Raw genomic sequence first — 60,948 nt, forward strand, 5'->3', positions numbered from 1 at the left:
AAACAAAAAAAGCAGGTAACAATAAGGGAAAAAACTGCCAGAAAAATACTGGAATTTCTGGATAATCGATCTAAGAAAAACAGGTACATCTCATCAGAAATAAACTATCTGAGAGGTCTCAAAAACTCACCTAAGACTTCAGTTTGTTTTACATTTTATTAAATAAAACACAAGCAAACAACAAAACAACAAAACCTACCAACAACAAAACAAACACACAAAAACTCAAACCAACCAAACAAAACAAACACAGAAACCCCAAATAAACAAACACAAAACACACACACACACAAAAAAAGTCCCACCAGAAAAACCCAATAACTCTACTTTCCCAAACTCACACTGTGAATATTAGGACCCTTTTTCTGGGCATTTAAAATCACATCTTGCAACTCTTGAGCCGGTGGCCCAAATTATACAGAAAGCAGGAAATCTTTCAGATTTTCTGCCAAATGGGTCATAGGATTAATTTCTCCTACATATATATAGCACAACACTGCTTCTTGGCATTTGCTGAGAACTGGGTTTAACATATCTTATATTATGCAACTAAAAGGACTATTCATGCTTGAAAAATGAGGACAGTACCATGGAAATAGATTGACCAGTTACTGCATTCCGGACATGTCCAACTTCCATAGTAACTTTACAAAATGTTTTTTGAAAGATCAGCAACCCAGTTTTGTATTTTTATTTACAGGATTACAGCAATACTTTCTAGAATTCATAGCTCTGAATACTACCAAAGCTAAATATTTGAGACTGTAGGTGATTTAAATCAGCAGAGGTTCCCTGAAATCACCTTAAAGAAACCAAAGGCAAAACTCTTGGGTACTCTGGGACTGGGATCATGCTGTACAGATTGTAAATATGTAAATGGTTCATATCCCATGCAAGCTAAAGATTTCCGGTATAGGACTCTAGAAACAGTTAAATTATATAGAAGAAAACATTTCTAATGCAATTTTAAAAACCTTTTATTATTGCTTGGCATTCTTTGTAGGGTTCTTTAATTTATCAAAAAACATGGAAAGAGTATTGAAAATCAGATTGAGTTTGTACATCTTTTTCAGGCATTTTCCTATTGAGAACTGTGGCGGCAACTGCATTTTCTTCTTATGTTTATCTGCCTGTTATTGTTTTTAGGGTAGTGTTTCCTCACTAGCTATCCATAACAAGAAGCGTTAGCATTAATGACATAAAAAAATCATGATTGTCACATAGCAAATCTGTGGGAGAAAAAGATTCAAACAGTCAATCTATTTCCTTTTCAAATTAGTCTAGCACAAGTCACAGTGTGTTTGCTGGATTCTGATAACTGGTGTAGTCTGGTTGAGGTTTTGCATTTTCTTCTGCAGAAGAGCAAATATATTTGCTGTGGTTAAAGGGCCTCAGTTCTGAAGCTGATAATATAAAGGGCCAATTACTAAACATTATTTCTGGTATCTTAATTTTGTTTTCAGGTACTTTAATGGAAGGTACACTTTGAACTCCATATAGTGATACTTCCCAATCATTGTGGATATCATGCTATTTCGTAAGGCTCATCCTTAAGCAACTTATCTCCCATAACACTCAAATTAAAGGAATTTTTGTGAAAGTCTTCCTAGTGTACCCAATCAGGGCAACACTTCACACATTTAATAACTTCAAAATGGACATTGAGGGTAGGTGGGAAACTGCTTTTTTGTCATATGACCATGCTTGAGATTTCAGAAATTCCCCTATGTGAAATTGGGATAGAAGTTTGAGTGATTCTATGCAGATTTTAAATAATTTTAATTGAATCATTAGCTATGGCAGCAATTTCAAACTAAAAATAATGTTATTTTGTTTAGAAAATATCAAAATAGGCTATTGCAATTGGTTTTTAATAGAAAGCAAATCTGCATGCAAAATAAGTCCAAGAATTTGGCCAGCTCTGCATATGAAAAATTATTCTCACAAAATCTCTGGGAGCCTGCAAATTTTCAATTCATTTTTTTAGACAGATAGGCAGCCACATCTGAATGTTGGTGTGTACATGCCAATTTTGGTCTGAACATGGAAATTCACCCAGATTTCAAACACATGAAATTAATCACATATCAAAAGCAAAAAGAAGTTTGTGGTGTGTGGTGTTTTTGTGTTTTTTTTTTTTTTTTTTTTTTTTTTAAATGCACAATGTTCATTATCTATGGGAAGCCACATATTTTGTAATGAAGATTATAATGCCTTTCATATAAGATACACTGTGCTTAAAGTGAAACTCCCCTGGCTTTACTTTCTGTTAACATGCTTCCCATAAATTTCTGACTGGAAATAAAAGGTGAGATCTCTGAGGCTACATAAACTAATATCGGTCAAAGAATAAGTCTCAAATAACCCTGTCACTGATGTTTAAGCTACATATTTATTTCTATAAGCTTTTATGCTTGTTTTCAAATGAGTCATTATGATTGGAGCTAACAAACATTTCAGTTTGCATTCTCTAGATAACTTCTATTAGGGCTTGTTAACCTCTTAAATTAGTAGAAATAAAGCAGAAGAAAATTACACATCTGACTAATACATTAAAATACAGCAAACTTTGATACACCAATAACTGCTAAAAGCTTTATTACTGCTATTATTATGTGGCTGACTTCACAGCTATTGAATCAGTCATCACACACTCATTTGATCGGCAGCATCATTACCCTGACGGTTTTCTCTGTTGCACATACTATATTTTTGTAACATTCTTTGTCTTTTTCTTCAAGGAGTTTTTCTACTTTGGCATTTCTATTAGGAACAGGATGTGTCCTAGTCCATGCTACTTTCTCCTCTCTTTTGACAGTGTATTCTCTGGAAAATCCCTATTTTCTTACACAGCTTTACAATCTGACTACTAATGTGGTTAAACTTCTTCACTGGTCTTCCACCAATAATTTTTGTGCATATTAAATTCCCTTCTCATGGTTCCAGATGTGATTCTTCAGTCAACAACCCCTGAAAGGCAGTATGCCACATATTCCACGTTTCTTCCCATTTTTCCCTTTCCTGAGCCCCTGTTTAATCTTGGATTATCCTGCACTCTTCAGGATCCCCTTAGTGGACCAGGCCCTCAACCAACATAAAAACCAATGTGGCTTCATAGAAGTCATGGGAACATAAAAGTGATTTATACAGATGTCCCCGTCTTTATAGTTCAATCTATGTGAAACTTTAACCCAGCAAAATTACAGTGAAGAGAGAGAAAAAGAACCTTATAATACTGATTATTGTGACACAACCACAATAATCGGCCACAGTAATCAGCCACAGTTTACAAAATGATTTCACAAACTTCTAAGATGTCAGCAAGTACAATGAAGGGTTTAAAAGACAGTAAAAAGGTTCAGTACTGAGGAAGCTGTTTTTTCCCTTTGAACCCACTGCCTATTTACAAAGGAATTAAATACTGCACACTACTAACTCAAACAAGCACATCCTCTGCATTCTGCCACATCTTGCAGCACAATTCCCAAGTCTGTTTTGTACTTCCCTGCCTTCAATAAATAGAAAGGGAAAAAAGATATCAAAGCAGTTAAGCTTTCTGGAAGAGACAAGGAGGCGAGCACATGCCACATCAGTGGGATCAAAATACCAAAAAGGCAGGTTGTGTCTCTTTTTTCCAACATTATCAGTCGCTAGCTCATCCCTTTTAGATTCACATGGGACTTTGGCCCAGGTTTTATGCTGTGAATCTGACCTGTCCCAGCTGCAATTTAGTTATCTGCATTCAATTTTTTTTTTTTTTTTTTGAATACAACCTAATCTTCATTGCTTGCATTTTAATTGCTTAGAAATGCCAAGTTGTTTTGGTTCAGTCAAACCACAGAGGCGACGTTTATCACAACTGTTACAGTGAGAACCAGTTCAGTTCTCACCAAAAAGAACTGCTATTCCCATCAGTGACATTTAGTTCTGAAAACAAGGCTACTGATTTGTCTAAAGGAAACAGAACAGCCTTTCCTACTCTGAGATAGCTACAGACTCTCATCTCAACCATGAAGCAGAGGGGAGGTGCCACAGAACCAAGGATATTACAGTTTCTGGAGGACTGTTTACTGATATAGAGGGTAAATCATAGTGAAAAAAATATGCTTCATTTTTCCTGCATGCCTTGTGGATCCAAAATTCTTTTAAAAAGGAAAACTATTATAAAATGCTAGTTAGGGTTAATATGACCACTTTTGAAAATACTTTTGTATTAGTGTGGTAAGAAGATTTCATTTCATGTGTTGGCCAGACTAAGCTAGGATGAGAGAGATAGTGATATTTTTGAGTAAACAAAATGAATCAGTTCTCTGATCACAGTGTATTACCTGTCCTGGGTCAATGACACTGTGAACCATCAGCACTTCTCAGACAGCACATTCAGGCAAAAAGCAGGATCACAGGTCTTGAGCTTAGAAAAAGTCACCACAGGCAATGAATAAAATATCTAGATTGCTTCAATAAAGGTTGAAGAGTTTACTCCAGTTTCTTCTCAACTTAAAAAAATGCAAAGTCTACCTGTGGAATGTAGACCAAAACAGAGCAATTTTGAAACTCCAGGACCTGATTAACATAATGATGTACAAAGACTGTGTCAATCAGTGAACAAACGTATCCATCTCTGAAAGGAAGAGCGGCTTCTGTTGAGCAGCAGTGAACAACAAAGACAACAGTTATGGAACATCCTAAGCAGCAATGTTGGAGGGGGATTAAAGGGAGGTAGCATGTAATTATCTCAGCTGGAACTCAGCCTAGAGTAGCATTTCAAACTGTTTTTCCTTTTTCAAGAATAATTACTATGAAAACAGTCAACCAAGACTGACAGAACAGATGTCAATATTCCATTCAAAAGATGTAAAAGTATTTCATTATTAAAAGGGAATCTGTAACTCAGAACATTGGAAGTTACAGAGTTTTTACATATCTGTTAGTAGGTTGTCAGCTGCAAGAAATAGAGGCAGCACTCCAGATCCAGATGCCTAGAAAGAAGAGGCTAAAGTCAGGTGAGGATTCAATAGTCATTTTTTAAAAATCAGAATAACGCACGTTTAACCCTCAAAACAGTTCTTTGGCACAATTCATGGTCTGTCTGTTCCCTTTGTGAGAACTGAAGGACTAGTGGCTGTGGCATGGAGCATGGAATTGAAAGGGTAGGAGTTCCTTTGACCAGTATCACTGACAAAGACAGGGCTTCACTGTAAAACTGCTATAGACTTTAAAATCCACAATTTTGCTTAAAAGAAAAGAAGTATGTTGAAAGCGAGATGTTGTCTTTCAGCTTGTGAGTCAATGACAATACATACCTATGTTACAAAGAGAAGGACTTCTCTGAGAAGTTAGTGTCTTCTAAGAGTTTAATATAAACATTACAAAAGGTTGTTCATGTTCCTTTCAAATAAAAGAGCAGTTTTGATAGTATCTACTCATATTAAAGTTTTTTATTCATTCCAAACTTGCTTTTGTTCTACAGTTTCTGTTTTGTTTTGTTTTCTTGGCAAACACAGAGAATTTATTTGGGTACAGCAGTACATCTTGACCAAGTGATTTGAAGTTAAAATATTTCTTTTTTTTTTTTTTTTTTTTTTTGGATGGAATGAAAAAAAAAAAAAGTGGCATTTCAGTTATCCTGAAATTATTTCTACCTTCTTGAAAGTTCTTTTATGCCAGAATAGTAAATAAAACATGATGGATTTAGGGCATAAAAGGGGACATGTAGTTTATTTTTTAGGAAAAAGCAATGACGTAAACATCAGTCACAGCAAGTAGGAAGCAAAATTTATCATAAACATTACCGGCATCTATGTATCTAAAAAAATTGGTGGTTTTTTGTAGTTATATATAATTATATGAAAATACCATTTTTGGGATGCCTATCAGCAATGAACCTGCTAGTGGGCTGGCATACACAAAGCTGTTTATAAAGGGACAGTTCAAAAGCTAAGTCAAATCTGCATCAGTGGAAATTTCTTACCATGGTGGAACTTTCCCAGTAAAAATTTGGCTTTGGAATTCTGGGTCTTTCCAGAATCAGTTTTCCAAACAGAACTAAATGAATGAGCTGGATACATAGATTAGTCAACCCCTGGAAAGCTGTCTCGATTTTTAAAAGCTGAAAACAGAGAAACAACCTTTACAAATGATGTAGCACTGATCCAACAGGAGTTATTTTTAACTTTGGATGAATGAGGATTAAATTTGCCAGACTCTAAAAGCTTGCCTTTTCCCATACTGCCTGCTTTCCTCTGTGTAACTGACACCGTGTAATTCATTTCATGCTAAAGCTTGAATGGATATTATTGCATGTTAGAGGGAGTTACACAGTTTGCTATCTACAAGAGAAAAAATAACAGATCTTCTATGGACTACTCTGAATGAAATCTGGCTGTCTTCAACCGCTGGATTTTGAATTCAGTGACTCAGAAGTTTCTACCTGATTTCAGTGCTTACATTTTTGCCCATGATGAATGGATTTTTAAAGCTAAAATTTCCCTACCATTTCATTAGATTTAAAATTTCCAGGTGTCAAGGTTTAAGGTGACCCAGGTGTGAATTCTGCATGCAAGTGCAATAGCTGCCTTGCTAAAAGGGAACAGCAGAAGTGAGCAACACGAGTCAACAAATCAGGATGAAGACCAGTGCTGGTAACCAGGGTCAGACATAGCCCAATCATTGCTGGGCAGGTCCAAGTGACAAGGCAGGACCAAGGTGAGGGCAAGAAATCAGTCCTCAGATTAGAGTTTGGACCAGCGGGGTCCATGGCTGGACAGAGCTGCAGACAGACACTCTGACTCATTCCAGCTCACATTGGGCTTTATATGACCTGGTATGCTCCGGAGAGTTGGTCTCATTTCTCAAGAAGACATAGCCCATTTAGACCCTTGGCTATCAAAACTGAAGAAACTGTAAAGAATCCTCAAATTGGCCACTCTTTTATCCTACATGAAAAGACAAACAAAACAAAAACCCACACACCACCACCACCAAAAAAGACAAGTCTATGTCTATAGTTTAAAAGCTGAGGACAGGAAATAAAAATCCATCATAACCAGCTGAACCTACAATGGAAGTTAATACTGGCAAGTTGTATTTAACCAAGATGGGTTCTGGCCAGAACACTAGGGTTAGCACTCTTATGCTTTTTAAAAAGTGTCAGGGGCTATAAAATGATGACATGCGTTCAGACCCTTGGTTCCCCTCTCACAAAAACAAATGCTTTAAAACATGTTTTTCTCTCCTCTCACTTTAACAGTAACTACCTTTTTCTAGTATCAAGTTTGCTCTCAATGAAGCCTGTTGCAGACTATCTTTAAAAGTCCACTTGAGAGACAGGATAGAGTACTTAAACTGTATCCAGTCTTAAAATGTGGAAGTCAGTTCTTTAACTTAATCACAGCATAAGGTCTTCCCTGTTTAATCCCATTTACCAATTGCTAAACTAAGTAAAACTAAATACAATAAACCAGAAAGCTTGATCAAGTAATACAGAGACAAATACAGTTACTAAATATTGGAAATTAAGAGAATATTGTAGGGAGCAAATGTTAAGCATGAATTCACTCTTCTCAGTTATCTGCAAAAATCCGTTTTCAGTTCATTTGGTTCTCCAGTTGGCTCCTCTGCAGCCACAGAGATAGCAGTTAATTGCTTCAGTTGATTAGAATTCACAGCTGCAACTGCAGCAAGAAGGCTACTTTTGAAATTAACTGAGCTATCAATTAACAGAATAATCTGCTAGAGTAAAAAGCAACTGGTCAGCTGTAAACTTAACAAAACCAGCAAAGTTTCTCAGTAAAACTCATAACATTCGATAAAACAATCACATGCTTCTCCCCAGGCTTGAACATCAATATAAATCATAGCCTAAAGCATTTTAACTATTCTGAACATTTTTGCCAGCTTTCTTTCCCATATGCTACCGTGTTTGCTGAGGAAATCTTTACAGGTTTCTCTAACTTATTCTAACATGCAGCATCAATCACATACAAGGCATACAGGTGGATGGTTCACCCACATGAAACTTTATGATCCCATTATCTGAATGACTCTGCTCATCCTGTTGTTCTAGCTGGTAACTAGGCAAGCCTGAAGTTAATGAAGTTAATAAGGACCTTGCTAAATGTCTGACAGTAACTCCTGTTACAGTCCAGATTCCTAAGAAAGCAAGCGTGAAAACTCACCTGCTCTGACTATTTTGGAAAAAACATTTACATGAAAAAAACTCATTACAGTATTTGTTTTAGCCATTGCAACCCATTGTGAACTTTGAGATTTCTGTATCTCCTGCCAGACAGCATACTTAGTCACTGAGAGACAAAATTATATATATGTATATTTTTTTTAAGAGGAAATTCAAGCGATAATGATATTATAAAAAGCCTTGAATCTAACTGCATAGAGTATGGTAACTCCCTCAATCCGATTCACATACTTCAGATATATTTTGATCAATTTTGCCTAGTTTCCCACAGGGATATTATATTTGCTAATTCTGAAATGAACTTGTTAATGCAGGTAATAGGCTTTATTTCTATTACGGTCACTGATAGTCTCTTATCCACCCTCAATGTTTAGACAGCAAAAACCAGTACAACTCTCTTCTGTAGCTCTGTACTTGTAGCCTCTTATGTAGCTTTCTGACCTTGGTGTCATAAGAACAACTGCAAGAATATTTATTATATTTGTGTTTCTGCTCATCCTCTAAAACCCAAACTTGCCATGGCTACTGTTCTCTAGACTATGCCCAGCAAGTAAATATATATTTTTTCAGATAGCATCTATTTCTAAGGTAGTTGGTGTAGTCTTAATGTAGTTACCCTCAAAAAAAAAAAAAAAAAAAGGGGGAAAATAGAGAAATACATTTGCATCCACTTTCAAAAAGTTTCCCTATATCTTAGCTTGTCTGTGGAAAGTTGTGGAAAAGTGGACTGATTCTATTGATTTCTTCCTACAGCCTAAGCACCAGGTCAGCTTTAACTGCTGAATGTCTCCTGACTGCTCAAATATGCCTGCACTGCAGATGAGAGCTTAAAAAATATTGTCCATCAAATAGCAGAGATGCAGGAGCACCCATTTCAGTGTAAGCTATTACTAGCAATCTGTATGTAGGATCAGCCAGCTTGTGCACTGTCTTCAGAAAGCAATGGCTGAAGTCAGTTTTGAGTGACAAATTGTTCTGAAGATTTGCTTACCAAGCTTACAAAACCAACAGAATCCATGCTGAAAACTCCTGCCTCACATCTCACTGTCTTGCATTTAGAGCTTCACTATCAACTGAAACCCTAAACTGGTATTATTCAAATACTTGTAAGTGATAAATTGCTAGTATTTATTAACAAAAGTACAGCTACTTATATATTCACAATTTTTTTTCTACTTTTGTACCATGTCTCATTGTGATAAACAACAATTTTATTTTTATGTACTTTGAACATATCCAAAACTTGACACAGGAAAAAATGCTGACATTTAAGCATCTTATAAAGATTGAGTTGTATAGCTCAATAATACATAAAAAACTAATCCATGTGCAACTGCATAAATGTTTGGCTCAAGTTTTTTTGGAATTTCTCCTCAGTGGAGAAGGTTGTATCACTTATATAAATATATATCTCAGAAAATCTAGAAGAACACTTATTAGAATATTGGCTTGTCTTTGTATAAGGGTCAATGTATAGATGATTTATTAACAACAGGTTAGTAAATACAAACATTGGTCTCTCTGACAATCAGACCAGCATCAAGTTCTCTCTCCATGCCTGTGTATACTGCCTCACTATTATGGACTTCTGCAGTAACTGCTTAAATGGGTTTGGGAATCCCAAAATTCTGTTTCATCAGAGCACAAGTTAGTCTCATGTAACGCAGTGACACTCTAGTGTCTAGTATGTGATTGGTAAGTGCACAGACATGTCAGATGAAATTCCTACGACAGAGAATAAAACCAATTTTTCACTGCAAGATAGTATTTAACCTAACCCTCAGAAGCTAGAGGTTCAGCTACAACTTACTTAGTAAGAACATTACTGCCCTTCAAACTTTGTGAAAGGCAGGAATTTTATTAACTGCAATTAGAAGAGAGTTAAGCCAGAAATTAGTATAAGCCTCCCACATGTCTTTATGTCCTAGTCATATCTTACACACCATTTCTTAGAATTATACAGCACTTCCTGCCCACACAAATGAGTGCATACAATGTAAGGATGAGTATTCTTGTTACAAGTTACTATTATCAATTAAGAATGAAACATTTTAGTAATTACAACTTTTGGTGTATTAGAAGCTGTTTCCTGCAGCAGTGACCTTTCTTCAAGGGCTTCATGACAGAATTTAGAGTTCAGCATTCAAGTGTTTTTAGCAATGTCTTTTTTTTGTGAAGTGCCTGTGCTTCGCAGAGATGGGAAAATAGAACTCTAATTTCCTTTTTAATGACAGATTAACACCATACTTCCAACAGCTGGGTAGTGGGGCATCTGATTCTAACTTACAGCAATAAAACTAGACTACATTAAATGAGTTTAAGATGGAGAAGAATATCAGCCTCACAGTTAAAGTTATCATGAAGAACCACTTCAAAGGAAAACATCAGTTCAGTCTACTTTATATTAATGTTTGTATGCTTCAAAACAATTCCATTAATTATATTGGAAAAAGCCATTGGATGATGTTAGGAAATATGAAGGTATTTTCTATCTTAGCTTTCTAAATTGACTTCTAATGTCTCTTTCCTGCCACATGACAAGATTTTGGTGCTACTATTCTTCTGAAATATTTACATTTTTCAGCGTAAGCAGACTTAGAATACATGATTCAAGGTAGATATTATAATTAGAGAGCTGCATCTACATTGCCTATGTGTTTTAAGATTGAAAATATACACCTTATTTCTTTCAAAATATTTTTCACAAGTAAGAGAACCAAAAGAAATAAATGTGTTCTTTACAGGGCAACTCTAGCAATAGTAAACTGATTTTCATGTTACTGCAAATTGTGTTCTGTGTGCTTCAGTATTCCTTCTAAAGTTAGAAGTATTTCCAAGAATCTACCTGATAGAGAGAAAACATCGACAACAGCTGTGGGCTGACAGGACAGAAACGGCATTGAAAAACATGTTGTGCTATGAACTCCACATGATAAGATAGCTCACAAGGCTCATCATGTGCTTTGCTGCATTATTGATACAAATTTTATTCCTCAGTAATTTTTAGAATCAGGGATATTAACTAAAATAATTTTAAAAAAGATATTGTCACCTGTATATCTAGCTAGATGTTTATCAGGTTGAAAGCAGTTGTTTGGGTTTCTTAATTCTCATGGATCTGATTTGCATTCATTTTATCCTCCTATCCCTTCACTAATTAAAGTTTTAAAAATACTTTTTGTGAGCTATACTCCAGCATCTCTGAGCGCAGTACAACTATGCTTCCTGCATGGATACTGACCCATAACTGTGAACAGATGTGCTGCTTCGACACAGACAGAGGTTACAGATGTTCTGCTGCCAGAAAAAAAAAAAAGCTGTTATTCCAGTGAAGCAAGAGGAACTCAGAGCACCTTGACCCATCTAAGGAACACCTTACCCTTTGCTTTACTGTTCTGCCAGGTTTTTCTTCTTTTCACATAATGTCGTTGATGAAGCTTTAATGTGTGGGAGACAAGGCTATTGCTGTTTATCAAACCCTTTGAAATGTCCAAAAGCTTTGCCAGAACTTGGAAGCGCAAGTTTTATTGAACTGACTCTGCAGTGAACTCTCTACACCAGGGTATTTTTTTTCCACCTTCCACTTGGTTTTATAATAAAGCAGCAACTGACTCAGCAGATATTTTCATTATAATTTTAAGAAGCTTAGAGAAAGGGGATGCTACATAAAGCAGCCTTTTCTCTAGCAAAGGGAGAGTGGTGGCTTCAAAAGAAAGAATGTCTTCAAAATTAAGTTTTTAGTAGCACTGAGTTACCTTACTTCTGATCCAGTTTCTCTGCACTGAGAAGATACTAATGACAGCACAGAGAGAGGCAAAAGGAGGGTTAAGGGTTGACCCTTCCAATTGAGAAAGTCTTTCAGAAGTTGCTCACACTGTTACCATAGCTATTCGTTGTGAATACCCATTTCTTAATTTGCAAAAATTCTGAACTCAGTTCTAGATCAAGAAAGTTTCAGAAAGATTTTTAAGAGGGGGCCAGGCTGCTAGAAGCAATAAACCTTACGGAACACAATCCACTGGAATGAAACTAGAAATGCTTTTTTGGGGGATTCCAAAGCATCTGGTCAAGCAACACAGTACTTTTTTAAAGCTACAAATTAGAAGAAAAAAATATATATTTTTTTTCTTACCTATTTTAAACATATGTAAAGGATACTGCTTCTATATCTCTGAAGATTCAAAAGAGCTTAGGCCAAGAAGTTCTGCAAGCAAAGTGGTCTTCTGTTGTCTGGCTAAAGTGATTTGGGATGCAGCTGGTAACCTAACCCATTCTTCTAGATTATTTACTGTCACTTTTTACATTTATCTTTGCTCACTTTCTGAGAAAATAATTTAATTAAACTACTTTCTCAACATAGCACAATAACAGAGTATTCTAGAAGGAGAGTGAGTTCCTTTCCTTTCCTTTCCAATGAATACTACAGTAATGATTATTAGCCTGCATTAAAGCACTGAATACATGTGGTTTAAAGATAAATCCCTATAAAATAACTTCAGTGCTAGGATTATCATTCACCTTTAAAAGTAATTATTAGACAAAATAAGGAAAAACAATCAGCAATTAAAGGACTTTACTACATATTAGTATCTAGCTAAATAAACATATTCATTTGAAGAAAATAAATCCTACCTGACAGCTTTAGTTGATTGCTTCACAGAGATCACAAAACTGTATGTATTACTGGGGGAGGGGGGGAGGGAAAATATCACTGTAATTCCATGCAGTTCATGCCATTAAGGACTTGAGGAATCTTAAACTGCAAGTGCTGACATGTGAACAAATTCACAAACTAGAAAGCTCAAGCAACAGGTAGACTATCAAGCTTCTTGATAAAACGCTGCAGCTGCACTGCCTCAAATCTGCCACCAAATACACCATGTTCATCAGCTCAGAGACTGGATCCACCTGCAGAAGACAAGACTTTTCCCTAGTAAACTGATGCTCTTCCCTAATAGTTCTGCATGTAGGAAAAGTATGCTCTGACAAAAAGTGGAGTGGTCTTAGAGATGACTCTCCAGCCATCTGTTTTATTTGTAAAGCATATACAAATTTGCTTATACACCTCCTCAGGTGACCACTTGCTACAACTTATAGCTGGATTCACATTTACAGTAGAAGCCTATTATCAATCCAGCTCCACCATGCTTAGCAGAATTGGTTTTGCAAATCAGGAAGGTATTAAAATAAGGGTGTGTCTTCATCTCTGAAATAGGCATCCAAATGATTGAAGGCACAAGAGGGACAAAGGAGCATTAGGAGAAAAGGAGCCATTTTAGCCTGTAAACTGAGAATGGCTGTGACTGTATGTGCTGGGTAGGTGAGGTGTAATTCTGGTTACAACTATTATACTACTCATTTAGGGTATATATCCTTCACCGCACACATAATATTCAACTCCTTTGCCTGTGTTAAACATCTCTGATTACACTCTTATTGCTTTAATTGATACTAATTTAGGATATGTGTTATTAATACTTTACATATATGCCCCTATATCATGTAAATAATATTTGAGTTTTCTTTACTTTGCAAAGTGCATAGGACTACATGATGGTTATGTTTCTATCTTTAATACTGAAAAACATCTCAAATTACATTTGGAAAATGAAATTTGAATTTTAAAAATTACTTCCATCTCACATCAGTTTGGAAAGAAAATATAAATATAGAAACCACCAACTATAATGAGATGAAGAAAGTGTGGCTGTGTAAATCTCCAGATGCACCCAGCTGTTATTAGGGATATTTCTAGTTCTGCAATCAGTACAGACTCTCATATAACTAAATGGTTTTCTCACTGCAGATCTGTGAGGTTTGTTGATTATGTCTTTGAACTCAGACAGTCCAAGTACATAACAGCTGTTCTTCACAAAGAAATCAGACTTACCGAAAACAAAAGCATAAAAAGACCTGATGGTTTGTGGTAACACCACTATTGCATGTAGTTTCATTAACCAGACAGAACCACTATACACAACTAGATTAAATGAGGATTACTTCAGGTGAGAGATATAACATTCTAACTGAAGCTGGTTTATAGTCTCTTTAACCTGTCTTAATGGCAAACAAAATAATGACATAAATTGCCAATCATATCACTTTGGATTCATTAAGCACCATAGCCTTAAGAACTATTATGCAGCTACAGAGACATATAAGCATTCTTAAACTACAGAGATAAAAAGGAGGCTAGAGACTGCTATCAAACAAACACAGAGCAGTTCAGCTCTAAGCTGTCACTGAAAATCCTCCACGTCTCTGAAACTTATCTATCCCTTTCAGATGAATGGTGATCAGCCTGTTATCCCCTGTTATTCCTTAATATACTACAGGGTCTAATCAGAACTTGACACTACTTTGTGGAGTAATGCACCACTGCAGTGCAAGGAACGGTAGTGCTTTGTCCATCATGAGCAAGAACCAAATTAATGGATTCCCAGAACTGACTATTGTGGGCCAGAAAAATTGGTTGGTATCATCTAAATCTCCAGCCTTGAAAGAGCCATGTCCTCATTCCTATACAGATTAACAGCTTGTAAATACAATTCCATAGTCTAAGCTAAACACTAAGTACTATGAGACCAAAAAACATTCATGTATAATTAGTTAAGCATTGTTCTGTTCCTGTTAATATTAGGTGTTCATTCATTACAATATCCTATTAATGAGTTATTTAGCAGACTGTTCCATTCCTGTGAATTACTAGATTTAGAGAAGTGACTGAAAATGTTGTGGACAGGGTTCAGGAGCTCAGTGTAAGCACAGAGATCTGCCGACTTGGCTGCCCAGGGTCTCTGAGGCTCTCAGGTCATCAGCAGATGGGAGACAAATGCCTTCAGTCATTTTCAAGGCCTGTTATTGGCAAGACTGTCTTGCCTACAGCCCAGGTACTGATTTGTCCCAGGTACCAGGGGACATCATCTAGTATCTGCATTAGATTAACTCCTCCCACATATGCAGACCTTGCTTTTGGGACTATTCTACCCTTTTCTTGGGCTATATCGCATTTTATATATATTACAGTAAATATGGTCAGAAATCAGAAGTGAGAGATGAATAAAAGTAAATAGAAGTGCAAGGGGAAGCATCTTTCTCTCTAAGTAGAAGTATGTAGCTTCTTAATCAGTTACCAGATGGCATATTATCATATCCCTCTCCCAGCTGCATCCACCTTCAAGATTTAGGTTGTAAACTCCTCAACATGCAGAACCATCTACTCAGCAGTTCTAAACTGCACCTCCATTCAGGACTGCCTTCCTAGATACCCTAACAAGAGTGACTGAAACGCTAACATGGTTCCTTCCATGCCCAATAGGATTTACACTGTTAGCTCCTGAAATCTAGCATGCCCAGCTCAGAAATAAAGAAGCTGTGGAAAAATGTTTGAAAGGCTGGGTGCCAGTTCACACACATCTTATTGGAGTCTGCAGTGAACTGTTAGCCTCCTTTATACACCATGAATAGCAAATACTGAGACCAATATAAAGCACTGGTCAGGAGATGACAGGTAGGATATAAACAGATTTGTCTTTCACAAAATCGAAAATTTATTAAGAACCAGAATTTGTCCTTTCTCAAAAGTATATTCAAGCTAAAGTTTTATGTTTTGTGTGATAAGTTTCTTAATGCTTTGTTACAGTCTAATAATTTGATAACCACCTGGCTTAAGAGCCTTCCACTTTACTCTGATTTAAGCTGGCTTTCAGTATCTGGATCTGTGCCATTTCGTTTTCATGTTCATCAAAGGTCTGTGTATGGGAAAAATGAACACCATTGTTTTCCAAATCTTCATTATCCTTCATTTTTACCCTTAAGTGGGCTTAATTAATGACTTTATAGGCTAGACTTTGAGTACGGTATTCAAAGATGCTTATAGGAATCAATTGCCAAGCTGCAGCTGATTCTTGGATACCCCCTCTGAGAAATTCTCAGATACTCCCTCTCTGAAAATCATATTCTAACTACTGTTTTGTGTCACTTTTAGCCTATTGCAGCATGCCACTGAAATATTTCTTTAGCAGCCAATTTTGCTGGCATTACTACAGCTTGACTGAAAAAGCAAGTCTCCTACATCTCACATATTTGTCAAATCCAGCAGCTGGGTGATGCTGTTCTCACCTGTGCATTCTAAGTTTTATGTGCTAATATCATATCACTATGCTTCATAGTACAAAGAAACTTAAAATCCCACAAGAAAGGAAAACAGGAATTTTGTTAAAAATAAACTGGTTTTAGGAGTTACAGCTGTTTCATGTTTCTATTCATTCTAACCTCAAAACTGCCAATTCTTTTTCAGAATGTTTTACAGCCTGTTTTCTGTTAAGTCCTTGTTGTTTGGCACCTGGACACATGTGTAACTTTTATCTTGTGTACAGTATCATCACCTCAAGTGGACTACACATATGCTGCAGGTTTGCTGCATACCTAAGGACCTTACTAAGATGGACCTTCTAGGACCCAGTCTTCCTTGCATCAGTTTCTTTTACAAAACTGACCTCGACATCACTGGGCAGAAAGAAAATTTTAGATCTTCACTCTAATTCTAAAGACATGTGCAGCTTGTGACAATGGCTGACATGGGATGGGGCGTGGGGGAAGGTGTGTTATTTTTTGAGAAAAAAAAGAGGTAAAGTTTACACTTAAAATTATTCTGGATGTTACTTTTCACTTTGAAACATCTGTAAAGCGAGAACCTTCAGTTTACAGCTTATAGAATTTCCCACTGAAATCTACAAACATTTTTCATTCAAAATGATTACACATTTAATAAGTGCTCTAAATATCATCCTTTAAATTAAGAAGAGGGTGTTTAGCAAAGCTCATTTGTTCCCATGTGTCTGTTCTGTTATTTAGATATAATTTAGAAAACAGAAGATAGAATGAAATTCCATAGCTGCACTGCATTAGAAATGCTGTCAAGACTGGCTGAAGATTACCGATTCTGCTTCAGTTGGAATTTGTACAAGTAATGTTATCTAAAGAAGAACCATGTGAGGGCAAATTGAGCAGCATGGAATGAAAACTATTAAAGTTTTACCTAGTGGCAAAGTAGCTAAAAAAGGATTAGACATTCAGCAATACATCTGAATACATGAACATCTAAGATACCTAATCAGCACACCAAATTCCTCTAATTTCCATTTACCAAGCCACAGTAATAGTCATAAATTCTGAAGAGTATCTCATTGAGTTATAGATCCATAATGAATTACTTTCTCTTGTTAATGCTGCACCTATTAATTCATAATTCATTAAAGAGAACTGATGCTTAAGAATGACAGAATGCATCAATTTTCCAAAGTCCAAAGTAGCATATGCAAAAATGAAAATTATTAAAATGATGTAACTCTATAAGCGTATTATTTTAACACAGGCAGCTATCATTTGATACATACCAAAACTGCTTTTCTGAATGTTATTAGAATTAGAAATAGCATGAGCAGTTTATTTTGAAGGGGGAATCGGACAATAAATTATCTGTACCTACAAATACTCCCTGGTTAACTTGTAATACCTTCCTTTACTGAGTTTTATTTGCTAAATACTGAACAGTAGTGTTCACTGTCACATGCATATCCCACAAAATACAACAAAGAAAGAGTCATAGGGAAGAACTGCCACAGCATAACATATGGCAGCAACTAGTGCAGTAAACTGAAGCAACAGTAAACCAGAAAAAGAATGATAATATTGGACAACACTTTCCTCGGCTAAGAAATTATGGGCCCTGTAGTTACAGCACAAGTGGAGGAGACAGGAAATCTGGGATTTATTCTGGGATCTGTCACAGATTTCCTGTGTGGCTTTGAGAAAGTCCTGTGGGGTTAACCTCAGCCATGAGGATTTCTTTCCTCCAAGAGCAGCTTGTACCCCTATCTCAATAACCCCTCTGTAGTGTGAGCTAATTACCAAAAAGGTAAGATGTTACTAGAGCAACTTTTGTACATAAGCAACAGCAAAGTTGGAATCTAATAATAATCAAGGCAGGCTAGGCAATAAAAGTACAAATACAAAGGCAGGCAACAGACCCCTTCCCAGGAGGCAGTGAGGAGAGAATAAAGAGAGCATGCACTCCAGCTATCGACTGATGCAGTTGTTACACAGGTGGCATCAGGAAGCAGCAATTTATTTTCACTGGAAGCCAACACTCCATTGCCTTGCTTCCTTCCAAGAACTAAAACTATGGGGAAAATACAGGTTGAACTATACCTCCTTTGCCGTTTCCTCACAGAGCACATTCTCCTCATGCAATCTAGCCTCCAGTGGTAGGAATCCAATATACTCTTCTATATCTTCACATATTTTACAAAATTAGCACAGAGTTTTCAGTTAAACGAAGTATTACGGTCATTTCAATAGGTCAGTTTTATTTATCAGGCCCGGTGGCTTAATGTCTCAGATTTGTGCAAAATAGAATAAATCCCACATGTTCCTGCTGTGAGCTCATACCCTTTTGGGTTCCACCCATTCTCTGAGGACAAGCCCAACATGAAAATAACTAACCCACAACAATAAACCATCTTGTGTTTTAGGCTGCTTGCTCAATGCTCTCAGATGATCCTTTTCTGTCCCCTACATTCTGAACTACTTTGTTTCTACAAGTGTTGCTACCTACAAGGCAAATAAAACCTAAAAAAGATTGCTCCATGCTGTTCTCAATTTCAGGGGAACAACTCTTGAACAAGGTGTTAATCCATTGAATTTCCTACCTCCTATCCAAGATGGTTATTAAATCACAGGCATTTTTGTTGTTTTCAGTTATGCTAATAGATGCTGGGATACTAACAGAACACTTAATGCATTTATAACTTTTGTTATTTAGTAAATAAACACAAAAACCCCAGTATTTTGGATAATGAAAAACGAAATCTAGAAAAGCCTTACTTTGAATTTGAACTGCATGAAGAAGAATTCACAAAACTTCTGAAGTTATTTATTTTAGTAGATGCATCAAATCATTATTTCAAATTAAAACTTGCTCAAACTTTCATTTTCATGGAAAGAGAAGACTGGGAACAGACTCCAGGGTCTTAATATAATACTACATCCCAATCTCCTAAATCATCCTAAAAAATGAAAGATGTGGCAACATATGTTTGCATCCATATAACCCTGAATCACAACATTTGTTAACAAACTGTCTTTATAGACTGTGACTAAACTTCTAGGAGACCTGAAACCACATTTAACCACTGAAAATGAGGCACCTGGTTTTTCAGAGATATCCAGGTGCTGTTCTTCCAATACTGCTCTCAATTGGATCTGCTGGGCAATTATAAGAAACCAGTCATTTAACTGAAAGTCCTAATTGGAAACAAGTGAATGTTCTGGCCCATGAGCAGTGCAACTCTAGAAAAAAACAGGAAGCAAGACAAGAGCTTGTGTCCTGAGCTTCAGATTCAGGATTGAAATCAGATTTGAATAAAGATGCAAATGCAAACCTCAAAATCAAGGCTTTCTAATACAACAGGAAGGTCAGGAGACAGGGCTACACATTCCTTTTGTCCGCTCTAAGTTTCCTTCTTTTGTGTGGAAGGAAAACACATCCCTACAAATTTTTTTACTACACTGCAATCGTTACACCTGTCTGCTCATACTCATCCTCTCTTCCTCCTCAGCCCCATGTGAAGCCTGATTCTCCTAGAGCTCAACCAGCTTCCAGGTGGCAGTTACTGAGCAGATTCCAGCATCATGCCAAACCAAAGGGCCTCCCCCTGATCTGGGACCAGCATTCAGCCCTCTCCCTCTTAACTGGCTCCTATGTGTACTTACAGAGACATTCCCAGCAACAAGTCATGCCTATTTATCCATCAGAAGACATTCAGCATTTCACTGATCCTAAAGAGGTACAGCATTAAAACACAACAAAATAATTAACAGTGTGCTTTTCCCTTCCTAACGGCCCTAAGGACACTAGAACAAAAATGCCATTGACATAGTTCTTCAGTTTAAATCCATAGTAACCGTAAAGAGGACAACAATAAACAGATTTCAGACCCAAAGTATAAAACCGACATCTTCCTGATGACTCCTGATGTCTCCAGTTTAAGTTCTATTGCTCTTGTACACCGCACCAATCATTTAAGTATCTGTTCCAGTAAAATGTATCTGATTGCCATTTATTGTTCCTGTTAATTTTTTCCTTTGATGTTGTATCAGAATCTTCGTGAATCTTCTCAGACAGGTGGCAATTTAAGTTTATGGTAAAAACCCCTTGTTTTGCAGAGTGTAAGATGCAAGTCAGTCAAATCTCTACAAAAATTAACTAATAAGTGAAACATTAGGAGATTATGAAGTATTTCTTCAGTATGATATGCATTTTAAGTTTGCATTTTCTGTTTTCAAGAATTCAAATTCTCTTTTAGCCTCGGTCATCCTGTCTAAAGTATATTGGGAAGGTTTTCCTTAAAACCAAAGCTGCAGCAAAAGAACATGCACAAGGATATGGCTTCCAACCTCTTTGTCTGCCTCAGAGCCAGATCAATAACCACTGGCCACACTCAGACAGAAGTGCTGACCTTGGAGGCTGCTGCTAAAGATACATGATTGGAACTGTGACTACTTCATGTGAAACACAACAAGGTCAAATTATCTGGAACTGGGTGAAGGACAGAACAAAGCTTTTTTATTTTATTTTACTTTTTCTTTTTATTTTTTCTTTCCTTTTTTTTTTTTTTTTTGGTACAATCTCTGACTACTTTTAAGTTTTTATGGCAATTACTAGAAGTCCCCTATCTTAAAAGCATTTACCTTGCATTTAAATGTGGTGTGTATTGCCCTTGATATATTGCTATCATTTACAATTATTCACTGATATTTACCATTTGTTCAATGAAAAAAAAGCAGTGAGAGCTGAGGAAAGATAAGTACCAGCTTGATAATTTAGTGACACAAGCCCAGACACTCAAATGCTCTGTTTGTGTCAGAAGTCATACTTGTGCTGCAATAGCTGACTAAATGCCCCAGAAAGCTCACTCTTGGCTTTCTATGGTAAAGGAGCCCAGACCCAGGTGATTAATGATGCCTGAGCTGGAACACAGCTACAGAATGCAAATAAAGCTTGAAAAACTACATTTATGTACCATCTTTCCCTCCTGCATTTTGAAACACATTGTTTTTGTGTGAAAAGCTATGAGCTAAAGACTATTTTATCAATAATTGTATAACATGCTTTACCACCATTCCTTTCTAAATTACAGTATAGTGACTGTTTCGCTTTTCTAAGTGTGACATTTGCAGATCTTTTTATATGTGATAGCAGATAAAACTTTAAAAATCTTTTGCATTTTTTTTTCTTTTACGCTGTCTTTATTACCATGGAACAGGCCTTCAGCCAGAGTAGATTCTTGTACATCACAAACTTTAAACAGAAGTCTGTCACCTTTGACTAACATCTTACAGTAGCTATTTTTGATATGTATTTAGGTAATTACAATAAATATTACCTATCTCTTCTAGGAAGGAAAGGATAATTATCACTTTGGTTTCCTCAGAATATTTATTTAGCATCAAGATTTGTTTATGGTCACTGATACATTGGTTACGTTTGCTCTTCATTTATTTTAATTTTATGTTTCAAGGATATTTTACCTAACGCTCACTGTAAGACCTTCAGCTGTCACTACCCACATCCTGAAATTTCCTCTCTACCTAATCCTACCTTATGTCAAAACAGAGTAATGTTTGTTTTTTTTTTTTCCAAAATACTTTTCATGCAGCAAAACCTACATGTCCCATAGTATTTTTTGTTATTTCGAAAAGCTTCTGTAGCATTGCACAGTGTGTATATACTTGAGTATGTACACATGCTAATCCTCCCCAAGCACATACACAGAGCTATTGTTGAAAACTTTCATTAAAACTTCGTAAAGGAAGTCCATCTGCCACAGCTCAGGATGTCCTGTTTCTGTGAGGGGCTTTGGCTATTGCTTGGTCATTTTCTCATTGAAAACACAAGTAGGAGACTTGAGAGCATTTAGTCGTTCCACTATTAAAACAATCTGATTTGGAAAGGGTGTTTTGAAGGGTTTTTCCCCACTAGTTGGGAATCCTGAGGCATGGACACCTCCTCAGACACAGCACACTTAGTTTAGTGCCCTCTGTTCTGGTGATGTCAGTGACAAGAATGGGGACAAACAATTTGTTCTGTAAGGATGGGATACATTCTGGTCATCAAGATAATCTTGAAATACAGCTGTTCGCAAGCAATATTTGTGTTTGTGGTTGTGTTTCAATCCACCTGTAACACAGCCTGGCCAGGCCTTGCGGGCTCCAGGCTCCAGCATCCCAGCAGAGCAGGTGGGCTGGAGCTCCTTCCCGAGCTGGCCAGCTGCAGAAAGCAGAGGTGCTTCTGAGTGACCATCACCCACTAACCCAGCAGGGGATGTGCATGCCCCTCCATGTTAGAGGGAAGAATCAGAGATGCTTGGCTTCTAAAGCACTGAGGACGTAATTTGGGGTTACCATATGCCCATAATATATATTCACTTGTTTAAGATACTTGTTGCTTTGTAAGAGGATGGAGACAGCTCTGTGGCTTGTCTGGAATCTGATTTTATTTTGAATTATTGAAAGACAAACAATAAGTTCAAACCTCAGGAAAATTCTTTCATGATTGATTGGTGATATTTGCTTTCTTTAGTACTCCTCTCCAAAATGTTCAGTTTTAATTTTGCAGTTGATCAGTCTGCAAGCTGCAGAAAGTCTTGAATCTCATATCCACTATGCAAGGGCTTTCCTTCTTTATGTTCATCATTTGGAAATAAAGGATTGTAGCCACCAGAGGCAACAGTTTACACTTACACAGAGTGGTTATGAGTACCCCCAAAAAAATGTTCTCAGTGGGGACACGTACCAGACCAAACCAAACAAACTGAATGCCCATGGGGATGCCATTCTGCCACGAAAAGGAGGAGAGAAAAGGACAATGGATGGAAAAAAGAAAGTGCACAAGAGATCAAAAATGTCAAAATAAAACACCAGTAGGGAACACAGAGCAGAGAGCTCAACAGTAAAAAAGAAAGTGAGGGGGAGAAGCATCATTAATAAAGGCCCTAAGCATCCCATTCTTCCCATGCAGGTTTCCTCCTGCCCCTGTTCTTCCACCCTCAGTTAGTCATCTTTCCAACACTGGATGCTGCCGTGGGATGGAAAAGACAATAGGAAGGAACTGGAAATAAACTGGTTGCTCTATGTTATGCCTCCACTATTCGGCACAGAAAGAAGCTTTGCCTATAATAAGAGAAAGAATGAGAGCACTACACTCATCCTGCCATCACTGAGTCCTGTGATCCAGCAGGAAGGCACAGACAGTCCTTCAATCAGTTTCATTAGAGCAGAACATGAAACAGCCGTTTAATCCCCGTGTCCAAAGAGGCAGATCCTCAGCCTTCCTGCCCTACTGAGAACATACCAGCAGGCAGAGGGAATGTAACTTTGTGGTGTCTTAGGCATAATGTCCATCTGTAATACTCTCTCTCCTCACCATTAAAAAAATCACCCTTTTGTTTGTACAGCAATAATACACTACATGCAACATTGTAGAGAGGGACATCAAAGGTATAACATCATCTCAGTCTTCTAAAAATTATTTCTGTCTACATTTCTGTAACACAATTAACTTTGTCAAACACAGGACAAAGTGTGACTTGCTGAATAAAGAGGGAGCATTTTAAAAAGCTGGGCTGTTTGGAAAAATTGAAAAGACATTGCATAGTTAATGCAAAATTCTACTCGAAATTAAAATAATACCTGGTCAAAAGACCTCAAACTTACATGACAGTTACTCATGAAACACTTCAATGTTTTCTAAAATAATGTTTTTCATTAGACCTAATGAAAATGAAAGTAGGAATACCTACAATAATACTTCATTTTTACTGTTGATTCAATCAATCTATATTTTAAAGCTAGGGGAATTAAGAAACATGGAATGGGAAACTGACTGACCCAGAGTCACCAAGAAGTCTGTGGCAGCCAACTTCCAGCCAGGAATTGGTTTTATCTTGGTGAAAAGTGACCCACACAGACTGAGGAAGAGAGAGACCCAAAGCAGCACAACAGAGAGAGAATATGACACACAAAAAACCAGAACACTACATATGATTTAAGTACCTTACCAAAACACAATCTTTTTCTTAAAGACCCTATGCAGGATCAGGACCTTCTGAATAACATGTTAGCTGTGTAAGATCAGTGTTTTTGAAAGCACTTCTTTTGAACACATCGAAAACCAACCAAATACTGAAAAAGTAACAACTGTTGCACTGGTTGTCTTCAATATGACTCTTTAGCTTAAAATAAGAGCATAAGGTTGCTGTTGCTACCTAGCACCTTTTACTCTTACATAATTTTTAAAATACCCATTGTCATGAATGCCATGGCACTGAGTGAAGGGTTATTTGAGGAGACAGAAGAGGGCCACACACCAGCTGTCATTCCTTCCTTCCTGCTCTACGGTAAGGAGCATACTGATGATATCAGGAACTGAAAACTTTCCATTTTGGGAGATTAACTGATTGGAGAGCTTTACAATAGACCAATCTAATTCATTAAGAAATGTTCCTCATGTAAGCATAATGCAAGAAAAAGAAGATTTGTGATGCTTTTAGAGTGCAAAAATCGAGCATTTACACTTTGTGATTGTTTTCATAATAAAAAGGCAATATTACAAATATTTTTGAAAGATGAGGATTCTTTCCTATGTTGAGAGGCTTTCGCTGCTGTCATTCCTGTGTCAGACAGGCAGTCACACAGCGCCATCTAGTGCTCTGTGTCCATACAGAGAGGAATGCTGAGACCTTTGAAAGGATATTCCAATTTCACAATATTTTGAGTGGCACTGAGAAAATTACTAGGTGAAAGCAAAAGAATGCCTGACTATAAAGTAAGCATCATTTAACCATCATCAATAGGACATATAATCATATGCAGAGCTTATAGTACATTGCACAGAATTACATTTTACCAGCATTTAGAAGAAGTTTGATCAGGTATACCATAAAAAGAGAGATGAGAGAGAGAAAGAGTGAACAAATAATTTAAATGATGCTCTGCTTTAAGGACAAATATCCATTTCCTAGAGCTGATATATGCACAGCAAATGCACAGTTAATTTCAGACACAATTATCCAAAACCATATAATACAGATCTCATCCTCCTCTGTTGCTCACAGGATCAGACCTAATTTTCTGCTCCCTCAGCATTCAAATTGTCCTTTTAGTTTTTGGATCTAAATGAAAACCATTCAAGCAATAGCTTATTTGATTTTTAAGTATTAATCAAAAATTTCACTTCGAACTTACAAAGTAAATGCTACTAGTGTTGGAAGTAATTCTGCTACACTGGAGCACACAGGAAAAATGCAGTGACCTCAGTGCTCCAGCATTTTACTATCAAACATCATGTGGATTGGCTGCATCTAAGTAATATCTTGTAAGGTTTATGAAATCTTTGTGCTGTCGCAGAGATGCAAAGGGGACAGAATGTGATTTGCTGTTCTGCACAGCATATAAGTTCCCTTTCCAGGATCAGATCCCGAATTTGTACATGGCCTGAACTATTGTGCTTTTAATCAAAATTCCGAAGTAAACAATTGCCTCCATCTAGTAACCGTCATGAAGACCAAAATGTTTCCAGCAAGCAAAAGAGCCCAAGGGAAGGTATGAACAGAGGAAGTGGGATGGTCTTCGATCAGTTTTGGCCAGTTATAAAACCGCATCTTGAGGCTACATTACCTGAAACGCTGTGACACAATCTGGAATTGCTGCTAGTGGAATCAGATGATCCTGCATCCTTTCTTTTTCTCACAGAGGTTCTGGCACTCATTAGACTCTTCTGTGACTTGATTCAGCTCAATAATCTGAAAGAAAATTATTAATGGTTTCCACTTGGGTAATAGATTGAGACAGTTTATGAAAAGATATGATGTGTGTGTATGGAGTGGGTGTAAGGGAAGGAATCAGAATAATGGTGAATAAAAGCAAGGACCAGGACATTCCCCTTTTGCTGTGCAGTTGTTTAAAAAAAAAAAAAAAAGTCTAACTAGCTACAAACATTTGGACTTCTAGTACTTCAAGCATTTCATCTTAATTTTCAGTTTACTTGCTTGCTGTAAGGTTGTTTTTCATTCCCTTCCCCACCAAGGAAAGAATTCCACACTTTGACTTTGTGTCTCATACACTCATCCCTCTGACAAATGGGGGCATGCTGCACACAGTGCATGGGGCAGAGTTAGCCCTGTTTTTTTTTTTTGTTTCTGTCACTAATATTTCTCCTGGCATGCTGGGCTATCTGTTGGTTTTTTCCCCTTGAAACATTTTACAAAGCCACTACTAGATCTCTCCAGCTGCCTTGCTACATTATTTATTTAGATATGTAATATGTGCCTTCATAAAGATCCAAGCACTTATTCTAGTCCAAATGTACAAACACTGACATATGTTAATGATAATATCATGTATTGCAAAATGGCACAGCTAAGCATACAGGGATTATAGGTACACCAGAGAAAGAGGTGTGGTAACACAGTGTCCAGGTTTCTACCCATACACATACTCTGTAAGAACCAAAAGAAGCATAAACGCAATTACTCATTCAGCGCACAGTTTTAAAACAGTTTGTAAGGAAAACACATACGTTTTGCCCCAGATTAAGCAGACACAGCACCAGCTGAATCATTTTTGTCCAAACTGTTCTGGAAATCATCTAGTGACATCTCTTACTCAGACAATTTGTCCAAAAATGGATGGGAATCTTCTTATTAACTCTAGTGGGAAACCTAATAAATGTCAAGAGGTTAACTTGGAAATAAATAGTGAAAACAACCTGATAAATATTTGACCAAATTAATTCTATGTCTATTTTTGTTTCTAGGATTTTCTTGATTGCTTACATAGAACAAAAGTAACAAGAATAAACACAACTGAAATCTGCTCGTGTGAGATATTCTCTCCACTAAACAGCCGAATAACCCTTTAATCTTGAACTTAAAGACAACCTTCATATCAAACAGGTAAATAGAGCTGTTTGGCCAGCAAATCAAAATACTTCTGCTTAAAAAAAAAAAAAAAAGTTAAATTTTAACATGCGAACAGAAATGTCTGAGATTTAAACCGACACCAAATTCTTTTAACTCTGCTTCTGTGAGATAACAATATCTTTTACTTTCTGAGTGTTTTCTTTCACTTATTTGATCATGAAGATACTGTAGATTTATGTGTTGTTTGTACTCAAGAGCACAGCTGTTTTAGCTTTTCTGTCAGACCCCCAGGATTCTATCTTTATAATGACTTTTTAAAACACACAGTGGGTTTGCCTAAGCAAATTTAATTTGTATTATGCTCTGGATCCAAAAGAAAGAAAGAAAAAAAAAGGCATAACAAAAAACCAACCACCTATAGAAGAGAGGGGATTTAATTTTAAATAGTCTTAAAAAGTCCTTTAGTCTGGTATGTGTAAGAAATTGAGTACAAAAAAAGTTGACCTTGTCATGCAGGCTATTTAAATATATAATAGCAAGTCAAATGTATGCATTGCCCTTATCAACAACAAAGTAAAAAATAAAATGCATATTGTTAAATAGCAAACTACAGGAGCTTATTTCCATGAAAAATTTATTTGTGGAAAGAAGAGAAAACAAGGTGACTAAACAAATCCTAATAAATCCAGATGAATTCAAAGTAATATAAGATGAAAACAGGAAGGCTTAGGGGCAATATGAAAAACAATTAGGGGATTTAAATAATTACATAAACTAGAAGAAAGGAACTTGTGAAAGAATCCCAGAGACACATAGAATCACAGGATCCTTTTGGTTGGAAAAGACCATCAAGATCATCAAGTCCAACCATTGACCATGGAGTATCAGGGGCAAAAACCACATGAGAAGGGAATGGCATGTGGTCAAGAGTAGTTTCTTGGTATCACTGAGCAACAAGATGGCTGGTTATGAGGTAACTGCTCTTTAAACTGGAAGAAAATAAACACAGAAATAAAATTATAACAGAGAGTAAACCACTTCTACGAAAAACTAATCTATTTAACTGTAACAAGTCATCAGCAGAAAAATGTATTCACCTACTTCTGAAAGAATTGAAGAATGAAGGGGTTGTGTTGATCAATAAAATCGGCTATCATGAGAAGAGGCTTGAGGAAACGAAATTTTGCAGTTACCATTGAACAGGTATTAGAACAGTTTATAACTAGGACAATATGCTTCTGTGTGAAGTAAATCCATTAATAAAATAATTAAATTAAAATAATAAAATTATACAATAGTTACAATGATACTTGAATTAAAAACACAGGAAAATCATGTCTCCAGGCTATTTTGGGAGAGTGACAAAATAGGACCAAGTATAACTAGTAGACACATCTGATTTGGATTTTTATGAAGCCTTTGACAACAGGCCAGGCGATACACATAATAAACACCTAGGTTTAAACCAGACAGTCTAGGTTCCAGAATATTCTGTCAGGTGTCAAGTTTCAGTGAAAAACTGAAACGGGAAATGGGAGAGGTGCCCGAGGATTGAAGGAAAGTAAATGTCACTCCAGTCTTCAAAAAGGGCAAGAAGGAGGACCTGGGTAATTATAGACCGGTCAGCCTCACCTCTGTCCCTGGGAAAGTAATGTAACGGCTTGTCCTTGGTGCCATCTCGAGGCATATCAGGGATAAGAGGGTCATTAGGGGCAGTCAGCATGGCTTTACCAAGGGTAAGTCATGCTTGACCAACCTCATAGCGTTTTATGAGAATGCAACAAGGTGGATGGATGATGGCAGAGCAGTGGATGTGGTCTGCCTTGACTTCAGTAAAGCCTTTGACACAGTCCCTCACAGCATCCTCACAGCTAAATTGAGGAGGTGTGGTCTGAACAATAGAGTAGTGAGGTGGGTTGCAAACTGGCTTAAGGAGAGAAGCCAGAGAGTGGTGGTCAATGGTGTGGAGTCCAGTTGGAGGCCAGTATCTAGTGGAGTGCCTCAGGGATCAGTACTGGGGCCAATATTATTCAATAACGATTTGGACGAGGGAATTGAGTGTACTATCAGCAAGTTTGCTGATGACACCAAGCTGGGAGGAGTGGCTGACACGCCAGAAGGCTGTGCTGCCATCCAGGGACCTGGGCAGGCTGGAGAGTTGGGCAGGGAATAACCTGATGAAATGTAACAAGGGAAAGTATAGAGTCCTGCATCTGGGCAGGAACAACCCCAGGTTCCAGTATAGGTTGGGGAATGACCTATTAGAAAGCAGTGTAAGGAAAGGGACCTGGGGCTCCTGGTGGACAACAGGATGACCATGAGCCAGCACTGTGCCCTTGTGGCCAGGAAGGCCAACGGCATCCTTGGGTGTATTACAAGGGGGGTGGTCAATAGATCGAGAGAGGTTCTCCTTCCCCTCTACTCCGCCCTGGTGAGACCCCATCTGGAATATTGTGTCCAGTTCTGGGCCCCTCAGGTCCAGAAGGACAGGGAACTGCTGGAGAGGGTCCAGCGTAGGGCAACAAAGATGATTAAGGGAGTGGAGCATCTCCCTTATGAAGAAAGGTTGAGGGAGCTGGGGCTCTTTAGTTTGGAGGAGACTAAGGGGGGACCTTATTAATGTCTATAAGTATATAAAAGGTGAGTGCCATAGGATGGAGCCAGGCTCTCCTCGGTGGCAAACAATGATAGGACAATGGGTAATGGGATCAAGCTGGAACACAAGAGGTTCCACTTAAATTTGAGAAGAAACCTCTTCTCAGTGAGGGTGACAGAGCACTGGAACAGGCTGCCCAGGGAGGTTGTGGAGTCTCCTTGCCTGGAGACATTCAAAACCCGCCTGGACATGTTCCTGTGTGACCTCATCTAGGCGTTCCTGTTCCGGCAGGGGGATCGGACTAAATGATCTTCTGAGGTCCCTTCCAATCCCAAACATACTATGATACTGTGTGAAAAACAGATAAAAGTACAATTGCGAGAGAAAGGTATTGACTACTTGTGTTAGTAACACGCGAGGATGGAAAAATTATATTTAACCTCTGAACTGGAGCACGCCATCTCCTCCAAACACTCCTGTCCCCCGAGAACTAAACAAACCAACAAATCTGCCAGGACCTTCTGCCCTGTTCTTCTACTGTGGAAATAAAGGTATCAGGTATGTCCCTTCCTGCCCACATGTAGTAATTTGTGCTGGACTCCAGATTCAGTTCACAATGCCCTGGTGAGTGCTTGGATTCAGAAGAACAGGACTTCAAATAGTGATGGAATGAGAGGGAGGTTAAAAACTGATTAAGAACAGGGAAAACAACAATTACCCAAATGCTGCCTTACTTTGAATAACACTGAATATTTACTATTTTTTTTCCTGACAATTCATTTTTAAGATACAAGTATTACAAGAGCAGAGAGATAGAATAAAATTTATTTGAAAAATATGGACTTAATTCAGAGTTTGTTGAAGTCAGGGAAGGACTTCCAATGGCTTTAATGGGCTTTGGCTCAAGCTGCTACAGTGTAGCAAAGAAAACAATATAAACTGAAGTGGGATTTATATCCCTACTATAAATAATGTATGCAATCTCAATTACTGGAGGCAGTATTTGTATATATCTCATTTATCATTATTAAAGTGAGATTATGGCAGCTTTATGTGAGACGGAGGCAAATCTAGGTCATTACTGAAAACAGTTCATTTACATTACCCACTGTAACTACTCAGGCACTTCCATTCTTCATGTTTAGAATCTCAATCTTGCCCCCTTGTGGCCCACAGGAATATACCACAAATGCACGGTATAAATTCGTCTGACTAGACTGAAAACTAAAAATCAAGAGCATGTATAATCCGTTTTGTTTTGTTATTCTTTTCTTTCAATTTTGAAATACAAATATCAGCTGCTGAAGGTAGAAATAAATCCTAGAGGGACATTTACTCTTCAACTTGTGCTTACTATTAGCACTTGCTAAACTGTCAGCACCAGAGTAACAAACATGGAAGACTTTAGCACACTGTTTCGCTCATTCCCTCTCACTAAGGATATTTATGTAGGCAACAGAACGCAGCTGCTCACACAGCATGATAATAGCTACAGTTGAGCTCAATTACTTCAGTTTCAGTGAGCATCGCAGTTATTATTTGTAAAAATGGGCTTTGTCCACAGGACTACCTATAACTCTGCCCTCAGAGCTAAGCTGGGCCCAGCAGCCCGGGACAGAGTTCTACAGACACAGAGATCTGTCATGACTGCCAAGTACCAAAATGAAATTTTAAAATAAAACAGCTTAATATGGTCTTTAAGATAAAAACCAGTCACTTTGGTGTATTAGCAAAGGCTCATGCATCGTCATCGTGACCATCACCATCAAAAAAGCTACCCAGGGCTCTGGATGGCAAAGCCAATCCATGGCTACAGACCTTAAAAGACAATTCCAGACGAAACAATAGCCACTCCCTTAAGCAAAAGAAACTGGCAAATAAGATGCTTGCAGTTAATATGCCTGAAAATAGACAATCATATTACAAACAACCAGCCCCATAATTTTAGAAAACAAACAAACAAAAAACCCCACTCCATCTATTTACATGGGGAACCAAAACATATATTACTCCTTTAAAACTAATTTGATGATCTAATAAAGCTTGTGTCACCTCTTCTACTTCAGCACCCTCTGCCTTTTCTGTGAAAAATAATTTCTCTTCAGACTAATCCACACAGGTTTAGTAAAACCAGTTTCCAACTCGGTCCACTGTGTCCCTCAGAAAAATGTTCCACAGGGTTGCCAGATCCTCTCTTATCAGGAACAAGAGAACCAACCATTAATTTTAAAGAGGTTGTGTCATCAACTACAGACATGTACACAGCCTTAAAGGGTTCACTGTTTTTTCTTATAGTAGTTGGACATGCAGTTACTAAATCTTATGTTTTGTATTCTTCCTTCCTAACAACTTCTTACTACTAATTTGACATATTTATTATTCAGAAAGCCTGTTAAACTACAGCCCCTTGTTTTATCAACTAAAAAGACAATGCAACAATGAAAGCTCCTAAGCTCCACGTTTGCCTTGTCTTTCCCTGAGCTGTTAAGCAAACCAGTTCCCTCTCAGCAGCCATCTGATCCTTTTGCCCTGCTGAAACTACCAAAGAGGAAATTAACACAAATTGTGGAGCTGATTTTGTATTGACACTTTTCCAATAGATTCCAGACTGAGACCACCAACGTGTTTCACAAGGGACATCCACTCATCATCAGATGGTTGCAATTTTCCAACAGCAACTGTCCTGGGATGAATTCAAAATACTAACAAAAGCTAAGAAAAGTTCTTTATTTCATTACCAATTTTTACACCACTGATTCTTCAAGCTGGTGTTGTATTTTTAACTATACCAATATAAAACATCCTACTTAAATTAGTTACTTCAGTACAAATATAAACCATAAATCTAATAAACCTATGCAATATAAATTTATTTTATTTTATAAATTATGTTAAACTGCTCTACTTCCATCTACAGTATAGTTAGCTAATATTTCCTTTCATCCCACCAGCCAAAAGGCTAATCCTCATAGCAGCTGTTACTACTCCAGTACAGAATGACTGTGAATTTAACCTCTCCTGGATATAGCCTAATAAATTCTGTTGTTTTTCTAAGCACTTCTGTGAATTAAAATGGACGTTGGCTTGCCATCCAAATTCATGAACAGGTCTGAAGTGGCTTTTAGGCAAGTCGCCAAATAACTTCCCAACTCCCATATAGGGTATTGCTCTCACTCCAGAGATCTTCCGAGCAAGAATTGAAAAACAACATCGTCTCCATTTCCTCAAAATAATATTTCATTTTCTTAACATTATTTGAATAAATAAAGCACAACATTATATTAAAATAATATTAAGGGTTCATTTGCACTCATCAATTCTCAATGACTTTAACTTAATTGTACCAATACAAATATGAGAAGAATATGTCCTGCTGCAACCTGACAATACAAAGGCCAGGATATTGAAAAGCTTGAATATAAAATGCAACCCAGCACATGTGTTTGGATATTGAAGAAGGATGAGGATTTATTACTAGAAACAAATAAATGTTTCATCTGATGCTTAACTTCATGCTAATGAAAACCAATATATTCTCCAAGACTCCCATCTCCATTTTCAATAGCAACATAATTTAGACTTCGATTTGGAAAAAGCAATGAACAAACCACTAAGCTTTAAAACAACTGGAAATCTACAGAATTCAAGCACATTACTTGTGTTTCTGTATCTTTCCTACTGGAGATGAACCATTTCTTGTTTCAACAGCAAGCCATCAGCTAGCTTGCATCAATGTGTGGCTTTGAACATTTTAAAATTCAGAGCATTCAGGGCCCTTATACAGAGACCTGTCTGCTGATAACAAGTTTTCTTTCTGTTTCACACACCCCTAACTACAACCTGTAAGACCGAAATTCACAATAGACCAACTACAGAACATAAACTTCAAGTAATAGTAAACTTCCAACCCACTGAAATAGACAAGGCTATAAAAAGGTCAGTTGTTCTAATGAAATAACATGTCAATTTCAGCTGCATACCAGCCTCTTCACAGCCATTAGAGCCGATCTGCTGTAGCTATTGGATTAAAAAAAATACTTTGGGTTTTATGCTTGAACACAGTTACTTATTTTCCGTCCTTTACAAAAATGTTAAAGCTCTCTGAACATGGAAAGGCTGAACTCATAACTACCAAAGACTTGTTTTACCAGGCCGAGGAGGCCAGTGCTGTGCAGGGGCACAGGTGCTTGTCAAGTGATACCTTCAGACACAGATACTGACTTGCTGTGTCCTCCAAAGTTCCTCCAGATCATGGGCCAGGCAGAAAATCTGCCACTTGACAACGAGACTGCCCTTCCAGTCACCAAGCAGAGCAACACTTGAGGTTTCTGATTTCGTACGAATTCCCACAGCACTGCCCAGGCCCGGGACAGAGCAGCCCCGCCGGCCGCCAGGACCGTGCGCACCTGCCCCCTCGCACCTTCCTGAGCTCCAAGCAGCTGCAGTTCACCAGCGGTTCAATCGCAGCAGCGTGCACCGTGTGAGAACCAAGAAGTTCCTCTTGTTTCCAACTGCTTTGTCTCCGCACTGAGCAGGGACACCTGCGGGTCTGAGCCCCGCTCGCTCCCGGTCAGCGTTCCCTCACACCCGCCGCTGTCCCCGCTCCGACAAGAGCGACAGAACGAGCTCTCACTCTAACGCAGCCCTCGCCTCCGCCTCGACGGCGTTTTGACAACACAAACGCATTGGGAGCGTTTTATTTGCCTTTCCCCTCCCAGCTTTTCTCCCTCCTTAAGGCGGGGTCGCTGCCCGAGGCGGCCGTTCCACCCGCGGCGCCGCGACTTCATTTCCCGGCCTGCCCCGGCGGGGCAGAGCGGGAAGGGGCGTGTGCAAAATGGCGGCGCTCGGCTCCGCGGCCGCACAGGGGCGGCTGTCGTGCGCGGCGCGGGTGCTGTGGGGCTGTCGCGCGCGGCGGGGGCTATGTCAGGACGCGGGGACTGCGGCCGGTAGGTGATGGGGGGAACGGGGGAGATCCCCGCCCGGGTTTGGAACCTGCGAGCGCTCGTCGTGGTGTGCGCTTATGGTTCCCGGGAGGCGGGAGGGGGCAGCTGTGCCACGCGGGGCAGCGGCCGCGGGGCCTTCGCGGCAGGGGGAGGGGGCGGTGGCTGTGCCCCCTGCTTCTCCAGCGGGCCCGTTAACGGCGTGTGAACCCCCCCGAGCAGGGAAGGCGGCCCGGCCCGCCTTTGGGGACGAGGCCGTGCAGAACCTGCTGTACAGAATGACCGGGCTCAACCTGCAGAAGGTCTTTAGGCCGGTGAAAAAGCAGCTGAAGCCGCCCAAGTACAAGCTGATGACCGAAGCTCAGCTGGAAGAGGTGAGCTGTTCTGCTTCGGCTTGAAATAGTAGCAAAATCTCTGTAACATTCCATATTTCTGCTTCATTTAGTGCTGCTGTTGAAAACATTTTGGTTTCTTTTGGTTGTTTCAGGTCATTTGCTAAATTAGTGAAAATCAGTGTTTCTTCACTTTGAATAGTCAGTTCTATTTATCCAGTTATTCCTGATTTTTATGGAATATAGAAAGACATAGGATACTTTTTTTTCTCCCTCTGGAGCGAAAGGTTCTGTTTATTATTCCCTTAAAATTGTGTTCAATGTCTTTATCTGATGCTGAAGTTATAGCCCTGGGAATCCTTTCACTACTTGTTTTAGTTGTTGTCAGACTATGTTCCAGGATGGTGAAGGGGCCAGTTCTTCTGTAACCACAGTCACAGCAATATACAAACTGTTTATTGTCCTTCATGCTCTGGGGAAAATTTACCAGAGGAAAATACCTGAAATAAACTTGGTGTTTGCAGTGATATGTGTAGATTTTAGTTCTAGAACTTCTTCCAGCCATTTGCCCAAGTTACAATAGTGGTATGTTGTTCATGTGCAGTTCATCAGCCTCGAGATTTAATTAGTGTATCACTTCTTCTCAACTGCAGAAAAAAAGTAAATTAAAAATGTATCTCTAAATGAAAATATTTGACGCAAAATTGTATGTTAGCTTTCCAACAGGATGATTTTTTTTAAATTTTAAAATTAATGTACTGGGTTTTTTTTAAGGCCACAAGAAAAGCCATTGAGGAAGCTAAAGAAAAACTAACCATGCCCCCTGTTTTGAATGAACGAGAGCCAATTGATGATGTCTTAGCCGATGATAAAATCCTTGAAGGAACTGAAACTACAAAATATGTGTTTACAGATTTAACTTACTCCATTCCACATCGTGTAAGTAACAAGATATTAATTTATTTTAATATTTTTAATTAATAATTTCAAAATAAGTTTTAGGTTTTAATAAAATTTAATTATAGCAGTGTGCAAAAAGGCTGATTAGTTTTAAATTCAGTCTAGTACCAGGCAGTACAAGGACATGTATTGCTAAATGTTTGCTTCTAACTTACAATGATAAATTAATTCCAGTGCTCAAAAGCAGGTGAGGCTGGGAGAGAGATGGGGGGAGGGAGAGGAAGCTGTGGGATAGTTAATTATACATTAGTTAATTATACATATATATATATATAGTTAATTTTATATATATATATGTATCTTCTATACTTGATAGAAGCTTTCTGTGGAATTGTATTACTGAGTACTGTACGTAGTCCAAAAGATGTAGCTACTTCACAGTTGCAAAGATCTGGTGAAAAGCTGAGTAAATGATAAATGAATTCATGTGAAAGCTGTGAAGAAACAGTTGTCAAATACAGTTGTGGAGCATAAAGAAAACAACTAGATTTCTTTGTACTGTGAAACATCCAGGATGTCTTAAGTACCAGTAATAAGAGGCTTGAAAAATCCTTAACAATAGTTATGATTCTAAGTAATCTCCGTGGTACAAACATGTACATAGTGATGATCCTTTGAAATGAATTGCCAAGTCTTACATCTCTTATTCTGGGAGCTCTCCCCACAAACCTGCTATTTTTTCTTCTGCCTCAGTGTATTGAAAACTTCCTCTTTCCTGTCTGCAGCCCTAGATCAAATAGGCTTGTGAACAAATCTGGGTATTGTTTTAATTGTGGTATTTTTTGTTTTGCACTTGCCCTTACTTGATTCTAGCATCTACCTCTGAAACAAAGTTAAGACGACACTGGCGTTCTTAATCAAGTGTGTATTATTAAATGCATAAAATCAGGCCAGAAGCAGCCCTAACTCCTTTCTTTGGTACTACTTGTGATATCTGTCTGAAGTTCACAGAGCTGTAGCTTTTAGTGTAAGTACATGCACAGTTATGTCATACAGCAAAATTAAGATGTAAATGTAGCACTTAATTAGCAGATACCATGGGAGAAATTATTAATTTAGTGCACAGCAACAATCAGACAGAAACTGCTTATTATTGTGGGTTTAGGTATAGAGGGACTTTGCCAAATATGAATCATTTTTACAATGGGTATAAAGAGAGAAGACTTTGGGAGATAATGCCTTTTTTTTTTTTTTTTTTTTTTCACATTTTTTTCAGGAGCGTTTCATTGTAGTTAGAGAACCAAATGGTGTATTACGCAAAGCAACCTGGGAGGAACGAGACAGAATGATACAGATATTCTTCCCAAAAGAAGGGCGCAGAGTTATCCCCCCAGTGATATTCAAGGATGAGCACCTTGTGGTAAGAGCTTCCTGGTTTTGAAAACTGACCATTTTTACTTGCTTATGCTCTCATAGTGAAACTGTCCTATTTAGACAGAGGAGCTCTGAAAAGCCAGTCTGCTTGTATGTTTTACGCTGCTTGAATTCTGTTTTGAACAGTTATCATTGTAACCTAAAATGCTTACTATGAAGCTCCAGGTTGGGACCAGGTAAATCCAGGCTAGGTGTAAATATTCTGTCATGCTGTAAGTCCAAATTTAATAGTTATGCATTAATGAAATGGTATGCTAATCTGAAAATATTAAGTGTGTTTCAGAAACAAAAATTGAGAAACACTGTATTAGTCTCATCAGGGCAGTTACTGTTACCCATTTTGCCTTGTGACTAAGGGGATACTCGCTGGAAGTTTTGCCCAGAACAGAAATACTGTGGCTGCTGTTTTGATTTTGGATAGTTGGAATGGTGTGATACAGAATCTAGTCCTGAATTTTGCACTGTTGTTTCAGACCGTGTTTCAACAAGACCGTCATGAGGACATCCTTAACATGTGCATTGCTCAGTTTGAGCCAGATTCACCGGACTATATCAGAGTGAGTTCCCTTTTCATTTTTCTAGTAATAATATTAGTGAAGACCTTTAGGGTTTGTTTTGTAAACATATATATTACCTGGTTATCAAAGTTGTTCGTAGGTGTTCCTTCCCCTCCATATAGATTACCTGTTATCCTCATGCTTTTTTTTCCTTTCCCTTGAATCACTGAGAACATAACTTCTATTGGGCAATTTTTCAAGTACCTTTTCTTCAAAGTGAAATTTCACCTTTTTCCTCCTTAAAGAATAGATTGCAACGTGACAGCCGTGAAATGAAAGTTCAGAGGTTATGTCCCTGCCTCCCACATTTTCAGTACATAGCTAGTATTTACCTTTCTCTTAACATAAAGGTGTCCATGCCTAAGTGCTAAGAACTGGGTTATGCCAGTGTTACCCTGAATTACACCAAGTATAAAGCTTTAAGGTAGCATGGTTCAGCCTGTGGCTTACTCCTGCACTTTACAGAGGTCTGAAAATGGATAAAAAACTCTAAATGATAGGTAGAGAGGAGAAATTGTCATCCAACTCTATTTGTGTTAATGAAATGGAAACCTTTACTGTGTATAGGTTCATCATCGGACATATGACGACATTGAGAAACATGCCAAATATGATCTGCTCCGTTCAACAAGACACTTTGGAGGAATGGTGTGGTATCTAGTAAACAGAAAGAAAACAGATGGCTTACTAATAGATATGATCAACAGAGACTTGTAAGTGGTGTTTGTCACTTACTAATTCTGCTTACATAAACAAATAGAAAAGAAGTTACATTGTTTGAAAACAAAAACAGTATTTCTCTAAGATTATGTAAGTGTTGATTTGCGTGAAATTTTAGGTTAGCTGTAACTTTTAGCCATATAGATGCTGAATATAAGCACCAGCCACAGTCCATGGTGTTGCAGGGTATTAAACTACTTTATTGCACAAATTTAGTCTTATAGTTCTTGAGGTTTTGTTTCCCCTGTAATTGTCAGTGTAGTTCCAGCTCTGGGGTCTACTGATCTTAAAGCCTAACAATTTTATATTGCTGAGCTCAGTTTTGACTTAAGGTTGACACAATCTGGGTTTTAGACCAATTTCTAAGTAGCTTAGGAACATAAAGATACTTTCATTTTAAATAAATGGATTTCCATAAGATATGCTCCTAAACTTAGTCAAAACTTCCTGAAGTAAACAGTATTCACTTGTTCAAAATGTCACTAAAGCTAGGAGAAATTTGTACAATTAGAACTCCAAGTTGCAGTGATGGTGGCATTCATTCCCTAGTGTTGAAGCTAGAAACTTTTGACAGGCAGTCAAACCTGAGGCTATTAAAAAATACAGGGAACTTCCAGTTTTGGTATGAAGTTGTTAAAGGGAAAATTAAAATATCTGGGAACTTTAAATAACCCAAATTAGTAGCAATTTTGCCTGCCTGCCCACCCATGTTTTGTTTATGCTTAGGTTTATGTAAAACAACTGTCCCAGTTTTAAGTTCAGCTTGGGGTTCAGTGTCACAAGATTACTTCTGTAAAACATGCTAGTTACTGCAGTTAGTGTCAAAGTCTCTCTTTGGTGTGGTTGTTCCAGTAAATATTTGTTACTAGGTAATTAATTGTATTTTAGAGAGAGCTTGCAGCTTGATCACTGCTGAACCATGCATAAGGCTTAAGCTGCAGCATGGGTAAGTTTATGTACCTTACTTGGTGCACATCGCTGTTTCCATGCTCCTGGGCTTCCTTCTCGTGCAGAGGTTGCCATCGCAATAGATGGTGGGATGCCCGTTTAGCTGTATCTGCTGACTGTATGCTCAGTGAAAGCAGTTTATGAAACCACAAAGTACATTTTCTTTAAGGAAGTATTTAGAGAAAGTAATTGCTACAAACAAACCTTTATTTGTTTAGGCTGGATGATGCTACATGTTTAGTCACACTGTATCATATGCTTCACCCTGAATGTCAATCAGCAAAAGAAGCTAAAGAAGGGAAGCTCCAAGGAGTTGATCTAATCAAGGTATGCTTTTCTACTCTAACAGTACTGAACTAGAGAAGGCTTTTAGACAGCACAAGCCTCTTTATTAGTCTAGTTTTTTTTTTTTTTACCTTAAGAAGCAGTTATTTAACTAGAACTGTTATGCATGCCAGGTTGTTTTTTTAAACTATGTATATTTGCACCAGGATTGCAGGTGTAGCTGGCTGATCTGCCACTGAAGACTGTAATCTCATTATGCAACTATGCTCTTAATTGTACATTAATCTCTCTCCTGCCATGTTTCAGGTATTTGTGAAAACTGAATCACAGAAAGAAGGCTACATACAACTGGCTCTCCAGGCTTACCAAGAAGCAATGGCTACTTCTACAGCTTCATGAAATAAAACTTACAATGACCTAGAGTTTAAGTCTGTTTATGAACATTCTCTGTACAGGATTCCCCAATAAATACTTTGGACAACTGTTCTAGAAATTTTTTTACTAAAAATAAAAAATAATCACTGCAGCAGTTTGTTACTTTCAAAAATTCTGTAAGTTAACTTAGAGCAGTCATCATCACTTTTGGTTTGACATAACAATATACCCCAAGTTTAATGACTTTATTGTTGCATGTGGAATCTTAAGAATTGCCCACAATTAATTATCAAATTAAGTATAGGGTCTGGATAGCTTCATTTAGTAAAGTGTATAATACCACCTCTGTCCCTTAAGCCATACTACCCTTCTGTTGGATTTTTTTTTTTTAAGCTGGAAGTGTCATGTGGAAGAGTAACTGAGCTACTGTGAGTTAACAGATAGCCTGTACTCTTAGGTACATAGTTACTTTTCCCCTGTGCTAAGAAAAGTCAGTTGAAATACTAAATCCTTGGCTACTATGCTCATGTTTGGTTAAGAACAGCAAAATCACTAGTAAATGGAAAAGCGATGAACAGAATTTTTAAAAGGGTTTATTGAATTGCTTGATAAATGGAAACACTTTCTAGCATATGCTGGAGCAAGCCTACACCTTGAATTTCAACATACTGGAAGCTGATTCCTTTTGTATAGTTGCTCGGTCTGCCCTTCTTCCTACAAGTACATGGTCCACTTTCAGTATAAAAATCAAATGAACTTGGAGCGCATAGTCCACACAACTTCATTCCTTTGTTAGGAGTAAGTGATTTGGTCATTACAAATATGTTCACTCATCTAAGATCTCTTCATCCAGATTGATATCTGTGGTATCAATATCTTCCAGGTCCAAGTTATCCAAGTCATCCTCTAAGTCCAGAAGTGTCTACAAAAATAAAAGACTAGATTATGGAGAGGCTAATATGGTACATGTTAGCCAGCTTATGTGACATTAGACAGTATTATGTATTTACACATTCTGCAAAATACATAGCTGAGGCAGGCAGGTGGAACAAATGTTAAGATCAACTGCAGAGAGAAGCTGCCTTCTTGGTAAGAAAGTGTCTGAGTTGCCACTTTTTGCCATGTCCTGACATATTTGGACTTGACCTTTAGTTCCTTGTAAGCCCACAAGGCTGCAGGAACTGGGCGATCGTAGCTGGTACAGTTTCTGTGTACAGCAGGATGGGATCCACACACTGTACTGGTCCTAGGCTGTCTGGGGCTATTAACATAGAGAGGGACATTTTCCAGTAGCGTAGTTAAATCATATTGTTAGCTGAAGTCTTTAGCCTAAAATGAATTTAGTGCTTGTACTACATTCCTCCCCTCCATAAAATATATTTCAGTACCTTTTGATCTCTTGTTGGAATTGGATCAGAATTCTGCAAAACTGTCTTCATCACTTCTGGTTTAGCAGATGGAACTGGTTCTTCAACTTTCTTCTAATGAAAAAGAGATTCCTTGAAGTTCTGAATTTAAATTCTTTCAACAAAGGCAAGTAAACAACAGTAGGCCTATCATCCCCCTCTTTCAAAGTTTCCCTCAGTAATTCTTGAGTCACATCTTTACAGCCAGTAAGTGTTCTAGTTCTCTCTCCACTGGAGACTGTTTCCCATCCAGTTTATTTAAAGTAGGTTAATGGAACTGGTACAATGAAAACAACCTTCAGAAAGTATCAGTTAACTTCAAATACTGAAGTGCTGTTAGAAAGGAAGTGATTCTCAAGGTCCGCAGCAGGAAAGAGATGAGGTTACTTGAGGCTGTCACAGAATTTTAGCAAAAATGATAAATCTTAGCACTGGTGCTGGTCTTCGTGTTCAATACCCTATAATGGTTTAACACCTTTCTCTCTTCACTGCTGCACAGGTTTTATTGTCAGTTAATAACATCACTGAAGGAATACTACTATTCTATTGAGCATAATTAGATAAATTATATAATTAGATATAATTATCTCCTACAAAACTTCCCAACTTTTAAGGACTTCTATGCAATCATGAACTGAATGCAAAGATATGCTTCTAATAGAGGTCTTGTTTTCACCTTCTAATGTAAGCCAGTTCTAATTTGTTTCAGATAACTTTCACAATGCTATTTCTGTATTGTCTTTAACAAATTTGCACAAAAGTTTGATTTTGCTTTAATGATACTTGCTTTGATACACAAGAAGCAAATAGTCACTAAAGCTACTGGGAAGTAAGCTAACTTCTCTGAACTGCCAATGAGCTTTTGTAGTGGATCTCCTCCAAGGAAAAAAATACAGGGACAGAATGGAGAGTTGTGACTTTCTGTCTCTCCCTCAGTTTCCACTGCAGTTCTTTCAGAAGTTTACAGCCTCAAAAGGCTGTGCAAACACCACTTGTCTTTAAGAAACTCTCACATTCTGATTTTCATGTTCAAGTGTACAGTGCATTTGACACGAGCAAAAATCACAAGTTGTCACCTTCTGTTTAAGCTCTGAAAAGCATTTTTGAAGTGTTTGTTTCAAACATAAGGTATAAGCATACACATCAAATCATATCTTCTGCATAATACTAGGACAACAACTGAGATGGTAAAAAAAAGAATCGGTCTGAGTTACTTCAAATATTGATGAGGATATATTTTCAAAAAATTGAGCAGGATTCCTAGTCAGTTTGTTATTTAACAGTCTTATTTCATAACCATGCCAAAAAGCAAAGAATATAAAGCATTGTTAATTGCCATAAAACATGTTAGTTTCCAGGTTCCAACTACTACACTTTCAGAAAACTTGCAGCAGTTGAGGCAGTGTCTGTATGTGCAGCTTGAAAAAAGAAACAATTTCACAGCCAAGAAGCCAGCAGTAGTTACAAAATCAGATTAAGAAGAGTCTGAGGCAAAAGAACATGAAACTCAGCTGCAGTGCTTACAGTCAAGCCAGTAAGAGCAACAATTTGTCTGTTATTGGTGAACTGTTCTCCAAGGTAGATGTTACTGTACAACAAAGTTGCCCCCTTCTTAGAATTCATCATTTAGTAGAAACACTGACCTGAGGTGCCACTACTCCAGCAGGCTCAAAGCCTTTTGCTTCTTCAAGTACGTTTCTTTCTTCATTTGGCTGAAAGTAAAAGAAAATCAGAACCCACAAAACATACATTCATAGAATGTTTAAGCAGCTGCACTGATGTGCTTAAAGCTGATTTTACACAGCACCAAATGTGTTTTTTTCTAGAGAAAAGAATTCCCACTTCTTACTTACAGTGACAAGGGGGTATTCCCTGGCTGGCCGCAGGTCAGCAAGACTTTGTTTAACATACTCTTCAGCAACAAAAGCTTCCTTCAATCCAGGGAAAAGATTTTCATATTCTGTAGGATCAGCAAGGGATTCAGCAGCTTTTTGATTGACTTTAGAGAGATTCTCTCGCCACAGTTTAACAACCCTGGAGATGCAAAACATGTTTGTTATATACAACTACTTTTGATAACACTACTCATGCTCTACATATGCTTTCAAGTTACCTTGAAACTTGGCTTGGCAAATATGTCCGTGCAAGAAAAGCAGCTTCTGGGAGACGTCCGGTTTTAATCAGGAGTTCCAAACATGAATCAAGCCTAAAATATTTTAAAATGTGATTTTGACCAGTAAGTTTAATAAACATAAATATTTTTATTAGCTTATCTGTTTATTTTATGACATTAAAGTGCTTTCAATTTCAGATTTTAAAAGTAGCAGCCACCATAAAATAGAATCAACTTTTCTGACAAGGTAATATCTTTCTTCATTAAGTTAGCTGTAGTTAGCCCTCTGGAGAACCTGAGATTCTTCGCACTTGGCAAAGCACAACACAACAATCTGAATCTCTTGCTACTTACTTTCCCTGCAGGAAGTAGCTCATAAATGCAACGTTGTTCTTGCCATCTTTTTCTGCTCCTTCAGCTAACTTATTCACCATGTTAGCATTTCCTGAAGCTGTCGCCAGCAGCAGCAGTCCCCCGTAGTCTTGTGCGTGGTGGAGACACTCTTGGGCTAAGCCAAACTGGCATTTACTAATGGCAAGCTCAGCAAGTTGCTTCCATTTCTGTTCTGACTAATGGTACAAAAAGGAGAGAGGGAGGGAAATAAATAAAACAACAATAAAACCAAACCAAAACAAAAAACAAATGACACCTCGTTTTTGAACAGCATTTAAAGATTTTTCAGAGCATTCAATACAAAAAGGTAGGTGTATTGTGAAGGTACTGTATCCCATTGCTACGCTTGTCTTCCTTTTGACATACTAGGATTACTGCAGCTCCTCAGCATGACACAGTGTTACATGTAGACTGTTACACACATATAGCATTACACAAAACAAACAGTTTTTCACTAAACATAGAGGAGGTAGAAATAACTTCGGAAATTTAGACAGCAACAATCTCTTAAAGAAAGCTCCCAAGTTAATCTTCGCAATGTAAGAAAGATATTTGTGTCTGTAACTAAGTTAACATCCCTTATCGCTAACTTCATTACTTTACAACAGGAACAACAGAATCAATTCTCTGAACAATGGCTGCGGGACAAATCACTGCCTGTCAGACTTCCCAGTGCATCAGTCCAAGTTTGCCAAGGCTGGAATGAAGGCCCAGAGGGTCAGTCCTGCCATTCCTCCTCTCTCTGTTTAATACTGGAGATTAAGGCTTGATTCTTGGTCCAAGATTTGCAGTCTCCAGGAGTTCCTGTAGCTTTCTGACCATGCAATATTTTTTCTGTCCCCATCCCACAGCTTAGATTCCTTTGAATTACAGGCAGAAGAGCTTCATCAAGGAAGTTGGAGGCCTATATGCAGTGTTTACAGAGCTGTACTGCATTCACACATGCCATTATCTTTTCTTACAGGGCCTCTTAGATTCATGCTAATACTCAGAATTAGTATGAATCACCAAAAATTATATGTTTACCTCTGCTTCCACTGCAAGCTGATATGCTATTTTTAATTCTCCAAGTTGAAGAGCAAGTTCAAAACGATGCTCTGGATCTGTAGATACTGCAAGAGCTTGTTGTTTGAAGCCCTAAAATAAAAATCTGAAAGTCAGACTGGTCTGTCAGGTGGAACAGCACCCTAAACATTCTAACAATAGCACTCTAAACAGAAGGATAGAGTATTCTCAGATAAATGTGCATGATTAACAAGAGTTAATGCTTACAGATAAAATAGTCTAGTTTTGTTCAACAAATTCAATTAGAAAAGTGAATAAACTGACTTATTAAGCTTTTTTATAACTAAAAAAGTAGTTTCCTTGCCTGTTTTTCAAGAAAATGTGCAACTCTCGTTCTCTGTTCTTTTGGAATCGTGGGAAGAACTTTATCAGCCATACCGAAATCTCTTCTCATCACTGCAGTTTGATATTCAAGTACTGAGACCAGCAAAGAGTAGCTAACAATGTTTAGCTCCTTATCACCTAAATAAAGTCGGTTGTCCTTTGGGATATACCCCAAAAGATACATTGTCCTGAAACAAAACAAAGAATATTTATCTTCAATAGATCCACTACTAGTCTACTAATAAGCCAAATAGTTCTTACAGCAGCAAGAATACTCACATGAAAAATTCTACTTTTACTGTATGTACACTTCCAGATAACACCGTTTATTCCCTCCAAGATTATATTACTGCCTCAGAATATATATTAGCATAACATGTCAGGAAAAGTATTATGTATGGCAAGGTGACAAGGTTCACCTTGTCCTAACTTTGTCAAAAAAGACCCCTTTAACATTTGCTTACAACCCAGTGCAGCAACTTACCTGTCTAAATGGGCAATAGTGACAATTTCTCCTCCAACATAGTAGTTGAGTCTGTTCACGGAACTGGTATAAATAAAACAGTCGCCCACCCACAAGCCTGTTTTCACAATCTCCTGAATCTCACCAAGAACCTGAAAATTAAGTTAAATTTAATCAGATATATTAAAAGGGACTTTTAGATAGCAGTAGGACTATTGCTTTTTCAAATTAAACATAATATTCTATACTTAAGTAAATAGTTGGGCAAGTTGCAAGAGAGTTAAGATACAGATTGGAAGTACTTAAATAATGCTTTTAGTTTTATAAAAATGCTGTAATGTATGAAATGTGTACCTTAATACTTAACCAGTTACAAAATTGGGAAACAAGCACAAAACTAAGTGTTAAAAAAAGATAACCGAAAACAACCTTCCTGTGGAATTTTTGTTTCTGACATTTCAAGGGATGTTTTACTTGGTTTCTAATTTCAGCAGCATTTGAAAATTTGAAAACTGCAGAAAACATTTAGGCTATGTAAACATATCCTAGTTTGTGCTTTAAAAACAACCTCTCTAACTCTGAGAGAATAGTATTAATAAACAGATGTCTGAAGAGAAACACAGGCATCAAGGTCTGCCATACTGGGATTCAAACAGGGATGCTCTCCCCAGGGAACCAAAATAAAATTATTAACAGTGTTCCTCAGGCAGATGTATATTGTGTGGCACTCAGTGTTCTGGAAACTAAAATTTAGTAGGACTACGGTAAGGACTAAATTTGCTATACTCTGGGAATACTTGCTTCAATGAGCTCTAGTCCTATTCAATTTTTCAAACAGAAGGTACCTCAAAAGCATCTTCAATTCCATCTTCAGTGACACCTTCATGTGTTTCTTGGGCTGCTGCAACTTTTTCTGACAGGTATTTCAGAATGAAGAATGACTCTTCCGTAGCAATGCAGACAAGCTCACCCGAGTCAGACCAGAAAATCTGTATCATCAAAATCAATAATGACACTGTCTTAGAGACCTCACGTTAAGAAAGGAGGATGTATAGATTAAAGTTAGAACATGCTAACTCTAACAGAAGCTTTAGGACCTGAGAAGCCAGCACATACAGGAATTTTTTTCCCCTTCTACTACAAGACTGGAATAAACTTAAGAACTTATTACATTATGATTGACAGCTTGGCTTCATTAAAGGAAATCAGCAGCCTAGTGAAATAAACTAAATCAGTAAACACAAACAGATAAGTATCTTCAGTCCCACCTAGAAACTTACATGTTTGGGCTGAATCTCAATTCTGCGAATCAGTTCTGTATTCTCCCAATCATAGAATGCCAAACCATTAACAGATCTGACCCCCAACAGGAAGCCACCATAGATGCCTGCAAGAAAATAAAGGTGGAAGAAATCCACAATGTGCAAAAAAAGAAAAAAAATAATGTGCCAACCTATCTATTTTAAAATTAAATACTTACCTTCTGCTCCAAAATCAGGCTTGAATGATTTCTTCTCTTTGAAATTTTTAAATATCTTTACAACGCTGTTGCTCTCCCTGATTGCGTATCTAGAGATTGTATTGTAAAATAAAAAAGTTCAAAAAATTATTTGGCTTCCAAAGTAGGAAATTACTAAGATCATAAGCTTCTACAAAAGAACTGCATTTAATTTACCTTCAAAAATTAGCAGAATGCTACAAATGGAAAATTTTAGAGCAGTTATTGAAAGTTCATTATCCACACAGGCCAGTTTAATGTTTGTACAGCCTGAAAAGCAGCAACAGTAGCAAATTCAAGTTAATACAAAGGAAAGAATCTGCAACACTTACTCTGAAGAATCATGCGCCCAAGCAAACTCCTGAGCAGAACCAAAGCTCTTGTTTCGCAAAGCCATGGCTGTGTAGATAATGTATTCACCATCACCACACACTACTACAAACCTAGAGGAGAAAGATGCGTTTGTCAGACATCTGTGTTCAGCTCAACAGGCATGACCAAAGAGACAAATTAACCAAAAAGTTAGAGGCCCCTAGCCCAATCTAATAACTGCAATTGCAGACAGAATAAAAGAGCTTCATATATTCCAAAAATGTCACTGGACTTTCCGCTGCATCATGTTACTACCTACCTATTCTGTCTTCCTTTTGGACAATACTGAGCAACTCTTGTACTTTACCTTGTATCCCTTTACCTGTTCTTTTAATTTAGCTTATCTGTCAACAACAAACAATCCAGGAGAAGTGATAAAATTATGTGGTTTGCTGCTATTACCTTTTGCAATTTGTTTGCATACTTCTTCCACTACCTAGAATGTCTAACTTGTCTGTTTAAGCAGCTCTGACAGGTGCAGACCATCTATTACTTTGACTTCACAGTGCCTTGCTCTGATACACCTGTTCACTCAGCCACCAACACACATGCAACTCATTTTTTTTTCACTCAAAAAGTTTTCCAGTATTTAAAAAAGAGAGAAATCAGAAGCACTTGAGTATTTAGTGCTAAAAATCTATTACCGTCCATTAGGGTTGTGCTGAATTGTCTGAGGATAAATTTCGCAGCTCCCCATATCCTTCACAGCCAGCGGCAATCTTTCTCCATCTTTGATTTCAGCATCTCCCATAGCTTTTAAGTTAGCCTGTTGGACTTCTGAATGTTTAGCCCAAATAATTTTTCCATTTGCATCCATGGACATGGCAGGTTCTTCACGGCCAAGCTAGGAAGTGTAGCATAAGAATTTAGCAGATGGAGAAAATACATTCCTGATTTTTTCTGCAGTTGAACGTATCTAGTGAAATACCCTGGTTCTGTCTAAAAATGCCAATTAAAAAGCCAATTTTTCAGTATTTTACATAGTACCACAGAATCAGAAATCAGGTGCTCTGTACACAGATAGTGATGAATCACAATTTCTCATTTCAAATCATTAATTGTACCTTAACAATAATGCTGCCTTCATCATATCCCAAAGCCACATTATTGGATCCTCTTAAACTGGCCACACACCACACTCTCTCCATACCGTAGTTGAGGGTACTTTCCAGGCGGTAAGTGCTTGAATGCCAAATGCGCACAGTTCCTAGAGAAAAGAGAGAAACTCATGTCTTTTATCTCTTCTCTCAATGCAAGGGCACCAAGTGTGTAGCCACACCACAAAAAGAGCTCTCTCGTAAGTTCTTCCCCTGTCCTTTATATATCAGAAAGTGAGAAATTACCATCTTCTGAGCCTGTGATAATGATAGGCAATTCAGGATGGAAGCTGACACACGACACATTTTGAGCATGTCCTTCCAGCGTTTGCACACATGTTTTATTCTGTAAAACAGAGTCAGAAGTACAGGTACAGATAATAAAAACAATGATACAATTTTTACACTCCTTTCTTAAAAATGTGTCCCCTCCAATCCATACTTCTCTAGGTTTCTTCCAGTACCATTTATTTCCAAGTTGCTCTAACAACAGCATTAGACATTAGAAACTATGTTTGTATTGAGTTAATTTATACTCCCCAGAGGAAAATATTTATTTCCCTTGACACAGTTGTTTTCCTCTATTTTCGGATGGGTTTCTGCCTAGAAGATATGCCTTCTCACAGCTATACAGCACAACAGATTAAAGCAAGATAGAAAGCAGAGTTCGCTGCAAAAAAAAAAAAAAAAAAAAAAAAGCAGAGCAAAACATTTATCTGAATCTAATTACAGGTGAAGACAGATCCAATATTGTCTTTGTTAAGAATGTTCATTCATACGGATGTGAAAGACAAGTCTAATCTGAGAAAACTGAGATTAGACTACGTAACTGATGCATACAGCTGTACCCGGTGGCAAAATTTCAAGCGCTGCTATTTATCAGTCATTACTGCAGCACAGACTTAAATTAACAGCACTAGCTTTAACTCTGAGTTTGGATTTACTCTAAGGCAATGTGATTTAACAACCAGAAAGTATCATCTAACAAATTTTGTCTGCCCATTCTGGCCATTTATACACAGGAAGCTCTAGGTTTCTGCAACAGAATTGAATCTTTGGATTCAATCTGTCTTTCCTGTAGAGCATTCAAACAAGTCACCTCACAACCCCTGCAAACTGTCAAACAGAGGCACATGCAGGTGTTTGCATATACACATGTGCTTGTGTAAATGTGCATAGGATGAAAAGGGAAAAAAATTCGTAAGAAGCAAAAGGAAGGGAAGAGCTGATATATGAACATTTACATTTGAACATGGAAGAGGAGCACCTTAATCCACAAAAATGTCCAAAAAGCAAGGACTACTAGGTTACAAGAAAAAAACCTAATGCTAATAATAGAAACCTTCTGTCAAATTTAATTCCACTAATTAACTTTAAGGTTATTTAAATTCACAGCAGATTTTCTCAAGGGTTAAAGTATTGTTTTTAAATGAAAAACATGTCATGAAATATTGCCCCCCAGCTACCTTCTTTCCAAGGAAAATCATGGATTATCTGTGGGTGTATTGAAATCCCTTCCTTCTTTTTCTATTTATTCACTAAAGGTTTTGCTATGGCAATCTGCACGAAAGTTTATGAGGAGTTGAGCACGTACCTGGTAATCCCAGATCTTAACCAACCGGTCATCTGCACCTGAAATGAGATACGGCTTGTCTCCCCCGCTGTAATAGTCAATGCAGTTTACTCCTTTCTCATGGCCTTCCAAAGTGAAGTTGGGTGATGAAGAGCCAAGCTGCCACACCTTCCCAGAAGAAAAAGAAACAACACACAGCCAACCGCATGTAGTTATCAGGCTTTTGCATCCAAGTCAATCTTGCCAAAAAGATTAAGTATTCAGACGTAATTAACAATTCCAAAGATATGAAATATGGAATTCCACAGACACGGTTGTTTTCTCAGGTTCAGAACACTGCTTATCAAACCACCAATTCTCCCCCCCGCAAATAAACAGAAATAACATGACAAGTTGTACATGCTGTGCTCACACCTCAGTGGAATTGGTTTCTTCTAACTTCTTTGTTTGTCTGTTTTTAGGGACATAACACCATGTAAGACACTGTTTGTAAGAAGTAGTATCTGTTTATGAAATTAACTAATAGACCTAGAAAAAGCGATCCGCTATTTGTGCATGCACCAGTTGCTCCCAACTGTATCCTGAATTTTGTTGATTTTTCTTTTTTCCAGTTACATTAAATGAATGACAAATCGCATGCTAAACGAGGACTCAAAATTAACCAAGTTAAGTTGTAGATATACTGCTATTTTTGCATGATCATCACATCAAATCAACATTTATATGCACCTAATCTCAACATCTGAGGATATATGAAATCAAAACCAGCTTTTTACAGTCAACATACTGAAAATTTATAGGGAATGTGAGGAATTCTCACTGTTCAGATAGCTGTAAATCTATAGTTCCAGATATTTAGTAACAGTTTCATAGCAAATGAGACTAATCAGCATCTACCATGAGAAGGATGAAGACACCTTTGGAAGCAATTCAATACATAGACAGCCAAGAACATGAAAACAATGGAAGAAATGCCTTTACTAATCTATTTTTAAATAAGCACAAAGGCTTTACCCATTATTTATATATATATATATACACACATACACACACGAGGTTTCAATTCTCCCAAACTACTTATTGACAGTATAACCATTACCCCTCCCCAATGTTCATGTGTAATCCACACAGAAATGCAACACAAGGTTTAGAGAACCACATTTCAATGAACAGACGTGACAGGCAATCTTGTAAATTTACTGAATTAGTAAGTAAATAGTAACTTGACCAACGTTCAGGTCTATGTTCAATAAGAATTCTATTATTGCACCTGCTTTTAAGAATTCTGACCCATTTTCCACAAAGCATTATTAGTTTGTGTACTGTGTCTGATAATCATTTAATGACTTAAAAAAGAACCCAAAATACAGTTTCTGTACCTTTATTGTCCTATCCAAGGAGGCACTAGCAAACTGGTTATTGTCTTTTGGGTTTATAACAATCTGCATGACATAATGGGTGTGTCCTTCAAACACCTGAGAGCAAGACCATTTTTTATCCCAGTCCCAGAGTTTAATGAGCATGTCATCTGAAAAAGAAAACCAAACCAAGTTTCAGTTAGTTTAATATATTCTGATACCTACCTTCTTAAATTACATAATCTTTAATAACTTCAAAATTAAAGGCTCACTCATCTCTCCCCCCTTGAAAGGAGGCACTGCTAACACTCAATATATTTTCCACCTGTAAGATTACAGGTCCTTCCTTGCAGAAGGACTATAGAGAGTACAAGTTTCTCAAAAAGATTGTCCAGTAAAATGGTGATAAAACTAAGAAATACACCTGTCTTAAAAAGGGAGAATAAAAATTTATATTAAGGTACTGAATTATTTATCTTAAAATACTGAGCAGATATTAAGGAAATGGACTCACGTTTTCCCCTGCAGCACCTACTCTGATGAGCACCAAGGAACAGGCAGCAGATACAACCAAGCTGCCCTCCTAGTACCTTTATTTCAGGTATAAGTGTACCAGCTTCAATAGCAAAACACAAAAATACGTGGTGCTTCTGAGCCACAAGGCCTTCTGGATTCTTGCAGAGCTCTGCCTGCACTAGTAAGGTTTCCGGGAATGAAAAGGACCAAGAAGCACAATCAAATTGTTCTTGAGCAAGATCTGTTGGGATACGGTCATCTTCCAATCCCAAGTAACATACATTGTCTCAAATACTGGAGAACTCAGTAGTATTTGGGGGAAAAAAAAAATATGAAAGTATCTATTGCTTCAAGCCCAATTGCCAGTAGAAAACATGCTCCCTACTGTTATGTCATTTTTTTTAAAAAACAGAACTTGAGTGTGGCAAACTCTCAAATAACAGCTAAATCGCACATATATGAACATTTCCTCCAGCAGATACTAAGCAACAAGGTTCTTTGGTCCTCTCTGACAAGAATGTAAGCTACTATATTTCAAATTTTAAGTACAGTTGATATTCCATTAAAAAACCATGAATGCATCTGGCAAAGAAATAACATGAAGTTACAACTGTCATGTTGGCAACTAGCTTAAGGATTCCTGTTTCAGCAGAAAAAGAAAAAACACATGCAATGTCTCAGTAGACAGAAACCTAAAAATAGCTGGTTAATAAATATAAAAATATACCAAAGAACTCTTACCGCTGCTTGTCAGTATGAAAGGCTGTGTGGGATGCACAGCAATACAACGAATATAATCTGAATGTGCTTCAAACATGTGAACTCTTTCCAAGGTGTTATAATTAAAGACTCTAATTTGCATGTCATCCTATTAAATGGAAGAAAAGCCACTATTAAAATAGGATTCTCTGTATAATGCACCTTATATTCAATGCAGGGTAGCCAGAGAAAACATTCCAGCATTGAAGAGCCTCTAACAACACAACGTTAAAAAAACCCATTTTCTGTACATTGCTAATGATACAAATTATACTTTGATTCAAAAGTCTATAAATTACATAATCCTATTCCAAGGCATTAACGAAATGTAAAAAAATTTCAACTAAAATTTCATTTTTAAAAGATGTTCTTAAAACAGTGTTTTAAAAATTAAGGAAAGTGCAAAAATATTTTTAAATTATTACTGCTTCATATGAAAATGAAAAGCAACATACTACAGCATAAAATTTACAAAAATGCTAATGCTGTGGGGCCAGGAGAAAAGTCGTAGCTCTAAGGCAAGTCGAAAGATGATTTCAACTTTATTTTTTAAAACTGATTTTTTTTTTCAGGGTGGAGTGTGGGGGTCAGATATTTTTATTTCCAATGCAGTATTATTAAAAGCAGTATTCCCAAACTTTTTTAAAAAAGAAAATTGAAGAACTATCTGACAAGCAACAAAAAAATCATCTAAAGCTTTCAGAAGCGACCATGACTTACGAGGCCGTTAGAATAAACAAAACATTGTGAAAAACTTTACACTCCTTCTTTTATCCAAAGCATTTAGTTTTCCTCTTTCACACACACATGCCTGTTCAAGGAGCAACACCTACAGAAAACACCCTTCAGAATGTCAGAAAAGGACAAGTATGTTCTTTTGAGAGCAGCCTGTCAGCATAATGAGCATGGAGCACACAGAATAAGTAATACCTAATGTCACATTTTCCTTGTTACTGTTTAAGACTCAGTTTTGTTGCTGAAAGCAGCTGTCTTGCCCTTTCCTTGCCATTTCTTGCTACTGCATTGCAGCCTCCCTCGGGAAAGGTAGGACAAGCACAGTTGCACACTGAATCAGATCAAGGAACAGATCCAGGTGAAATTAAGTTGATGAAAATAAAAATGGAGACTAACTTTCATCAGTTACTAATCCAGTTCCCTGCAGGTGTTTGAACTCTTGTGCTGTCAAAGAACGAAACAGTGCTAATTTATGAGCACTTGAAGTAACTGGGTCACAAGAGCATAAGACAATTAAATGACAAGAAATTTTCTGCTCTGTGTATAAGGGGAAAAAAAAGGTGACAAAAACTTTTAGGCATTGCCTCAATTTAGGCCAAAAAAATCCATTCCATCAAAAGAAAGCCACGTGACCAAGATGAGACTTAAACTATTCCTCTCAAACTATTCCTCATTGAATAAAAGCAAAGTATTTTTCTAGAGGTAAAACTTCCAAAAACTTATTTTTAATATAACCAAGAACAAAAGTATAGTGTAACTTCTAATTAATTTTAGAATGGTTTCACCTTAGTCCAAGTAGCATTACCAGTATTTAGTCAAAACTGGGTGCTGAGTGTGTTCCAGGTGACAATAAAAGTTGAATCTAGATCTAGCTTGCACTACATGCAGAATTAGCCAATGTATTACGTTGCTCTCCTTTGAAATGAAAAGTTTAAGTTTCTTAGCTTACTTAAATGTAAAAATTTCTGTGAAACTACAGTGAAATATTCCTTTCTGTTCTACAAATTCGTATCAAATCATATTACTAGTTGATGTACAAAGGAATGGCATGAAAATAAACTAGAGAAAGTACTACTGCATATGGAAATCACAAGATGATGACAGCTTACAGCTCCTGTAACAACCCAGTTCTTTCTTGCCACAAATTTGGCAGCTCTCACTGGCAGGTCGCACACTTCAAAAGTCTTCACCAGAGTCTAAAAAGAAAAATAATAAGTTTATAGCACTGGTGAAAATATAAATTTTGAAATCAGCTCTGTATCTTAACACTGTCCAGTATGTTGCCTTTGGCAATGCTCCAAGAATTCTACAGCAGTCCATGTACACTTTTTAAAAGGAACATACCTGTCCAGGAAGGGAGATACTTGCCTGCTCTGTTCTTTTAACATCATCTTTATGTTCTCCCTTCATTCTTAGCCCAACCCCACCTTCAAATATTTTTGAAGGTGCTGCCCAATTTCAGCTACACTTAATAGACAGTTCCTATAACCTTTACAAATACAGATGTCAGGTACAAGACAGAGGCAACTAATCTGCCAGAAGGAAGAGTTTGTAAGGAATCCACAAAGGAGATAACTGTTGAAAAATAAATTTATAAGCAATGAATCACCATTGAAGACACAGCTAAAGATATTCCTTGTTTAATATTATAGTGACTTCCGTAATAAGATGGGAATAATACAGTCAGTTAGCGGCAGTAATTTAAGATTCTTCTTGTGTACCTAGTATTGAAAAATTTAATTTATACATCTGTCAGTAATGAAGATTTCATAATAAAAAACAAAGTCATCACCTGTGTTTCATGGTTCCAAACACAGACACTGCCATTGTAAAGGCTAGCCAACATCCATGGTTCCGTGGGATGCAAGTCTACACTCTTCACCCGGTCAGACCGAGCTGTTAGTTTCCGCTTTATATCAAGTCGGAGAGGCTAAAGAGGAAAAGAATTGAGAGTAACAAGTCACTCAACATAACACTGGCACAGAAATATGATGGAAGAAGGAAAGCTGAAGTTAAACCTTAAAATAAAAGGAGGCAATCCTGCTTTTCAGGCAGACAGAAGACTACTACTCTTTTCTATCCACCTGCTTATCTGTTTTTGTAGGGTTTCTGGAAACATCACATCCCCACCAATGGCAATGGGTCCATTTAATTTACTTTCATGAAATGTTTTCATACCAGAAAATATATCTCCAGAACAGCAAAAGAAAAGCTGCACTGTACATCTTCCTGGTGGTCCCGAAATACTAAGTCAAAGCAAATGTTTCTAATACAAATGATAAACAATCAATCTTCCTGCTACTTTACCTGAGAAAAAACAGGTGGAAAAGCCAGTTATCACACCAGAACACAACAACATTTGCCCATTATCAATTTATTTCTATTCACAATTCCAACTTTAAGTTGTAGAATGAAACACTGTGTTGTAAAAACTGCGGGGGAAGCAAGTTTGTGACTTTCCCTTAAAAAGAAGGCCTTGATTTTCCACTCTCATCATTAGCAATGTAAAGCCAGATTATTTTTAAAAACATGAAGCATAGCAAAGTGACTTTCTAAAACATTTGAGGCATTATAGATTCTTTAGATGCACAAAGACAGTTTAGCTCACTTAATGCTGCTGACATTTAATGTTAGAGAACTAAATGGATAATATCTGAACAAAGAATGCTCTGTGTGTTCAGCAGCAGAAACAGACTAATAAAACCTGCAATTCAATATGTTAGATGTTGCAAGGAGAAAAAGATGCCTATCTATCATGTAGTGCCCATAACCTATGGATGTGACATCTGCCAGTAGAGAATGAACTTGTGGTTTATTTCTACTGCCATCAATATCAGAGAAGTAAGCAAGATTGTTACATGTGATTCTGAGCTTATCCTTGGAACTGCTCTTATCTACTGCCACTAAGGACCACACTATGGCTGATCTACGAGGTTAACTGCACCGTATTCAAAACACTTGGACAACTGACAGGTCTGTTTGATAAATCCCACGGGGGTAACACAGCCCAAGGGATCTGCTCTGTGACTTCGAGCACAACGATGCTAGGAGGACTTCCAAGTGCTTACTTCTTGTTACTTCACTTAGATCACAGAATAACACTACAACTTGTCCAGGAAGCACAGGAACGGGGAAGCCCGGGTCAAGCTGCGCAAACCGCCCTTGCCCACAGCCCCGGCTTGTCCTGCCCAGCGCCGACCCAGCTCCGCGGGACAGGGCCCGGCCGGGCCCGCTGCTCAGCCCCGGCTCCGCGGGGTCTCTCGTTCTTCATTCCCGTCTAGCTCCGCCGTTTCGCTGGCGGCGCCAGCCACAGCAGCGGCTGCGTGGTGTCAGGTTGGGCTACCTCACTGAGGCCACGCAAAAACACCTCAGCCTGCAAGCCTCCTGCACCGGGGCCGGCCCCGCGGCACCCACTGGGGCAGCCCTCAACCCTCCCCGCACGGGCCGCCGCATCCCCGCCCCGCCGCGCTCCCCGAGCAGCCGGCCTGGCTCGACATCGGCCCCGGACTCACCATGGCCCCGCGGAACGGCTGAGGTGTCCGTACTCTGGGCCCACTCCCACCTTCCGACGTGGAACTTCCGCACCCGCCGTTCTCGCGAGAGCCGCACTGTAGTCCCCCAACCCCCTTCCCTCAGGCCTCGCGAGAGCGAGGCGGCCCCGCAGGTTGCCGGGATATGTAGTCGGAAGTGTCGGGCCTGAGCGTCGCGGGGCAGGCTGGGAGTTGTAGTTGCCGCGAGCAGGACCACGCGCCCAGTCAGCTCCGCGTGGCTGAAGCGGCGGTAACGGCAGCTGCGCGCGCGACGGCCGTTGCAGTGCAGCACGCGCTGTGCCTGTGCCAGGCTTTGTACAACACTGGCCGCGCAGGGACGGGCTGGTTGTGGCGATGGTGGCTGCAGAGCTGCCGTGCTCTGCCCAGGTGTGGGTGACTCAGTGAAGGGAAGGGTCCTTGGGTCTCAGTGTGCGTAATGGCAACATGGGTGAGAGGGGACAGATCCCCCGGGGTGAGCAGGACCCTGCAGGGAGCCCCTGCGAGGATCCCGCTTGTCTCTCACTCAATAAGGAAGATGTGAAGCTGGTCAGTCCTGCAGATGTGAAAGGTTATATGACACATTCCTCCTTATTTTATCAGCTAAAGCAACAGATATTGCAGCTCTGAACAGCATCCAGCAGTAAAGTCGGGAATGTGAGGTTTTGGGGAGCACCAAAACACAAGGAGCCACTGCTGAGTAAATGGCTCCTAACACTGCTGCCAGATTGAAGTTCCATCTTTAGTTAAAAATTGCAACTCTCACATTTCACTGTACAGAGGAGAGGAATAACACAGACGATATTTATATTCATTGGGATTCAGTTAAAGAAAATAACTCCTTTTGATACAAGTGTTCACCTTGGAATTAGGAGCCCGTCGCTCTCTGTCCTGCAACACAGTAAGAAGGATTACATTGCCCCAGAGTGTTTACAATTTGAAGGACATAAACAAACAAAAGGGTGACAGAGACATTCCTTCAACTCTTGTTAATTTCGCTCCAAAAGAGCAAGGGCAGACAAGACAGATACTTAAAATCTGAAGAACACAAGCCTGATGAAAATAAGTGAGATGTTCCTGAAGCAAGAAAAGCAGCACAACGTTGTCAGTTGTTACGAGTGAGTTCAGACTTTCAGCTTTCTTTAAGGTTTTCTTTTCACTTTATTTCACTATATTAATTATTGTAGAAAAATGTTTAAAGCATTGGAATACAGAATTTCAGGATGTAGAATCTGGATAAACTTGCTTAAAAGTAATGATTTGAGTAAGATTTATGACTTTTGAGTCTAATTTGTGATTTTTAGACAGCTAAGGTTGAACACTGAGAGAACACGCAGAACACTGAAGGAAGAGATGTAGAGGATGGATACCTATATTAGAGAACACAGGTATTGAGGGATGAACAGCACACATTGTATATTTTTCCTTGAAAAACTCAACAAGGTTTTGTCCAGAGGGACACGAGGGTATTACAGCGGAATCAAAGACAGAAAGAAAGGTAAGTGAAAGATGAAGGAATAGAGCTTGTTAGTCAAGAAAATAACAGCAGGAAAAGGAAGAAGTTAGTTTGCTGTTAGCTTATCCTGGGAAGCTGTAATAATAGAAAAACTAAAATACAAAAAAACGGCACAGGGTATAAGCTAAGGCTGACTCAATGAAGGACAGAAACAATGAAATAAAACAATGAAATTAAGACTAAGAAATAGCCCTCACAGCTGTTAGATGCAGGGATACCAGTTCTGAGTCAAAAAGACCATGATACACAAATTACTGCAAATGAAATGGGTATACAGAGGAAATATTATTATGTATTTGTTATCCTAAAGTATTTATTTCTTATATATCCTATACTGGCCACTGTGTCACCAGGGGTTATATACAAAGCATCTGGAACTGTGGGGAACCTCTAAGAAGACTTTGAAAAAAGACATCAAATAAGAATAAAATCTCTACTTTGTGTTCTTTTATGTGACTCAACAACTATTCTTATGGCTATTTACTGAAAGATATCTTGGGAGTAAAAAAACCCAACACAATGTTTTCCTCCGGAGCAGTGGAACAGAAGGAACTTTGCTTTTTGTGGGCACTGCGCTGTTCTGCAGTTGCTCATTGCCCCTTTCGTAGCCCTGTCTGCTTGGCTACACTGTACCAGTTGCTGCAGCTTATCTGGAGCAACATAGATGTCTGCTGAGCATTTGGATATTGCCTCCTGAGCTTGAAAAAAATCTAGTATTTTCTTTACCTTGGAGGAAGGGCACAAACGTGATTTTGCCTGCCTTCTGTTACCTTTGTGGCTGCTTGATATCATCGACAGGTGGAGGAGAGAATGATGTAGGGAAATTATGAGAAATTATGAATAGAGTGCAATCATAGGCCTTGCTTCCTTAAGAAACCAGAATAAAACTGTACAGAGTATTTACGAAGTGGTGTCTGGTACAGTTCTACAATTGTCTTTTTGCTAGAAACATGAACAGCATTTCTGTAAAGTGCGGGAATGAGTGTGCAATGAAGTGTAAAGGACCTCACAATATAGTGTTTCAGGACACCTTTCCTGTATGTGCAAAGCTACTTTTAAATCTCTGGCAAGTCCTCAACACAAACCATTAAAAATGACCTTTTTATTACCAAAAAAAAGGGTGCTCTAAACAACTGACCAGCTAAGTGCTGGAGTTGGACTGCAATTCTATAATAGAGGAATTCTAAACATTTTTATTGATTGTGATTTAGTTAGAAACACAGCAGCTATAATGGGATTGCAACAAGAGATACAACAGTTGTAAGGAGGAAGCTACTATGGTACTGTTCCAGCCTACTGGTAATTTCTTCTTTACAAGGCTCTTGCTTCTTGGGATAGCCAATCCATCCGACCTTACTTTTCTGAGATTTCGGTTCCCTTTGGCTAGGAAATTATTGACAGGTTTTGAATGTGCATGGCAATAAAATTTTTCTGGAAGAAGGATAGAGCATTTTAAGACCAAAAAATAGTATATTATCATTCTTCCAAATAAAAAGGTTAAAATAGTTTGGGATACCAGTCACAAGCACCTGTAGTTTATCTTCAGAGTATCAAATGAATTTTAACAAAGCAGAGGAAGGCTAACAATAAAACACCAGTCCACTTTCTTTTTCTCTTGCGTAAAGACCAGAGGTTTAGAAATAAGAACCATGCCCATATGGCTCATTCTATATGCTTCAAAAATTTTATTCAGGCAAAAATCTATCAGATGCTCATAGCTAGATCCATACCCGGTATACTAAATATAGCGTGAACTGCTGCTTGTTGCAGTAGGCAGCTCAATCCTGAGGGTCCAATATTTCTTTACCTTGATTGTTCTACTGAGGACACCACCACTGCTATGTAAATTGCTCCTCCAGACTTCAACCATTGCTTATCTTCTCTAATGGGATATGTGGCACCTCCCACGACCACTGCAGTTACTTTGAGGCTCAGTTTACCAGTATTTCTGAGCTTGACTAACTTT

At 38.1% G+C, this 60,948-nt stretch overlaps 2 protein-coding genes across 3 annotated transcripts; one reads left to right on the top strand and one right to left on the bottom strand.

Annotated features, from left to right (window-relative positions):
• The first annotated feature begins 34,574 nt into the window (after positions 1 to 34,574).
• On the top strand, positions 34,575 to 40,375 carry MRPS22 (mitochondrial ribosomal protein S22). The gene is made up of 8 exons (XM_065844349.2): positions 34,575 to 34,722; positions 34,939 to 35,090; positions 35,823 to 35,987; positions 37,225 to 37,368; positions 37,856 to 37,939; positions 38,507 to 38,652; positions 39,826 to 39,934; positions 40,199 to 40,375. Exons 1-8 carry the CDS (start codon positions 34,611 to 34,613, stop codon positions 40,289 to 40,291), a joined length of 1,005 nt encoding a protein of 334 aa, XP_065700421.1. The 5' UTR covers positions 34,575 to 34,610; the 3' UTR covers positions 40,292 to 40,375.
• Positions 40,376 to 40,844: 469 nt separating this feature from the next.
• COPB2 (COPI coat complex subunit beta 2) lies at positions 40,845 to 57,559 on the bottom strand. Of its 2 annotated transcripts, none has more exons than XM_065844348.2 (22): positions 57,452 to 57,559; positions 55,732 to 55,869; positions 55,049 to 55,135; positions 53,187 to 53,313; positions 51,951 to 52,099; positions 50,593 to 50,739; positions 49,245 to 49,344; positions 48,966 to 49,108; positions 48,546 to 48,745; positions 47,862 to 47,972; positions 47,512 to 47,600; positions 47,312 to 47,418; positions 46,877 to 47,020; positions 46,053 to 46,183; positions 45,549 to 45,756; positions 45,206 to 45,316; positions 44,141 to 44,355; positions 43,787 to 43,879; positions 43,527 to 43,707; positions 43,317 to 43,385; positions 41,656 to 41,745; positions 40,845 to 41,189 (listed from the first exon to the last, which is right to left on the bottom strand). In XM_065844348.2, exons 1-22 carry the CDS (start codon positions 57,452 to 57,454, stop codon positions 41,094 to 41,096), a joined length of 2,739 nt encoding a protein of 912 aa, XP_065700420.1. In that variant the 5' UTR covers positions 57,455 to 57,559; the 3' UTR covers positions 40,845 to 41,093. The 2 variants fall into 2 exon arrangements, with proteins under 2 accessions (XP_065700420.1, XP_065700419.1); XM_065844347.2 differs by having other exon boundaries at positions 41,656 to 41,748.
• Positions 57,560 to 60,948: the final 3,389 nt, after the last annotated feature.

Source organism: Patagioenas fasciata, chromosome 9 (assembly GCF_037038585.1).
Source record: "Patagioenas fasciata isolate bPatFas1 chromosome 9, bPatFas1.hap1, whole genome shotgun sequence".
Taxonomy (NCBI): domain Eukaryota; kingdom Metazoa; phylum Chordata; class Aves; order Columbiformes; family Columbidae; genus Patagioenas; species Patagioenas fasciata.

What these genes read in the sequence shown, in the direction of transcription:
- MRPS22 (XM_065844349.2), top strand. Translation starts at nt 34,611, where the DNA reads ATGGCGGCGCTCGGCTCCGCGGCCGCACAGGGGCGGCTGTCGTGCGCG. An exon ending in GGACGCGGGGACTGCGGCCG is followed by an intron (nt 34,723 to 34,938) that starts GTAGGTGATGGG and finishes CCCCCCGAGCAG; the next exon opens with GGAAGGCGGCCCGGCCCGCC. An exon ending in ATTCACCGGACTATATCAGA is followed by an intron (nt 37,940 to 38,506) that starts GTGAGTTCCCTT and finishes TACTGTGTATAG; the next exon opens with GTTCATCATCGGACATATGA.
- COPB2 (XM_065844347.2), bottom strand. An exon ending in TTAAGATCTGGGATTACCAG is followed by an intron (nt 49,345 to 50,592) that starts GTACGTGCTCAA and finishes TCTGTTTTACAG; the next exon opens with AATAAAACATGTGTGCAAAC. An exon ending in GCCTGATTTTGGAGCAGAAG is followed by an intron (nt 47,419 to 47,511) that starts GTAAGTATTTAA and finishes ATTTTCTTGCAG; the next exon opens with GCATCTATGGTGGCTTCCTG.